Source organism: Oryctolagus cuniculus, chromosome 20 (assembly GCF_964237555.1).
Source record: "Oryctolagus cuniculus chromosome 20, mOryCun1.1, whole genome shotgun sequence".
Lineage (NCBI taxonomy): Eukaryota > Metazoa > Chordata > Mammalia > Lagomorpha > Leporidae > Oryctolagus > Oryctolagus cuniculus.
Genome location: NC_091451.1, coordinates 42,987,325 through 43,057,364, shown reverse-complemented (window position 1 = coordinate 43,057,364; position 70,040 = coordinate 42,987,325). Strand labels below are relative to the sequence as shown.

The following is a 70,040-nucleotide window of genomic DNA, read 5'->3' as shown; positions in this document are numbered from 1 at the left end:
GCACACCTGCCAGGCGGTTCTTCCAAGTGGGTCTTGGGGAGTGCAGTCCCGACAAGGTAAGAAAGCCGTAGCAGAGAAGGCAGCTGGGCCTAAGTGAACCTGGGATCCTGGAACTCGGGCTGGTCATGGGCCAGGAATCTACAGTGGGATGCCAGGATTTATTGTGCACAAGTAGAAGGAGGAACACTGGACTGGGCACGAGGGCTTCTGGCATGGATGCCCATTCTCCTTCCTGGCTGTGGAACTGTGGGCAAACTTCCAACCCTCCTTGAACCAGGGTTTCCTCAGCCATGACCCAGAGGTTCTGCTCCCTGGGCCACCGAGCTGCTGTAAAAATCAAATGAGAATATGGGTGGATGAGGGTGCTGAATGGTACTCATTACTGGCCCATTGTAAACACAGCCCTGTACTAAAAGGGTGATTTAGAGCAAACCAACCAACCAACTTATCTACCAACTGACACACTGACCAGCCAACTAATGAACTAATCAACCAATCAACCAACAAATGAACTCCCAACCACCCAAGTTACCAACCAACCTACTGACTAACAAACAAGCCGACCAATTAATTAACCATCCTATCAACCAACATACAAACTAGCCAAACCAATCAACCTGCTCGCCAACCAACCAACCAACCAACCAAAGTACTAACTAACCAACATATCAACTAACTTACCAACCACAGTAACAACTAACAAGCTGACCAACCAGTCAACCAACCAGCCAACCAACCAACCCAACTGAAGATCGGCTGGCCGCCTACCAGACAACAAATCCGGGGCGCCTGCCACCTGGTGGGGTGAGAGACCTTCCCCGAGGAATTCCACCGGTGAATGAGAATTGTCCCTCTGGTCAGCGCTGGCTGGAGAGGAGCACGTCACGGCGGGTGCCTCCGCTGAGGGCCGTGACCCACCTGCTCAGGGTCCTGGAGGCTCCTCCAGTCGTGAAGGCTGGTGGGGCTGGCGGAGGAGCAAGAAGCAGTGGACGCTTGTCCCGACGCCAGGGCGGGTCCGGGGGTGCCCACTGCTCCCAGCTGCACCCAGTCTCTGGCTCCCAGATCTCTACCTGGGTCCACCTGGCATAGCCTCCTCAGCTCAGCCTCCTGGACCTGGTGTGTCCTAGATGTGTCCCTTTTGAAGAGCAGCTGTGACCCTGCCATTTCTCTGCATACAGCCCTCAGTGCCACCTCCGTGCTCACAGCCTAGAGAGACCGAGCCTGGCCGGACCTTCCGTGGGTGGACACTGGGGACTTTCCCTGGAGCCCCGCTTTGCTCCTGGGAAGAAACACGAGGCTGTTTCCAGAGCGCAGCGAGCTCCAGCTTGGGCTGGAGTGGGAGGGGCTTTCTGGGGGCAGAGGCCCCTCTGCGCCCGCCCGGGGCCCGGCTTCCCCGTCCTCTGGGGACAGTCTTGGGAAGCGCTGTTCCTCCCTCCGGAAGATGCTTTCCTGCCTTTACCGGGGAAGCTCCGGCCCTGCCCTCCCATGCTCCTGCCTCTTCTTGCTGTGAAACCGCCGGGACAACCTACAGCCCAGCAGTGCCCGGTGCAACCCTTTCCCCCACTCACACCATGGCCATAGGGTGTGGCTCCTTGGGGCCGGGGCCACACTTTGTCCTTGGTATCCCCAGGGACCTGCAGGGTGAAGTCCCTGGGAAGGCAGGTCCTCTGAATGGCAGATATGTGTGGTGGGGCTGGGGTAGGGGACAGGGGGACAGCAGGAGGCCAGGTGTGTGTGGTGGGGCAGGGGTAGGGGACAGGGGGACAGCAGGAGGTCAGGTATGTGTGGTGGGGCTGGGGTAGGGGACAGGGGGACAGCAGGAGGCCAGGTGTGTGTGGTGGGGCTGGGGTAGGGGACAGGGGGACAGCAGGAGGTCAGGTATGTGTGGTGGGGCTGGGGTAGGGGACAGGGGGTATAGCAGGAGGCTCAGTGGGCCAGGTGTGTGTGGTGGGGCAGGGGTAGGGGACAGGGGGTACAGCAGGAGGCCAGGTGTGTGTGGTGGGGCTGGGGTAGGGGACAGGGGGACAGCAGGAGGCCAGGTGTGTGTGGTGGGGCTGGGGTAGGGGACAGGGGGACAGCAGGAGGCTCAGTGGGCCAGATGTGTGTGGTGGGGCTGGGGTAGGGGACAGGGGGTACAGCAGGAGGTCAGGTATGTGTGGTGGGGCTGGGGTAGAGGACAGGGGGACAGCAGGAGGCCAGGTGTGTGTGGTGGGGCTGGGGTAGGGGACAGGGGGACAGCAGGAAGCCAGGTGTGTGTGGTGGGGCTGGGGTAGGGGACGGGGACAGCAGGAGGCTCAGTGGGCCAGGCGTGTCGCCTGTGGTTCCTCCTCGCTGCGGGGCCACCAGGGAGGCATCGCCCCTGGACCTGGCGGGGACTTGAATGCACCTGCAGGAAAGCAGGCGTCCACTGCAGGTGCCCTTGGGCTGCTGCTCCTCTCCCCAGAGACAGGGCTGGAGGAGGAGAAAGAGCGTGGGCCTGGGACCCCCACAGCTGCAGGTTCCCATCCCATCTCTCCCCTTGTCAGACACGTGACTTCAGGACCGGTGTTCCCACGACGTCAGCTTCCTCACCTGCGGAACAACCGTGGCCGCCTCAGAGGAGCTAATGCACACAGAGCCCTGGGTGTCTGTGTGCCCGGGAGCCACTGCTGTTGCTTAGAGACCCTCTGGGGGTGGGGGTGGGGGTGGGGAGCGGGGGCTGCAGGGCCGGCCCATCACAACTCTTTCCGCATACAATGGAGGACGCGCTTCTAACGTGGGGTCAGAGGGGCGTTGGGGCGCGTGCACATCCTCCACCCCGGTGGTGCCATGAGATTCTTGGCTGCTAATTTTTGGTTTTTGAGGAGCATAGCAGTGCCCAGACACACCTGTGGCAGGCGGCTGACTTGGAAGTTCCACCAGAAGCAGCAGTCTGCCAGGGAGTCCCAGGAGACGCACTCAGTCCCAGGGAGTCCCGCTGAGCTCAAGGGAGACGGATCTGGGTTTTCACCCTCCTCACTCTCAGCGAGGGTGCAGAGTGCAGGACGAGGCTTGGGAGGAGCTGCTGCCGGCCCTTCCTCTGCCAGGCAGGGGCACACTGGGTGAGCGCCACTCCACGTCCGCCCCTGCAGGCGGGACACCAGGACCTGCTGGATGGATCCTGTCTGAGGGACCTGGTCATCATCACTTGCTGCCTCCTAGGGCATGAAATGGCAGGAAGCAGGAAGCGGAGGTGGATTTGGCATGGGAACCAAGGCATCCCAAGCGGTGTCAACACCACTGGGCCAAACAGGATCAGGGCTGCAGAGGCACTTTTAGTTGCTGAAGTGACCGGTGACACAGGTGACAAAAGGTGACCATTTCTTGCCTGAGTGACCTGTGGAGTGGTGTGGCCTGAGATGGTCGAGGGACAAGGCCTATCCCTCCCCATAATTCATTTGAAAGGGACAGGAGGGGACAGAGTGAAGCTGCCTTGTGATGACCCTCCATGGGTCTAGCTTGCTCTGTCCAGCCGCTCTGGAATGACGAGCCTAAGGGCAGGAGGCAGGTTCTCACGGTGGGTGGCCCAGGGCTGACCACTGATCCCTCCCCTCCTGAGATCCTTGGCCTTCAAAGGCTCTCAGGCCAAGAAGACCCTGCCCTCATGGAGCTCACTGGTCTTTAGTGGGGGGAGCAGGGTTGGACCAGAACAGGCCAGCACTGGCACCCGCCCGGCTAGCGAGGAGAGGAGGAGCTGCTGTCTCAGCAAGTGGGCAGCAAGACCCCTGGGGACACCTGGGGGGAGGATCGAAGAAAGGGGTCCAGAGGCGTGTAGGGGGGCAGATGTGCAGCCCAGGAGCAGGGGGCCGCTGGGCCTGGCTTTGGGTGAGATGGCTGGTAGGTTCCAGGTGCAGGAGTGGGCAAGGCTGACGTTGGGGTGGGAGACTTTGGGGTGAGTGGGGAGGTGGAGTGTCCAGCTGGGTCCTGACCAGGACAAAGCAAGCAGGCTGACGCTTGCAGGGCCCCTGGCTCGGGTCAGCCACATGTGGGCCTCATTTCAGGCCAAGGGACACCTAAGGCAGCAGCTGGGTTGAGTGACACTCAGACTGGGACTGAAAGGGGCGTTCAGAGCTTCGTGGGGGTCACACTCAGCAGAGCCGTGGCTGACTCCACTGTCCCCCCCATTTTACAGCTGGACACACTGAGGTGTGGAGTGGCTTAGTGCCTTGCCCATGGCCCCAGGGCCGGTCAGAGGCCAGTGGGTAGCGGGTGGGGTGGGAAGTGTGATTGAGATTCAATCCCAGGCCCTAACACTTTCTGTCAGTGGGATGTCCTTGGTGGGCAAGATGTTTGCTCACCACTTACAGAGAAAATATTTACTGCTGTTTGCTCTGGTTGGATGTGGTTTGTTCCCACCAGAACATGTGTTGAAATCTGGCTGCCGGCGCCGTGCCCGTAAGAGGGCCGATGTCCTTGTGGGGACGAGGTCAGCTGCACTGACCTCTCCTCTCCTCCACGTGCACCTGCCTCCTGCTTCTGCTGGACTTGCAGCGGCACGAGGCCCTTGCTAGAAGCTGAGAGGACGCTGGCCCCAAGCCCTCGGGCTCCGGAACCGGGAGCCAAAACCAACCCCTGCCTCTCTCAGATCGCTGTCTCCAGCTTTCCTTTTCGGTGGTAGAAGGTGACACCATTTCACGACATTGCTCCAAATCTTACTGAATAGCCACAGGTGGGGTTTTTTCGGGGCCGTTCTGCAGATGGGACAACTGAGGGCAGGAAGCGCACTGACCTCGCTCGGGCCACCGGCCGCACTTTCCAGGCCCCTGAGGACCGGTGCCGCCTAAGTGAAGTTTGTGTTTTCGCCTTGTTTTCATCGCACACAACCTTCCGAAGGGATTGCTGTTCGTTAATTCTGGCCGGGTGCCCGAGTGCTATATGGGATTCGTTTAAACCCAAGCCCTGGCAAATTTGATTTCTACTGAAAATTACCCATTTTTTTTTTTTAACATTTAAAATGATATCGAGCCATGTGGCCATCGCCGTCTTGGACAGAAAACATCTTGGATGAATTTGCATTTTTAATTCTTGGCATTTTTAGTTTGCTGTAGTTCCCAAAGAGTGTTCCCCCCCCCCTTTTTTTTTTTTTAAAGAAAGGCGGCTAGCCGCCGGGCAAGGAGGAAAGCCAGGAGAACACGCTGCTCCTTGTGCCAGACCTCACCAGGTTGCTCCTAAGGTCAAGGCCACTGCCCCTCCCTGACTGCTTCCTCCTGTGGCCACTTCATGTGGTGGAGGGCAGAAACAATCAGGCCCTAATGGACTGGCCGCTCCTGGAGGGAGGACCAGACCCCCAGGTCAGGTGCTGGGGAGGCCACACCCAGGGCCTGGGCTCTCTAACAGCAGCCGGTGCCTTCTTACCGCCTTCCCCGGAGCCAGCCCAGGGCTCTCACTGGGTTGCAGCAGTTTGGCCAGAGGGTGTCAGAGTGAGATGGACTTTATTTATTTATTTATTTTTAACAGGCAGAGTTAGACAGTGAGAGAGACAGAGAGAAAGGTCTTCCTTCCGTTGGTTCACCGCCCCCCCCAAAGGCCGCCACAGCAAGAGCTGCACCAATCCGAAGCCAAAAGCCAGGTGCTTCCTCCTGGTCTCCCATGGGGTGCAGGGCCCAAGCACTTGGGCCATCCTCCACTGCCTTCCTGGGCCACAGCAGAGAGCTGGACTGGAAGAGGAGCAACCGGGACAGAATCCAGTGCCCCAACCAGGACTAGAACCCGGTGTGCTGGCGCCACAGGTGGAGGATTAGCCTAGTGAGCCATGGTGCTGGCTGAATTGGACCTTAAAAGGCCACTGAGCCACATTCCAGCTGGAGAAACTGAGGCTGAGAGGAGGAGAGGGAACGGAGCCCTTGCTTCTCAGGCAGTGGTTTCTTGAGCACTTGCTACGTGCCCAGCAGTAGAGAAGCGAAGCATGGCTCTGTCCCAGGTGCTCAGGCTCCAGGAATTGGGGGACAAATACCAGACGGGATCTGTGAGCTCACAGGCAAGGCTCACCCTCCCATGGCTGGGCTCCCCGAGCCGGCAGGCTGGTACCTTGTGGCACATTGTATGAATGGAGAGGCCGAGGCCGGCTCCAGCTTACATCCCTGCCCTGGAGAGGAGGCACATCTTCCCCTCACCTGGTGGATGTGAGAGCTGACGCACGCCCACTGCACAGGTGGGCAGCGAGTGTCCACTGCCCGCAGAGCCGGGGTCAGTCACTGCAGGGAACAGCAGTGGACAGGGTGGACAGGGCAGGCAGCAACCCAGAAAGGACCGTGATCCAGGGGCCATGGACAGAGCAGGGCCAGGCGGGAGGCAGGGTCCCAGGGAGGTGCAGAGGTGACAGGAAGGCCTGGACACGAGCTCTGGGAGGCAGCTCCCTGCCCGGGTGCCACCAGGGCTGGCTGTGTGGCTGTGGGTGAGCCACTCACCCTCTCTGTGCTCCTGTTTCCAGGTCGACAGGATAGGATAGGAATGGCGTCTGTCATGTGGGACTGCTGAGCATGTTGGAGACCTGACCCCCAGGGCGTGGAGCAGGGATGAGCTGCCCATGTACTGTTCTCCTGCCCCAGAGCCGCTGCACAAACCCAGGGCTGCACCTGGCGCGCGGCCTTGCTGAATGAACGAGGGTTATCTTTCATCTGGGCACACCGGCCCTGGGGCTGCGCAAGTGGGCATGGTGGCCTCTTGGACTTGTGGCTCAGCTCCCAGCTTCCCTGCCTCTTGGCAATTCACAGGCCTCCATGCAGCCTGGTTTCTTCCCTGCAAGATGGAGCTGCCGTTTTCCCTCCGGTGGGACCCACGGAGCTCGTCTCCCTCATGTCTGCTGGGGCTCCAGGCTCTCCCCGCGTGGGACCCGACCCAGTGCCCTGAAGCGCAGGCCCTGCCCCATGCCCGCCTTCTGCCCTTCCGGAAGTTTCCCTCGCCTTGGCTCCGGAAGGCTTTCTCTCCTGGAGGGTGGACAGCCTGACTCCCCATAGTAGTTTGAGGTCTTGCTCTGGAAATAAAGCCTGAGGCGGTGAACGTTAAGCACATGGGCGTTGGTGGCCCCGTATCATGGGGTGTTGGTGTGTTGGGAGTTGGGGAACCCCTGGCATGGACGGGAAGCCCCGAGCCCAGAGCTGGGAACGAGCGAGACCTAAGAGAACCCAAGCAGAGGGGCTCAGGAATCGGGAAGTACAGAGGCAAGTGTAGCTTTGCATCTGCTTAGGAGCCCCCAGCACCAGCTTTTAGCCACAGCAGCTGTAGCAGAACCCTTCCTCTCTTCTCACACGTGGAGATCCAAGAGGCAGATCTTGCAAGGCAGGAGCTGATTGGCTGAGTTCAGGCCATAGAGCCCACCCTTTGTCTTGCCGGGAGCCCAGAGAGGTAGAGTCTGGTCCTTGTGGCTTGTGAAGCAGGAGGCTTACTCTGGACTCACCACCAGAGACCGCCCACCAAGGACATGCTCTTGGTCGGCCCCCGGGGAGGGGTGTAGGCGCAAAGTGCACCAGCCTCACCCAGGGCTCTTCCTCCTTCCCACTTCCTTCGCAGACGTCCCAGTCCACTCAAGGCAGGTGTTCATGGCACCTGGTGTGTTTGAAAACGTGACTTCCAGGTCTCTTTCTGAGCTGGGTGATGCTTCTCTCTGAGTGCCAGACAGCCTGGCATTTTGCTGTCGACGGCCTGGTGGAGGGGATGGAGTGAGGCAGAAAGGCTGGCATCGAATCACCTTCCAGCACATGCATGGGTGTGGTCTGCACATTCCATGCTCATTTCTCTCCTGTCAACTGTGACTTGAGTCCCAGGAGGCGTGAGTCCCTGGAGGCGTGAGTCCCAGGAGTGTGAGTCCCTGGGGGTGAGAGTGTCCCTGGGGCTGTGAGTCCCTGGGGGTGTGAATCCCTGGGGGTGTGAGTCCCTGGGGGTGTGAGGTCCTGGTGCGAGTCCTTGGAGGTGCAAGTTCCAGGAGGTGTGAGTGTCCTTGGGGGTATGAGTCCCTGGAGATGTGAGTCCCTGGGTGTGAGCTCCTGGGGGTGTGATTCCCTGGGTGTGAGGTCCAGGAGGTGTGAATCCCTGGGGGGTGTGAGTCTGTGGAGGTGTGAGTGTCCTTAGAGGTGTGAGTCCCTGAAGTGTGAATCACTGGAGGTGTGAGTCCCTGGGGGTGTGAGGTCCTGGTGCGAGTCCTTGGAGGTGTGAGTTCCAGGAGGTGTGAGTCCATGGATGTGTGAGTGTCCTTGGGGGTATGAGTCCCTGGAGATGTGAGTCCCTGGGTGTGAGCTCCTGGGGGTGTGATTCCCTGGGTGTGAGGTCCAGGAGGTGTGAATCCCTGGGGGGTGTGAGTCTGTGGAGGTGTGAGTGTCCTTAGAGGTGTGAGTCCCTGAAGTGTGAATCACTGGAGGTGTGAGTCCCAGGAGGTGTGAGTCCCTGGGGGGTGTGAGTTCCAGGAGGTGTGAGTCCCTGGGGGGTGTGAGTTCCAGGAGGTGTGAGTCCCTGGGGTGTGAGCTCCAGGTGTGAGTCCCTGCAAGTGTGTCTCGACTCCTCTTTCACAAATGGACATCTAAGATTCCCAGGACTCAAGTGGGGTTACTCATGGTTTCTTACCACCAGGGATGCTAAATTCAAAGGCTTAGTTGGGAGAAAATGGAGTTGGGATTTCTAGAATTGATGGGAAGAAAATGGATTGGGTTTGTCAAAGACTTTGACTGGGGACTTCTCTGGGGAACCCAAATAACAGAGACCAACTGGGCCTTCTAGGAAAAGCAGTGCCAGGATTCCCACCCATCTATGTCCTGGGGGAGAGGGTGACTTTGCTGGGTGGTCTCCCTGCGGGCTCACACAGACCTGCCCAGAGAAGGGTTCCACCCTTGGTTTAATGCTCTGCTGTTGCCATGTTGATATCCTTAATGATCCTAATGAGAGGCCCCTACAAATGAAGTGGCCAGTCCTGCTTTGATTGACAGCCCTCTGACAATGGCATACTTCTCAGTACAGAGGGATGCCATTGTACGAGGTGGGGATGGGTGCCAGGCATGCAGGCAGAATCCAGAGAGGGTCTCTGCAGCTCCTGTCTTGTCAGCCTGGCATCCCTGCACACCCTCTTCCCCGTATATACAGTTTCATCCTTGTACTGCTTCCACTCAATCTCATTAGCGTCACAGGATCTTGACTGAACTGCAAAGGGGGCTGGAGAGTGAGGGTCTCAGAATGCAGAGACCAGGGTGGAGAGCTTCTGGCCAGTCCCTGCCACAGCCACGGATCCCCCAAATTAACATGTTGCATGTTACAACTGTGGATAAGTGGAGCTGAGATCAAGAGAGAAGGAAAAAAAAATAAAATTAGTGTCTTGTAAAAATGCAGGAGAGCAAGGTGCATTCAAATGAAGACCATGGTTGGTACAGTTCTCTGCAGCTGAGGGCAAAAATAGATTAGGGGTTGGCGCTGTGGTGGTGTTGGTAAAGCCACCGCTTATGGTGCCAGCATCCCATATAGGCACTAGTTCGAGACCCAGCTGCTCCACTTCTGATCCAACTCTGCTGTGGCCTGGGAAAGCAGTGACAGATGACCCAATTGCTTGGGCCCCTGAACCTACCTGGAAGACCCAGAAGAAGCTCCTGGCTCCTGGCTTCAGATTGGCCCAGCTCTGGCTGTTGTGGCCATCTGGGAAGAGAACCAGCGGATGGAAGACCTCTCTCTCTCTGCCTCGCTATAATTTCTGCCTTTCAAATAAATAAACAAGTCTTAAAGAATTGATTAAAAATAGGGGCTAGTCACGATGTGTGTGATCAACCAGACACCATGGAGAAAAGGGCACAGAAATTGGAAGACTAGAATGTAAGCACTGAATTAGCACTAAACTGATGGAGTCATCTCTGGCACACAGAGTTAGAGATACAAGCTGTTAAATGCATGGGAAACACACAGGAAAACTGAAGAGAGTTTGAAGACAGAATTAGGAGTGGCAGCCTATGACAAGCTGGATGGAAAACACGGGGTTGATGGTCAATGTGAAAAAAATACCAGTTAGGACATGGAAGGTAGAAGCCCTGCCCTAAGTGCAGCAAGGATGAGAATGATTGAAATGAAAAATCTACAACAGAATTGAAGAAACATCGGCGACAGCAAAGGCAGCTGCGACATGTGTTGAAAGAGACTGGAGTCTATAACGAGTACTCAAACAGTATTTTTCCCTTTGTGTTTCTATGTGGGTGCAAACTGTTGAAATCTTTACTTAATGTATACTAAACTGATCTTCTGTATATAAAGAAAATTGAAAATGAATCTTGATAAGAATGGAAGGGGAGAGAGCGGGAAAGGGGAGGGTTGCGGGTGGGAGGGAAGTCATGGTGGGGGGAAAGCCAATGTAATCCATAAGCTGTACTTTGGAAATCTATATTCATTAAATAAAAGTTAAAAAAAAAAAAGAGACTGGAGTCAATGGCGGTGAACCAGTATTAAAGCAATAATAGCCAGGAGTTTTTCAGGAGAGCAGAAAGTCTCATTGAACCCACGTTTGGAAACTTTAGGATGAAACCGAAGCGTATGAGGACTGAGGCAGGAATCCTCCAGGCCACCAGGAATAGAACGGAGTGCTTTTAGCAGAGAAGCAGTCAGATCGTCAGATTCTCAGGGCAGCAGCGTGTGCCAGAGGGACTGGAATCATCTCCTCGCAGCTGAGAGAGAATGACTGTGAACATGCAATTGTGTACCAGACAAACTGTAAGGATGAGGATGGCACGAACCAGAATGTAGAGTAGATGCTCCTCTGAATTCTCCCCAGCATAGTCGCTAGAGGAAACACCTAAATCAAGAAAAAAGATTACAGAGGGAGGGAATGGGATGCAGAATAAGCGAGCAAAATGTAAGAGAGAATTCTAGAATGAAGGAACACATCACTGATTAACTAGTAGTGGAAAATGGAAGGGAATATAAGACTTGATCAATTCAACAAGATATAAAAGGAGAAAAACAAAGAAAAAGGAAGAACAAGGGTACAAATAAACCTACATACATATTACCAATCACAATAAATGTGAATAGGTTAAATTCAGAAGCAAAATATAGTGACTTCAGATTACGTTAAAATTTATAAGATTATAACAGTTAAAATAGATAAAAATTCAGAGGACGTTTGAAAATTAACGTCTAAAGAGAAGATATATTAGGCATTTACGAACTAAGAGGAAGTTAGTGTGGCATTCTTAATAATAGAAAAAATATAATTTAATATGAATAGCATTAAATAATATTTAGAGAGGCCTATTTCATACTGTTAAGAAGATTAATCCATCAAGAGGACACACAACCTCAATTTATATGTATCTACACACCCTGGAAATACGAACAGCAGCTTTCACAACACTAAGATGCAGCTGCTTCAACTTGGAACAGTGATGGAAGGTTTTATTATCCAGCTCTGCGAGTGGATGGACTAAGTAAACATTCATAAGTAAAGATAAATAAAAACAATCTTGATCCAGAAGAAAATGTATAAAGAACCTCTTTGGAGAATATTTATTATTTTAAAGCATGCAATGGTTATTTACAGAAAATTGTAGTGTGTTGGATCATTAAGTCACAGTACATTCCAAAAAAATAGCCATTATACAAACCATATCCTCTGACCAAGGTGAAACAAAATGAAATGTCCATAAGAAGAATACATTATTTCTAATGCATGTAGAAACATTAAATATAAAATAAATCTTCTAAATAATTCACGGGTTAAGTAGAAAATCATAGGAGAAAAAATATACAGAACAGAATTACAGTGAAATCACTGAACATAAGAACTTGGGAGATGTAGATAAATTTGTATTTAAAGGAAAATTGACAGTATCATTTATATTTGGTAGGAAACAAAACATTCTAAAAGTAAGTGAGTTAAGTGTACATTTTGAGAAGTTTCAAAAGAACAGGAAGACCAGATGTGGAAAGAGTAGCTTCAATGGATCCATCATCTGATTAGGTTAATCCAAACCCAATGTGCTCTCCAAATTCATCAGTTTAGCATTGATTAAGAGTATAGAAGTTAACATGACTGGGATAAGAATCATCTCATTTGTTTTGTTCAAATACTCGATGGCTAAAATTCTCCCAGGAATATGATATTTATCTTTATCTTTTTATTTGGAAATAATTTAAAGCTTAAGGAAAAGTGGCAGGGTAGTATGAGAATTACCTTTGAACCATCAGCGAGTAGGTTGCTGCTGTTACGTCCTATCACTGGCAAGTAATTCAGGATGTAATTCCTTCACCAAAAGGAAGAAAGAAAAATGAACGGATGTGTTCTTGTATGAACATGAGACGTTTGTCAGATCAGAAATTATCGCTGGGCTATTATTACCACCCAGCCATAGGAAGAATCCTTTAGTTTTGCCCGTGTCCCAGGAGCATGAGAATCCTGGATCACAGGCCGTGTTTAGCTGCTGTGTGCCTTTAGTTTCCTGAAGAGTGGAATGGGTTCTCATCATTTTGACTTTCACGGTCTTCTCATTGACATTTCGGAAGTTGACAGACAAGCTGGTTTGTAAAACGTCTAGTGCTTTTGGTGCCCACGTTTCCCAGGGATTACATGCGGACGTGCGCCTTTGTTCCGAAGGCCCCAGCAGGGATGCTGGGCTCCCTTTGTGTTCTGGGTCAGCCTCCTCAGGCTGCCTTAACAGGAGAGCATGGGGCCCCCACGACGGCTATTTGTCCGTCACTGAGATGGCAGCCAATCTTACTTCTGGTGAGGGCATTTTCCTAGCTTGCAGATGGCCACCTCCTCGGGTCTGCTTACGTGGACTCCTCTCTGGGCAAGCTTGGAAAGGGGGGAAGAGACACAGGTGTCTCTCCCCGTCCTGGGAGGACATCGTCCTACTGGACTGGGTCCACCCTTATGACCCCAGTTAGCCTTTATTATCCCCTCTCAGGCTGAACTTCCAAACAGTCACGCTGGGGTTAGGGCTTCCACGTTGGACTCTGAGGGGGATACAGACATCCGCCGATGACCGGGGGGCACGTGGTTTTATTTGTCCTATCCCTGGCTTTTATTCAAGGTTTCTCCCCTGTAAAGGTCCTCCCTTCTCCTTTTGTGATTAATAAATGCTTGGTGGGGAGATGTTTGGAAACTATGTAAATATTCTGCTCATAAAATATTTATTAGAAGTTTTATCAATTATTGATGTTTCTTGGATGAATTATTACTATGATGACTGCCAAGTGGTGATTTTATGATTCTTTTCATTCCTAGTCCATTTATTAGTTGATCTGCTCCCTCCTCTATGTTCATCTTTATTTACCACAGAATGGACTCATGGATTCTGTTTTTTTTTTTTTTATTTTTTTTTTAATTTTGTTTGACATGAGGGAGTGGAGAGGATAGAGACAGGGAGAGATATCTTCTATCCTCTGGTTTACTGTCTACAGGAACACAACAGCCAGGAGTGGAGCAGAATGGAGCCAGGAGCCTGGAACTCAATTGGGTTCTCCATGTGGGTGGCAGAGTCCTGAGTACTTGGATCTCCTAGGGTGTGTGTCAGCAGGGAGCTGGAATCGGATGCAGAGCTAGGTTTTAGACCCAGGCACTCCAGTATGGGATGCAGGCATTCCAAGCAGCGTCTTAAGCACAGTGCCAAATGCCTGGCCCAATGGATTCTGTGTTACTCAATGGTCTAATCAATACTAACAGTCAATACTGTTTCTATTGGTTCTCAAGTTGTGTCTTACATGGCCTTTCCAAGAAGGAGTAAGTGGTGCTGGATTAACTATTCCACACCAGGTAACTCTTACACTAGACAAAGAGTGTCCCAGTAGAAAACAACATTTTCAGACATTTGACAGCAGGCAGAGCAGGACGGTTAGGACTGTGATGACTGAAAGGAGGGAAACAAATGAAATCAGCCCTATAATGACCCCAGGTTTCCTCCTGGAGGGGTTTCAGGACCCTGGCACAGGGAAGGGGCACCCCGGAGAGCTAAGGCAGCAAACATCAGAGTTCAAGGAGGACCAAGGTAATCAGGATTTGTGCCACAGCGTGCCGGGGCATTGTAGCTGCACTGGGGAAGTTCTCCAGCACTCTTGGGTGGAGGGAGCATCCCATAAGTGTTTGATTGAGTCTTGGTTTATACATGCATGTGGAGACCATGATATTGGACAAAGGAAACCATGGGAGAAAAAACAATTCCATGGCACGGCAAGTCAAGCGACTCCCACAATCCACCCACGGTGGTGGATTATTGAAGTTCCCAGCGGCCAGAGTGGAAGGAGCTTGCTCAGCACTGGGAGTGTTCAGTAGAGGCTCCAGAAAAGCCGGGTATGAAGTCGACCCTCTAAGAAGGCTTTCTAGCAGCCCTCGAAAGGAGAATGGCTGGGAAAACCTCAATGCTCTTTGAAGAAAGAAAGCCGAATCCAGCCACGTTGCCATGTGACACGATGTCCAGTATCTGGTAAAAAATTACTAGATGCGGGAAAATGGGAAAAATGTGGCCCAAAGCTAGGAGAAAAAACCAGCAGAGACGGAGGAAACGGAATTACCAGGCAAAGGACTATAGAGGAACAGATTTAAAGGGCAACATGAAGAAAAATGGAAATGCTAAAAATGGGGAGACAAATGACTATTCTCAAGCTGAAAATATAATGTATGAATCAAAAAAAATCACTGGGGTTGCTTAACAGTGTATTAGAAACTTTATAAAAAAGATGAGTGAGCTTGAAGACGTTGTGGTAAACACTATCCAAACCAAAGGTAGGAAGAAAAAGCCTGCAAGAACCAACAGAGCCCCAGGGACCCCCGGCACAGCAGGACACAGCCTCAAACACGTATAATCGGAGTCACAGGGCCCCCTGGCACAGCAGGACATGGCCTCAAACACGTATAATCGGAGTCACAGGGACCCCCGGCATAGCAGGATACAGCCTCAAACACGTATAATTGGAGTCACAGGGCCCCCCTGGCACAGCAGGACACGGCCTCAAACACGTATAATCGGAGTCACAGGGACCCCCGGCACAGCAGGACAGGGCCTCAAACACATATAATCGGAGTCACAGGGCCCCCTGGCACAGCAGGACATGGCCTAAAACATGTATAATCGGAGCCCCAGGGACCCCCGGCACAGCAGGACACGGCCTCAAACACGTATAATCGAGCCCCAGGGCCCCCCAGCACAGCAGGACATGGCCTCAAACACGTATAATCGGAGCCCCAGGGACCCCCGGCACAGCAGGACATGGCCTCAAACATGTATAATCGGAGTCACAGGGACCCCCGGCACAGCAGGACACGGCCTCAAACACGTATAATCGAGCCCCAGGGCCCCCCGGCACAGCAGGACACGGCCTCAAACACGTATAATCGGAGCCCCAGGGCCCCCCGGCACAGCAGGACATGGCCTCAAACACGTATAATCAGAGCCCCAGGGCCCCCCCGGCACAGCAGGACACGGCCTCAAACACGTATAATCGGAGTCACAGGGACCCCTGGCACAGCAGGACACGGCCTCAAACACGTATAATCGAGCCCCAGGGCCCCCCGGCACAGCAGGACAGGGCCTCAAACACGTATAATCAGAGCCCCAGGGCCCCCCCGGCACAGCAGGATACGGCCTAAAACATGTATAATCGGAGCCTCAGAGAGAGAGGAGGGAGACAATGCAGGAGGAGAACATTGAGGAAACAGCCAAAACTTCCTCAAATTTGGTGAAAAATTTGAAGCCGTGTGTTTATGAATCTCAAAGAATTCAAGAAAGATTATTGAAAAAAAACCCACATCTAGGAACACTATAATTAAATTAAATCAGGGCATATTATAATTTCTCAAAACCAACGACAGAGAAAAATCCTACAAGCTTTCAGAGGAAAAGACATGTTCCCTCCAGGACAGCAGGGATTAAAAATGTCTTCTGACTTCGCTTTGAAATGGTACAAGCCAGGAGCTACTTTACTGAGATCTTCAAAGTGTTGAAAGGAGAGCGTAAGACACTCTGGGCCACCTAGAATTTCATATCCAGCAAGAAATCCTTCAAAAAACGAAGGCGAAATTAAGACAGTTCCAGACAGATGAAGTCGAGAAAATCTGTCCCTGGCCGACCGGTAGCTGCTACAATAAACGTCAAGCCAAGCTTTTCAGCCTACAGGAAGATCGTTCTGTGTGCAAACTCGCGTCTGCAGAGCAGAGCACAGTCGGACCGCAAACGCGTCGCTGTGCCTGAGGCATTACTCCCATGCAGGTGGTGTTTTTTTTGTTTTTTAGATTTATTTATTTGAAAGGCAGTTACAGAGAGGCAGAGGCAGAGAGAGAGAGAGAGAGGACTTCCATCCACTGGTTCACTCCCCAGATGGCCACAGTCACCAGAGTTGCACCGATCCGAAGCCAGGAGCCAGAGCTTCCTCTGGGTCTCTCACACGGGTGCACTTGGGCCATCTTCTACTGCTTTCCCAGGCCATAGCAGGGAGCTGGATCGGAAGTGGAGCAGCCGGGTCTCGAACCGGTGCCCTTGTGGGATGCTGGCACTGCAGGCGGCGGCTTTGCCCGCTTGGCCACAGCGCCGCCCCCATGCAGGTGTTTTACAAAAGACAGCTGATTGTGTAACTGAAAATAAATGTACTGAGGGTTTGTCACATGCGTAGAGGTGGAATTAGGACAACAAAAGCACCCAGGATACAGGGAGGAAGCTGGACAGATGCTGTTATGAGGCTTTCACGTGACGTGGGAAGTCAAGTGGTGCTTTCTGAATATGGACTGTGATGGTCAAGAAAAACCAAAGACAAGTTCCTGGAGTGAGCATGAACCCCGCAGGCTAAGGGTTCAGGCCCTCGAGAGGCCCTGCTTTGGATGCGAGGTGCAAATGGAGTGCCCGGGGTGGCCCCATGTCTGCCCAGCTGAGAGCAAATTGTACGTTTCTGGGACCCTTCTCATGTTTAATAATTCGCTGGAACAGCTCACAGGACTCAGAAAAACCACGAGGTTTCCTGGTTCATCCTAAAGGAGGCAGCTTCAGGAGCAGCCCCGTGGGACCGCTGCAGAGGGCCAAGCTTGGCGGGACCTCAGTCCTGCCCCGTCCGGGTGCTTCTCCCTCCCTCCCTTCTCCAGGAAGTGCTCTGGGAGCTGCCCTGTCCCGTCCAGGGGTCCAGGGGCTCCTCCCGCCCTCCCGGCTCCAGGAAGCGCTCTGACTTCTTGCTCAAGGATTTTTCGGGAGCTCAGTCTCTGGCTCCCATCTCCCTCCCAGGGGGCTGGTGGGTGGGGTGGGAGTTCCAATCCTCCTGTGGTCACTGAGTCTCCCTAGGACCTGCCCCTCAGACAGCCTGGGAGGGGGTTTGCCCTGAATCTGTGCCTTAGCATAAACGCAGGTGTGACTGAAACAGAAATCGCGTTAAAGACACTCTTATCATTTAGGAAATCCGAGACAATAAAATTCCAGGGACAATAAACAAATATATTCCTTAGTATACCATAATATTATTTTAACAGATTAATTTATAGATGTAACTCCAATGTTTTTATCAGTAGGTTTTTTTTAGAATTTACATGGAAATATGAAGGACCTAGTGTGGTTAAAACCAAAATAATTTTTTAAAAAGAGTGAGTTTCGAGGACCTATATAACCTAATTTCAATAATTACAGTACAACAAAACTAAAATATTCAGAGACTGTAATAGACATAAAGGCTGGTGGAACACAACCATACATATCTGATTAATGGATTTTTTTTGTAAATGATTTCATACTTTTCTGAAAAATACGTATTTATTTGAAAGGCGGAAATACAGAGAAAGAGGGGCTGGCACTATAGCCTAAGGCTAAGCCTCTGCCTGTGATCCGGCATCCCCTTTGCACTCTGGTTTGTGTTCAGCTGCTCCTCTTCCAGTCCAGCTCCCTGCTGTGGCCTGGGAAAGCAGAGGAGGATGGCTCAAGTGCTTGGGCCCTGCACTCGAGTGGGAGACCTGGAAGAAGCTCCAGGCTCCTGACTTCAGATCAGCCCAGCTCTGGCTGTTGCGGGCTTTTGGGGAGTGAACCAGTGGATGGAAGACAACTCTCTCTCTCTGCCTCTATCTGTTTGTAATATTACCTCTCAAATAAATAAATAAATAAATAGAATCTTAAAAAATACATATATAAATACATATAAAAGATGTGTATATATATATATATATCAGTTGGTTTTAATCTTCTATCTGCTGGTTCACTGGCTAGGCCAGGCCGAAGTCAGAAACCAGGAGCTTCTTCCAGATCTCCCACGTGGGTGCAGGGGCCCAAAGACTTGGGCATCTTCCACTGCTTTCCCAGGCAGTATCACCTAGCAGGGAGCAGGATCAACAGTGGAGACTTTGAGCCAGGACTCGAAAGGGCAGCCTTATGGGATGCCAGCACTGCAGGTGGAGGCCTAACCTTCTATGCTACAGTACCTGCCCCTGAGTAATGGGTTTTTAAAAAAGATTTATTTTTACTTTTGAGGCAGAGTTAAGAGAGAGAGTGAGAGAGAGAGAGAGAGAGAGAGATCTTCCGTCAACTGGTTCACCCCTTAGAAGGCTGTAATGGCCAGCGCTGGGCCAGGCTGATGCCAGGAGCTTCATCCGGGTCTCCTGTGTAGGTAGCAGGGGCCCAAAGACTTGGGTCATCTTCTGCTACTTTTCCCAGCAAGTGGAGCAGCCGGGACACAAACTGGCGCCCATGTGGGTTTCTGGCGTTGCAGGCGGAGGCTTTACCTGCAGTGCCACTGTGCCAGCCCCAGAGGAATGGATTTTTACAAGGAGGCCAAGGTGCCTTCACAGGAGGGTGAGAATCCTTTCAGCAAAGCAGTTCCGAAACAACCGAATACTCACGCGCGCTTGACTCCGCTTCCTGCCACTCGCGAAAGTGAGCTCCCGGTGAGTCATGCGTTTCCCGTGGAGACTTGAATTTTAAAACTGCTAGGAATACAGAGAAGGTGTTTCTGACCTTGGAGCAGGCAGTGATGGTGCAGAGACGATGCTAAGTGTAAAAGAAAATGTAATGAAATGATGGAAGTCTTCCACAGAAGGTGCCCTTGGGGTGGGCTGCAGGTGGGGTAACCCGCGACATGCTTGGGGTCTGCGTTCTGATCGGACGGAGCAGGTGGGGTAACCCGCGACATGCTTGGGGGTCTGCGTTCTGATCGGAGCAGGTGGGGTAACCCGAGACATGCCTGGGGGTCTGCATTCTGATCAGAGCAGGTGGGGCAACCCGCGACATGCCTGGGGGTCTGCGTTCTGATCGGAGCGCCTGGACCCGGGTCCCGACTTTGCTCCCAATTCCAGCTTCCCGCTCATGCATGTCCTGGGAGGTGGCAGTGGTGGCTCAAGCACCTGAGTCCCTGCCACCCACGTGGGAGACCTGGATCGAGGTCCAAGATCCTGGCTTCAGACTGACCCAGCCTGGCTGCTTGGGCATCTGGGGATCCAACCAGAAGATGAGAGCTTTCTCTGTTGTTGCTTATATCTGTCTCTCTGCCTTTCAGATAAAATGAACAAATAAATAAAAATTTAAGAGGTGATTAAGAAAAGGGAAAGAATATTATGGTTGGAAGAATATGATATATGTGGCAAACAGCTTGTATTCAGAAAGATTTCTTAGATGTCAATAATAAGACAACCCAGCTAAGATGGGAAAAATGTGGGCATGCTCTCTACCAAGGAGCTGTAAGAATGGTCAATAAGGAGACAGTGCAGTGGCGTAGTGGGTAGAACCGCTGACTACAGTGCCAGCTTCCCATATGGGCACTGGTTCATGTCCCAGATGCTCCACTTCCAATCCAGCTCTCTGCTATGGCCTAGGGAAGCAGTAGAAGATGGCCCAAGTGCTTGGGTCCCTGCACCAGCATGGGAGACCCAGAAGAAGCTCCAGCCTCCTGGCTTTGGATCAGCACAGCTCCGGCTGTTATGGCCATCTGGGGAGTGAACCAGCGGATGGAAGGAAGACCCTCCCCACCCCCCCCCCCCCAGCTCTCTGCTTCTGACTTTCAAATGAATAAATAAATCTTTAAAAAAATGGTCAATAAGATCATTAAAAGATGCTCAGCGTTGTCAGCCATTAGGAAACGTGAATCAAAGCTACAATGAAACACCAGATACGTACTAGAATGGCTGGAATGAAAAGCACTACAAACAACAAACATCGATGAGGATGGCAACTAAAACTCTCACACGTCGCTGGTGGACTATAAAATGGTACAGCCATTCTGGAAGACAGCGCAAAAGCTGCTTATCAAGTTACATACAGCCTCAGTATAAAATCCAGAAACTGCACTCCTGGTTATTGGGAAACAATGAGTGTGTGGAGCCATGTAAAGATTTGCATGTGAATGTTCAAGCAAGCGTGCACATACTGTCTGGGAACCAGGAACAACACAGATGCCCACCAGTAGGTGGATGGACTCGGAGGCTGGAAAACTGCTCAGCAGTGATGAGCACTTGCTGACATGCACGACTATGCGGAGAAATCTCAAAAATTCTGTTATCCAAGAAGGCAGACACCAAAGAACCCCTGCTTGGTAGCTTCATTCATGTGAAGTTTCAGAAAAGGCAAAAGTAACTGATGGACGTGAACCTCACCAGTGCTGCCGCTGGGGAGAGAGGCTGGCTGAGGAAGGGCCTGTTAGAATTTGGGGGAAATGGGCCAGCGCTGCGGCTCACTTGGCTAATCCTCTGCCTGAGGTGCCAGCACCCTGGGTTCTAGTCCCAGTTGGGGCACCGGCTTGTCCTGGTTGCTCCTCTTCCAGTCCAGCTCTCTGCTGTGGCCCAGGAAGGCAGTGGAGGATGGCCCAGGTCCTTGGACTCTGCACCCGTGTGGGTGACCAGAAGGAAGCACCTGGCTCTTGGCTTTGGAATGGTGCAGCATGCTGGCCATGGCGGCCATTTAGGGGGTGAACGAATGGAGGGAAGACCTTCCTCTCTGTCTCTCTCTCTCTCTCACTGTCTAACTCTGCCTGTCAAAAAAAAAAAAAAAGAAGTTGGGGGAAATGAAATCCACTGATTGGCGCAGTGTTCACCTAGTTGTGTGTATTTGTCAAGACTCGTTGAGCTGTAATCCACGTAGGTGCATTTTACAGTATATAAATTACATCAAAAAGTTGTTTAAAATTAAAGAAAAACAACCCCAATACCCCAATATGCCAGTGTGGGCCCTTCAAGGTGGCAGGCCTCTGTTCCAGCAAATTCCCCTCATTCCCAGAGCACGTCTTCTCTTTCTGCCACAGAATACTGCTGGTGCATCTGCACTTCCCCTCTCCATCCCCTGGAACCCTGCAGTTCTCTGGGGCTCTTGCTCTCAGTAGACAATGGTACTTGGAAACTAAGATACGGGTGCCATTATTCGCCAGTCCTCTTGGCAGAGCGAGCCAGGGAATAGATGTATGCGGGCACACACACACACACACACGTTCACGTCTGTAGTCCATCTGCCAGTCCATATTGAAAACCGTGAGTCCACATCAGCACTCCCACTCCCGGTGCAATGTCTTTCATGCCAGGCTCACCCTGGACTCTTCCTGAGGGTCCCACGTGATAGGTGGGTCGGTTGCTTTGTCTCTCTGCACCATTGGCTGTTACAAGAGTCACCCTCTGGTCAGAGGCACCCCACCTCGCTGTACCCTGTTCTGTCCTGACATGGCTTCTGTTGAGGTTATGGCTGTTTGTTTTCGAATCACATTTCAAATCCTGGCTCACTTGGGAAGAAAGCGCATCCGTTGGAAGGGCCGGGGTAGCTCACAGAGTCCAAAGGAAAACTGAAGAATCCAAATGGGGGGCAGCAAGGAACCAGAGAAGCTTCAGGGGTCTAAAGACAGAACCCAATAGCCTTCCCATCAGTCCACTGCAGTGGGATGGAGCAACGCGCCCTGTGCCTGGCCACGTCCCCCCTGGACAGGCACCCCCCGCTGAGCACCCCTGATTCTCTCTGGATGGGGCCAAGGTACCCTGGGGATTACCCCCCGATACTGTGCCATGATGGATGCTCGGTGGGCAACAGCAGATGCCCGATCCTCCTGCTCTGCCTGGCTCCTGGAGGCACTGCCTGGCTCCTGGCATTGCCGGCTTAGCCCCGTTCCTGGTCTTGTTTCAAGTGCCCTTTCTTGGGAAGACCTTTCTCAATCACCCGACCCAAGGCCGGCCCTCTTCAAGCTTCCGCTTCCGTAGAGCTCTGTGTGTCTCCTCTGAGCTAATGAGCACCTCCACCTGTCTCGTGGCTCTCTGTCTCTGTCGCAAGACAGTCTCTGTCTGTCTGTCTGTCTCATTGCCTCCATAGCCCCAGTGCCCCGGCACCATGGCTGGCGCTGAGCAGATGCTAAGTGGGTATTGTTTGAGGACCAAGTGGATAGGTGAGCTCAGGGCTGTATCCCTTAGCCGCAGCAGATTGGGAACCCCCCAAGCCCCCATTCCTGGCTGCCTATGGATGCCCACCCCCGAGAGGACACAGACAAGCGAGCAAACACGGAGCACCAAGCAAACCCTGTCTCTCCAGGAAGAGCCGTGTGCCATCCCCAAACACGCGGCAGGCTGGCCAGCCGAAAGGGTTAAACTAAAGAAAACAGCTGAGGAGGGCTAGGAGGAGCGGGGAAGCCAGTTAAACTAGTTTCTGCAAAGGGTTTTTGTGTTTTGTGTGTGTGTGTGTGTGTTTTTGTAGTGTGAGCGTCCTGGAAAGAAAGCAGAGGAACCCACAAAAGACCGAAATCCCGGTATCTCCTGTGTTGTCACCCAGTCTGCGGCCACTGCCACTCCTCCTTTACACCGCGGCGGATAATAAGCCCCCTTCCCGGGCATCGAAATGCTCTTATACATTTTAATGTGACCTTAGACAGCACTTTTCAGAAATCGCAGGCCCATCTGACTACACTTGAGCTTGAATTGAGCTAATGGTATTCACCTCATCTTTAGATGCAGAATTGGAAGATAAAAAGACCTTGATGTGGAAAGAGGGGAGGGTGGAGAGAGTGGGGGAGGGAGGGTTGTGGAGGGGGGCGATTAGAGTCACCGCTTAAAAATCTTGTGATTGCGCCCCGATAACGAAATGTCTCCCTTCCTAAAATCCCCCACAGACTCCAGCGACGTCCTTCTGCCTTTATTTTTAACGACATAATCTTTTTATTCCTGGACCAGGGATATTTGAATGCTCCTGCCTATGTGGGCAGGAGAGACACTGACCTTTGACAAACCTTTGTTTTGTTTTGTTTTTTAAAATCAGATGGAACAGTTATTGCAGTATTCCAGCCCTGTAAGATGGAGAGAGAGAGAGAGAGGGAGAGAGAGAGATTCCATCGTCTGTAATCAGACACGGTGTGGCCCTTCTAACCCACTGACAACCTTCTGAATCCTGCGAGCTGGTTGGAGGCGTGGCGTCCTCCTGCTTTCCTCTTGAGAGCACAGAGAAAATTCGGGACTGGGAGAAAGCGTGCTTCCTGTCTGTTGCTCTTTGGCGAGAGCTTGGATTCCATGCCTTGAGTCAAAAGCACCGAGGGCCCCAGGGAGGCGGGAAGAGGCGAGAGGCGGAGGGAGGGAGGGAGCGAGGGCACAGGGTGTGGTCAGGTCGGCCTCCCAGGAGGCAGTCTGGGCAGGAGCCCCTGTGTGTCCCCCGAGACAGGCTCCCTTCCCGTTCCGACCTGCCCGCTGTCTGTCAGGGCCCGGGGAATGAGCCCCACCAGGGCTGAGTGCCCCCAGGACGCGGGGCCGGCTGGCAATCCATCACTGGCAGAGCACACCTGGTCTGCCCAAAGGAGACAGCAGGTAGGGAGGGGCGGGTGGGCGGGGAGAGTGGGACCCCGGGGTGACTTGTAGGACTGGATCAGAGGTGCTCAGACAGGACCTCGGCCCCCAGGCGTCCCCATCCAGAGGGGAGTACATAATTTATCATCACAGAAAGGGTGACAGATTGGGATGGTCTGGCCTTTTGACTTCACAGCTTTTCTCTGCATTCAGACAATTGGAGCTTGGGCCTGCAGGGCCATAGTGTTCTGTCTTCTGTGCTGGGTGTGCTGACTCAGGTACAGGTGGTGCACGGGACTCTGTGTGTGTGTGTGTGTGTGTGTGTGTGTGTGGCTTTTTATTTTTATTTTTTTTAACGTTGGGGATAGGAAGACCTCCCACTCGTTGATGGCAATCGTCAAGCTGCTTTGGGGAAGTGCTTGCTGTCCGTCCGTGTGTCTTCAGACAGGCCGCACCTGGTTTGAAGGTGATTTCCGGTTCCCATGGAGATTCAAGGTGACAGGCCAGGGTCACCATGTCACTCGGCGTAATCACCCCCTTAGCATGAGGACTTCTGGGAGCTCAAAGTGCACCTGCCTTGGGGCCCTACTGTTTCGTTCGTCATGGAACAGAGGAAACAGAAGATGAGTTTGTTTGGATGCGTTGTTTGAAATCCACGCGTAGTTTTTCGTCACATGCGTTTCCTATGAGCTTTTGGAACTCCCCTCGTATGTGTGGAAGAAACTTTAGCTTTCCTTTAGCTTGGAATTCCCGCATTCCTAAGGAAACGGATGTGCGGAATGAACGGTGGATGAGTGAGCTGCAAGCTGAGTTGTGAAGGGGCTGAGTGGTGGAAATGAAAGAAGGAAGACCTCAGGGGGGTGGGCCTGGACTGGGCGGGGGTCCTGGTTTCCCCGCAAGAGCTCAGGGAGGCACCGGGCAGGTGGTCCTCGCTGACCCTTCCTCCTGGGGAGGGGACGGAGTCTTGGGGGCTCAAGCTCAAGGTCGGGTCTGCCTGGCTCCAAGTTGCGTGCTTGCTGCTCTGTTCCAGAATGTTCCACTGTCCCCCTTTGCGTCCTTGTCCTCAGGGCTTGGCCCCGGTGGAAGGACGGGCTGGCTCGCTGCCTGAACAGCACACCTGTAGAGCGCACCGCCCGGCAGAGCTGGGAATCTTTCCCACACGCGAGGTTCCCACCCCTGCCCTCCAGGGCCTGAGAACTTTGTTTCCATTGCGTGCCCAGAGCCCACGGGGGAGCTGGCACTGCTCCCCCAGCCTTGTCCTGACCAGTCCTCAAAAATGCAGTCTTGGAGTGTGCAGGCTAGGGAGGGGCACTTGGTCAATTCTGGTGCTGGAGCCACCGTGCCTGCCAGGGGCCTCCGAGACACTGGCTGGGCTCCACTGGACCTGGCAGCGCCCTGCCGAGGCGGCGGTGGGATGGGGTGCGGGGTGTGGCCCCTGTTTGCTGGTCACCTGCAGGGGCTGATGTCTCCCCCCCAAACCCCCCCAATCTAAAAATGTCCCAAGACTCGGAAGGACTCAGGTCCCAAGAAGAACCCTCAATCCGCCTCGCACTGCGGCTGCTTCCAAGTTACACGGTTTCCTTGCGGAAGAAGTGGGCGTGCACACTGGGCTGCGAGCACTTGGGCATGCCCTGTCCCTCTCGGGGCCTCGTTCGCTCCTCTCTGATGAGGGTGCTGGCCAGGCCTGTGTGCAGAGTCTCGTTGGTGGCTGTGTGTATGTGTGTGTGTGTGTGTATGAGATTTACTGGGAGCCACTCATTTGCCACGCAATGGACAGGTGTGGCTGGCTGCTGCGCACCGTGGGCCAGGACTTCTTACTGGACCCTCACAGTGTCAGATCTGGGACACACTGGGTGTGGTGTCTTAGCACTCTCGGGAGAGCTGTCACTTGCAGGATGTAGGGGACTTAACGCCTTGTGTGGGTGGGTGGGTGCCAGGTAGGGTGTGCTCAGCCAGGAGCTCTTCGCGTAGCCTGGGAGGATTTGACTGTCAGGTGCACACACACTGGGCAAGCCGCTTCCAACACAGGCCCCACTGAAGGCGGGCTCGCCTTGTTTTGCCATAAATATTTGGAGCAGAAATTGTCTTTGAAGATAAAGGGCCGGGCTGCAGGCAAAGCCTGCTCTGACCACGTGGCCTGGGGTGGGGAATGTGGAGGGGGGGGGTGAGGAGCAAGTGACGTGAGGCTGGGGGTGGTGGTGGAGGAAGGCTGGATTTAGGGGGCTGCGGGGACGCCAGGGAACAGGGAAGGAGACTGGATCTGAGAGCTCCCTGGGGTGGAAATGACCATTTGGGGAAAAGTGCGGGCTCTGAGGACTGGCCGGACCCCTGCAGTGCCATCTGCTAGCTGTGACCTGGCACAAGTCCGTCACCCTCTCTGAGCCTTCTTCTTCCCCAAGATTAAATGAGAACATAGTAGGCCTCCCTACGGTGAGGTCAGGCTTAACCAAGCTAAGCTGTAAAGCAACTGATGTCTCCACACACCTTTTAAAAATTTGTATTTAGTCTTTGAGAGGTAGAGAGAGAGAGAGAGAGAGAGAGATCCATCAGTCTTCCATCTACTGGTTCATTCTTCAAATGCCTGCAATAGCTAGGGCTGGACCAGGCCAAGCTGGGAGCTGGGAAGGCCATCCGGGTCTCCCAGGTGGGCGGCAGGAGCCCAAGGACTTGAGCCATCACCGCTGGCTCCCAGGCTGTGCATAGCAGGATCTGGGACTCAAGCCCAGGTGCCCGGATGGGGATGCGGGTGCTGCACGTGGTGTCCTTTTTTTTTTTTTTTCATTTGACAGGTAGAGTTATAGACAGTGAGAGAGGGAGACAGAGAGAAAGGTCTTCCCTCCGTTGGTTGGTTCACTCCCCAAATGGCCGCCACAGCCGGCGCTGCGCCGATCTGAAGCCAGGAGCCAGGTGCCTCTGCCTGGCTTCCCACGCAGGTGCAGGGCCCCAGCACCTGGGCCGTCCTCCACTGCCTTCCTGGGCCACAGCAGAGAGCTGGGCTGGAAGAGGAGCAACGGGGATTAGAACCGGTGCCCCTATGGGATGTTGGTGCCGCAGGCGGAGGATTAACCAAGTGAGCCACGGTGCCGGCCCTACGTAGTGTCTTAACCACTGTGCCAAGTGCTTGTCCCTGTGTTGTTTTTAAAAACAGCGCTACTGAGAGGCGACCCACAAACCGCACGTTTCATCTGCGTGATAGTTTCTGATTCAGGGCCTTTTGTGGGTGTGGAGGCCTCACCACCCTCAGTTCCAGAACGTTCATCACCTGTGAAAGAAGCCTGGAGTGACCCCTCCCCTCGCCAGTCCCTGGAGCCCCGAATGGCTGCTCCGGGTCTTTCTCGACTTTCCGTACGAGCGGAGCCACAGCGCTGTGGGTTCTTTCTGGACTTTCCGTACGAGTGGAACCACAGCGTGTGGGTTCTGGGCCTGGTCTTTCCGTACGAGCAGAACCACAGCGTGTGGGTTCTGGGCCTGGACTTTCCGTACGAGCGGAACCACAGCGTGTGGGTTCTGGGCCTGGCCTTTCCGTACGAGCGGAGCCACAGCGCTGTGGGTTCTTTCTGGACTTTCCGTACGAGTGGAACCACAGTGCTGTGGGTTCTGGGCCTGGTCTTTCCGTACGAGTGGGACCACAGCACTGTGGGTTCTGGGCCTGGTCTTTCCGTACGAGTGGAACCACAGCACTGTGGGTTCTGGGCCTGGTCTTTCCGTATGAGTGGAAGCACAGCGCTGTGGGTTCTGGGCCTGGACTTTCCGTACGAGCGGAACCGCAGCGCGTGGGTTCTGGGCCTGGCCTTTCTGTACGAGTGGGACCACAGCGCATGGGTTCTGGGCCTGGTCTTTTTTTACCAAGCGTAGCATTTCCTGCTTGTGTCCCCAGGGCAGCACACGGCCGCCTTTCATTCCTTTTTACGGCTGAATAGTATTCTGCGGGCTGGACACAGCTCATCCCGTTTATGCGTCCCAGTGACGCTGATGGGGACATTTGTGTGTGGGTGACTTTGGTGGGCGTGTGGTGAATGGCGGAGTCGCTGGGTCGCCGTTCCCACTGCGGAGCTGTCCAAGGAGGTGCCAGCCGTTTCCCCAAGCGGCTGCACCCCGGGGTGCACCTGCTGGATCTGCAGCGTTGGAACACCCCAAGCACAGCCCACAGAGCTCCCCCAAGCCCACAGCATCCAGCTCTGCCTTGCTCTCCCACAGCGGGGGCCCAGCTGGAGCCTCCCCGCCTTGGTGTGGGGACCCTGGTGGCTCACCTCCTTCCGCTCACCCCTCTCCCGCACTGAGCCCCTCCCTCCACTGCCAGCCTTGCCTCACCTGTCTGTGCCCCTGCCAAACCCCCCACCATGACTCCTACACATCTGTGGGCTGGGGAGTCTCCCTTGCTGTACCAGCACAGGGGCTTGGGGGCCGGGGGTGGCAGGGAGGCCTGTCTGGTGGAGTCCCTACCTTAGCACACCCTGGCTGGTTGGGCAGGACACACAGCCTCCAGGGGGGTGGAAATTGGACCAACTGGCTTTCAGGTCGACCTTTACCCTCTCACCTGTTCCAGGGGCCTCCAAATTCCTGCAGCTTCTCCTAAAGCCTCTCTGTCCTAGGCAGCTGCCACGTCGCCCTCCCCACCCACCTCTGTTCCAGCCAGGGCGCAGAATCACGCACATCACGGACAGGGGAGAGAGAGCAAGGTGCTGACTCCTGGCCGCCACGCCTCTCAGCCTTGCTGGAGACTCCACCGGGCAGGAGGCCCCTCTTCGGAGACATGGAGGTGACGGCAGCCCCTCTGGAGCACCTCAGTCTTCGGCACAGGCACGAGCGTCTGCTCATTCAGCACAAGGATGGAAGGCCTGGGAGAGAGGCGAGAACGCACGGTCCGGGCCGCGCTGGGCTTCTGTCCGCCAGGCTCTGCCCCTGCCCTGCGCACAGCGCCGAGCTCAGCCCGGGCCCTCCCAGCCTCCCACTGCACTCGTGCAAGGAGGGCACGGAAGCCCAGGCCCTGCCAGTACATGCGGGCATCGGTTTGTGCCTTGGGACAACAGAAGTGGTTTGAGTCCCCAGAGCCCAGACCTGGGCGACCGGCTCTGCTCCAGGCCGGCCACTCCCGGTGGTCTCTGGGCAGCCAGTGCTGTGCTGACCGATCCAGGACCTCCTGAGAGCCCGGAAGCTGGCCCCTGTCACGGCAGACGGCTTTCCTCCTCACCCCTTAACGAGACGTCGCAGGGGCTGGCGATTATTATTTTTCATTAGGGTAAAACACTCAGGATACACACTTTGCCATTTTGACTTTCCCCCAGCATCCAGGCCCCTGGCGTCGCACACATCGGCCCCTGAGACATCGCTGCCACCCACACAGAAACCCCAGTTCCTCTCCGCGCTCCCCCTCGCTCCCCGCCCCTGTGTCGCTGTCCCTCTCTGAGAGTATGTTTAAACAGACAGCACAGAGCAGCACAGGCGGCCGGCTTGTTCTGAGCTGAGAAACCTACTTAGGGAAAGGAGAACACTCAAAAAGAAGGATTCCGAAGAGAGGGCACCTGGGCAGCTTGCAGGCACCTCCCCCACCCCCACCCGAGGGCGGAGCCGCCGGTGGACATGGAAACCAGGACAGGGCTGTGTTTAGGAGCCGTCTGGGCCAGGCCGGGCCTGCCGGCTCTCCTGGGCCGCAGGGGCTGCCTGTCTCCCTCGGCCACGCAAATTGTGATCCCTTTCCTTTTGCCTGAGTTCAGCGGCCTCAGAGGCCTGAACAGCCCAGTGCCCCCCACCCCCGAGGCCTGCCAGGCGCCAGGGCCCAGATGCAGGGGGCGGCACTGGAGGGCAGAGGGAAGCTGGCTGGCTTGTCGGTTTCAATCCTATAGTTCGGCCAAAATTAAAGAAGAAAGGGAGTGGCAGCAAAGATTGGAAATGCTGACCTCTGGCCCTGGATTCGGCAAAGCCCTTGGGACGTCGGGGGCCGCCCTGGCTCCTGTCCACAGCCCCTGCCACCCCAGCCTCTGAGACTCAGTTTCCACGGTGGCAAGTGAGGACGACACGAGCTCCCTCACTGTGCAGCAGGAGCAGGACCCGGGGGGTTTCCAGTGTCCACCTGCCGACTTCTGTTCACCCGGCAAACCCCAGCTTGCGGAGCCGGGGCTCGGTGAGGCCGGCTCAGGGGACCCCAGAAGCTGTTCTGCTTTAGGAGCTAACCCGGGTCTGTGCTGTCACCCAACTCTGCTCTGTTAACTTACGCTTTTACTCCTGGAGGCCGGAGTCACGGCTGCTTCCTTGCTGTGTCCGGGAAGCGGAAGGTCTTCGTGGCACTCTGCTGACCGTGAGGTCTCTGTCACCGACGCTGGTGCCTGGGATTGTGTGTGTTACAGGACAGGGACCACAGGCATCACGCAGGAATCTCTCCTTCCTCTCTGCCCCCGAGGCCCCAGCCTTGCACCTGACGTCTCCTTCTTCAGGTGACCTTGGAAGGAAGGCCCAGGATCATGGCCGGCTTCTGGGAGTCGAAGGAGCTCTGCTTCAGGCTGGGGCCTGTCCTCTCCCACGTCGTGGTGTGGTGCGTGCCTGGGCCACCCGAGCCGGTGGGCAGTCAGCCTGCAGGCCTGGCCCTGCCCTGTGCTCACTCCTGTTTAGGACCTGGCTCGCTCCAGCCTCCTGGATCTGTTTGAAAAAATAATTATTTGCTTAAAACACGTGAAGTGCTCCTGTAATTTTAATCGGTTTAATTTAAATTTTAAAACGACAGATCTCCAACCTCTAATCACTTTGAAACTGAAGTGCTTTTCACCAAATGTGAAGTGCTGTGGGGCTGGAAATGATTATGAGGACAGTGAAAGGGGAGGAGTGGAAGAGGAGACGAGAGAGAGAGAGAGAGAGCGCGCGAGAGAGCGAGCAAGCGCCTTCCTGCCCTTGGGTGAGCCACTGGCTGAGAACAGGGAGTGGTGCCCACAGCCCCTTGTAATTCAAGTGCAAATTGTGCTTCCAATCCACACAGCACTCACCATAATTTCTTTTTTTTAAAGTTGTTTGTTTATTTATTTACTTTTTATTAAAAGACAGAGTTAGAGAGAGGCAGAGGGGGAGAGAGAGAAAAAGCGGGGGGGGGTGTCTTCCATCCGCTGGTTCACTCCCCAAATGGCCACAGTGGCCACAGCTACATAGATCCGAAGTCAGGAGCCAGGAGCTTCTTCTGCACCCACACGGGTGCAGGGACTAGGGTCACCTTCCACTGCTTCCCCAGGCCATAGCAGAGAGCTTGATTAGAAATGGAGCAGCCAGGACTTGAACCGGTGCCCATATGGGATGCTGGCACTGCAGGCGGTGGGTTTATCTGCTATGCCAATAGCACTGGCCCCTATAACTTCTTGTTAGATTTTCTGATGGCAAAATTCTGATTGGTCTTCTGGGCTGAACTTAGTGTTGTGTCCGCAGCACCCTCAGCGTACGCTTGCCAATGGGTCACCCACAGTGGCCAGAGTGGCTTGGACAGATGTACAGATGGGTCCTGGGTCGGAAGTTCGAGTTGGGCTTGCAGGGGCGGTGGCTCCCGCAAGAGCGTGTGCTGTGGGTGGGGTGCTGGAACACCTGGCCACAGCTGGCGAGTCTGGGTGTTGCCGGGAAGCTGGGGAACCGGGAAGCTCCAACCCACAGGGGCCCCAGGCTGGGGCCAGGATTGGGCAGCTGGGGTGGACAGGCTGCCCACAGCGGCCCCTGGTCTCCCTTCTTCTTTTTCTCTGCACAGAAAAGCTGAAAGGGCAAGAGAAACCAGCCTCGAGTCTCCCAGGCCTGGCTTCCGGTTCCCCTCCTGCTGCTTTCCCTATGTGGAACGTGGGGCCGGCTGCCTCCCCTTTCCCGGCCTGCAGCTGGGGGTAAGCGCCTTGTGTGCTGTTGGCCTCTTGGACGCCATCTCTGCAGCCTGTCTGCAGCCTGGCCTTTGTCCCCGTGTTTGCGTCCTGTGCTCCTGGAACTCACCGTCCAGGTGTCCCCTTGGGTCGTCTGGACCCGAGCCACCCCCCGCCCCCCATCACACCGCGAGCTCCTCCAGGACAAGCCCGAGTCCGATGGATGGTTGTGTCTGCCGCGCCCAGCATGGTGCCAGGAGCCACATGCAGCGCACATTGGTGGCTTCAGGAAGGTTGGGAAAGGTTGTGGAGGGAAAGCCGGTGGCCAGGACCGCACGGATCGGGGTTTGCTCTTTCTCCTGCCACTGAGAGCCCCCCAAAGTACATGCCCCTGGCTGAGCCTTAATCCCATCTACAGCAGAGATGGAATCAGCATCATAGGACCCCAGATGACTTCCAGATGGGTTACGGAGCCAAGTGGGAGAAGAGAAACGTGAGCCATGCAGAAGGAAACAGAGTAGAACACCTCCTTGATTTTTGTTTTTTTGTTTGTTTGTTTCATCCAATGGTTTCCCTCAAGTCCTGGAGGGAACATATTAATACCCCTGGACTACATTAACATTAAAGTTTTATATTTGCAAGATACCTTGCGGCTGGCACTGTGGTGTAGGAGGTAAAGCCGTTGCCTGCAGTGCCGGCATCCCATATGGACGACAGTTTGAGCCTCGGCTGCTCCACTTCTCATCCAGCTCTCTGCTATGGTCTGGGAAAGCAGTAGAAGATGGCCCAAGTTCTTGGGCCCCTGAACCCGTATGGGAGACCTGGAAGAAGCTCCTGGCTTCGGATCAGCATAGCTCCGGCCACTGTGGCCAATTGGGGAGTGAACCAGCACACAGACGACCTATCTGTATCTCTGCCTCTCCTCCTTTGTGTAACTCTGACTTTCAAATAAATAAATAAATCTTCAAAAAAAAAAAAACAACAACAAGATTCCTGACAAATAAAGGATTTGTATCCAGAGTTCAGGAAGAATTATACAATCAAAATAAGGAAAGAAGGGCAAGTGAATAGAACAATGGGCAAAGCATCTGGACGGACAATTCACAGAGGAGGAACCACATGAGATTCCCATCACGTGAAGAGACTCCAGCCTCTGGGTAACCAGCAGGTGCAGGTTATAGCTTTAGGTATATGACGAGCAGAGCAAGACAGAGCGGGAGCCAGCGCTCGTGGAGGCCACCTCCGCGGCTGCGCTGCCTGGCGCCCAGGAAGCCCATGATGACCTCCCCAGGCCAGTGTCCCTGTGCGGCCTCTGGAAGGGGACAGACCCAGACCCGCCAGCAGCCGCTCCCTCTGCCATTTCTTTAGGTTGAATTGGCTATTTTTCTCCACCCCAATTGCTTTTTTTCTTTTTTCTTAAAGACGTATTCATTTGAAAGGCAGAGTTACAGAGAGAGAGAGAGGAGAGGGAGAGAGAGAGACAGAGAGAATAACTTCCACTCACTCATTCACTCCCCAGATGGCTACAACAGCCAGGGCTGGGCCAGCCTGAAGCCAGGAGCTGGGAGCTTCATCCAGGTTTCCCATGTGGGTGACGGACCTAAGCACGTGGGCCGTCTTTTGCTGCTTTCCCAGGCTGTTAGCAGGGAGCTGGATTGGAAGTGGAGCAGCGGGGGCTCAAACCCTCCCCGTAGGGGGTGCAGGCTGCAGCTTTAACTGACTATACCACAGCTCCAGCCCCTCCCCCGATTGTTGAGATGGGCGTTTGGATCCTTGTATTTCAGCATTTCTTCCTTTCCAAAACATGTTTGAGTGCCAATTTCCCTCCAAGACTGACTGAGTGCGATTCCAAAGACGATCACAGAACGCAGCTCTCTCGCTATTTTGTTCTGGTATTTTCTAATATCCGCTAGGATTGTGCTGGTTGATCCAGTGAATTTCCCAACTTTCCTGAATTCTTAACTTTCATGAAGTATTCTGCTCAGTGGCTGGTGCCTCTGTGCGTGCTGCGCTGCTGAGAGCGCGGGCTGCATGTGGGCTTGACCTCCCGACGTGCCGGCCGTGCGCGGCTGTGCCTTGCTGTGTGTGTGTGCGCGCACCCCGCAGCTCTCAGGGACGGTGCTCTGCAGATGTCGATTAGCTTGGTTACTGATGTGAAGGAAGACTTCCTTACCCTTGCTAAGTGGCCGGTTCTGCCAATTATAAAGACGTGTTAAAATTTGCCACCAAGGTGGTGGTTTTGTCTGTTTCTCTACTGAGTTCGGTCAGTTTTGTCTTTGTGTACTTTGGGACTGTGTTATTAGATGCATGCACATTTGGGGTTATTATGTCATTCCAGCAAGTTAGATTTTGTATTTTATCAATGGCCCTCTTGGTGTTAGTCTTATTCTCTTCCTTGAAGCCTGTGTTGTCTGCTGGCCAGGCAGCTGGTCCAGCTCCTTCTTGGGGGCTGCCTGCACTGAGATGTCTTTGCATCCTTTCACTTTCCATCTTTCTGGATCTTTGTATTTCCAGGGTGCACCCAGCAAGAAGCATACACATTTTTTCCCCAGTCTTTGTCCTTTTGCTTTTAACATAATGCCAGACATAGTCTATCTTTTCTGTCTAGTATGTTATTTTTTCCTCCTTTTTTGACTTAGAATCAATTTTTTTCTTTTAAGATTTATTTATTTATTTGAAGGGCAGAGTTACAGAAAGGCAAAGAGGAAGGGAGGTCTTCCATCTGTTGGTTCACTCCCCAGTTGACCACAATGGCTGGAGCTGGGCTGATCCAAAGCCAGGAGCCAGGAGCTTCTTCCAGGTCTCCCATGTGGGTGCAGGGGCCCAAGGACTTGGGCCATCTTCTACTACTTTCCTAGGCCATAGCAGAGAGCTGGATCGGAAGTGGGGCAGCCAGGACTGAAAATGACACCCATATGGGATGCCAGCCCTGCAGACGGTGGCTTCACCTGCTAGGCCACAACGCCGGCCCCTTGACCTCTCTTAGATTCACTGGGTGTTTTTAGTAATCTTCTCTCCCATCCCCACTTCCTGTTCTCTTGGTCGTCTCTTAGTGATTCTTCTAGAACTGTGGTTCCCAGACTGCACTCAAGATACCTTTATGCTCTTAACTTCAGAATTCTGGACAGATTTTATCCATCCAGGCTACCCTGCCAATGCTGGATAGTATTAAGGGTTAAAACTGAGACACAATGAACATGTTTATTAATTCATATAAGAGCAGCAAGATCCTAGTTATTAAAATAACCTCTCTTGTTTTTCCGTAGAAAGTGACTTTATTTTCTAAAGCACAAGAGTGAAGGAGATTGTGGCCAGCCTGTGGCTCACTTGGTTAATCCTCTGCCTGCGGCTCCAGCATGCCATATGGGCACTGGGTTCTAGTCCCAGTCAGGGTGCTGGATTCTGTCCCGGTTGCTCCTCTTCCAGTCCAGCTCTCTGCTGTGACTGGGAAGGCAGTGGAGGATGGCCCAAGTGCTTGGGCCCTGCACCCCATGGGAGACCAGGAGGAAACACCTGGCTCCTGGCTTTGGACTGGCGTAGCTCCAGCTGTAGTGGCCATTTGGGTGGTGAACCAATGGAAGGAAGACCTTTCTATATGTCTCTCTCTCTCTCTCACTGTCTAAATCTATCTGTCCTGGCCCACTTGGATACAGAGCTTCATAAAACACAGCTCTGCCCTCAGATCTGCCCCAGAATTCTTGGTGTGATGTGTTGTTTGGGTTGAAATACAAGAAGAAAATCCGGCCTCCTTCAGATGTGTTGTCGGGAGAAGAGGGATATTCTAACCTTCTCAGAGTACTGTGGACGTCTTCCTTGGCTGTATGCCACACTTCACAGGTGATAGTTTCTTGAGGTCAGTCACAAGGTGAATCTTCGATATTATCATTAACTGCTGTTTCTGCTTCATTGACATCCGTCCGTCCCATGCAGTTTGAGCGGGTTTGTCACTTGTACATCATTTCGCAGCACAGTTTGTTGGTCAGTCGGAATATACTGCTTCACCAGGTTGTGTGGGTCTCCCAAATGTTGACATGTTTGACTGTGTAATATCAAAAAACTACATTCGTTTATGCCACCGATTTTATCAAAAGGGTTTTTAAATGTCGGAGAGCTCTCAACTCACAATGGCCGGGGCACGTCTTCAAGAATCCGGGTTTGTGGGGCTGGCGCTGTGATGTAAGTAGGCTGTCTCCACCTGCGGTGCTGGCATCCCATATGGGCACCGGTTCGAGCCCCGGCTGCTCCACTTCCAATCCAGCTCTCTGCTATGGCTTGGGAAGGCAGTAGAAAATGGCCCAAGTCCTTGGACCCCAGCACCCCTGTGGGAGACCCAGAAGAAGCTCCTGGCTTCGGATTGGCTCAGCTTCGGCTGTTGTGGCCAAATTGGGGAATGAACCATTGGACCATTGGATGGAAGACCTCTCTCTGTCTCTGCCTCTCCTCTCTCTGTGTAACTCTGACTTTCAAATAAAATAAAATAAATCTTTAAAAAAAAAAAAAAAGAAAACTCAGATTGGATCACTGGTAGCACAGGGTCCTTCAAGTGACGCATTCACTTTGTTCATTTGTGAGCAGATGGGTGGGACGCGGCCAGGTCGGAGGGGCCACAGCTGGCCTGCCAGTCTCCGGGAGAGCAGCTGCTGGTGGGGAAGTGGCTCATGCGCCCTGCACTAGCACAGGTGTGTTGTTCGAGCGTGCTGCCCTGGGCTTCACGCCTCCACCCCAGCTCGTCACACAGAAGTTTTAAAACTCTGCAGTCCAGGCTCATAATTCAGCAAGAATTAATCCTCTTTGCCTGTTCTTTTAAAGACAGTCTAGTGAAATTGTCTCCTGCGTTTATTTCTTTCGTTCTCTGTTCTGCAAGGGCGTGCTGGACCCCTTGCCCCAGCGACTTGGGGTAAGGATTGGGCCACGGTGGGTTTTGCACCATCTGTGCCCATGTTGACAGAGTAAAAAGAGGCAAGTAATGCCATCATTTTGGTATGAAAATGGTTGTCCCATGAGAACTTCCAGACGTCTGAAAACCACATTTCGTGAACTGCTGTCCCAGCGGTCACAGCTGGCATCTTTGATTGATTGATTGATTGACTTTAAATAGTACTTCCCCCATTTCCTGGACAACGGAAGGATCCTAGAGTACTTTAAGTTCAATTACTCCTTTCGCCCTGGTGTGTTATAAGTTTTTGCATTTTATTTCTCTCTATGGCACATACCCTCTCCCCAGATCATTGATTTTCATACACTGATGCTCATTGTTCTACAAACTGACCCTTCTGTCCATTTTCATTTCTTTGTGCCCTCCAAGCTTCTCTCTGAAGAAGCTCTCAGTATGTCTTCTAGTGTGGGTGGGTCTGCCCGTGTGGATTCTCTCAGCCTGAGAACCTTCCTCCCAGACTGGAATACCGGATTTCCCCTGCGTCGAAGGACACTCTTGCTAGGGAGTGCGGCTCGGCAAAGTTTCTCTCCAGGACTCTGTAGACAGCATTGCGTTGCCTCCCTCTCGTTGTTTCCACAGATGTTGGATGTCAGGATTATTTTGCTGTTTTGCAGGTAAAGTCTTTTTTTCCCTCTCCTAAGACTTTGTCTTTGGTTTCCACAGTTTCACTACAATGTCCGTACCTGTGGCCCCCTGTGTGTGGGGAAATTAGTTACACGAAGCAATTCAAAGATGGCGCCCAGAGGAAGTAAGGTGGGTGGAACTCAAAGTTGTTTACCACTAAAACTAATTGGCTATGCAACATCAGGAGAAATGGCGACAGCTGATGACGTGTGTATAGACATATGGCTAGTCCTATAGAAATCATCCCGTAAAATGATCTTTTCAGTGATTGGTTGGTCCTTAGCCCTGCCCCAATGACTCTGCAGTTTTGTGCTTTAAAAGGGTCTGTTACACGCAAAATAAACGAGTTCTTGCTAGACTTGACTCCCGCTGCCTCTGATTGTCTCCGGGATCAGGAGGCTGGGGAACGGGCGAGCGGCACACTTACCTTTCCTCGAACCCAGTCCCTCCTTGTGCGGGTGGACTGAGACCCTGCGCCTGTGTAGTTAGATTTCTTGGAAATGTCATAGCACTTCTTGGATCTCCCAAAAGAAAATTTCCCAGCCCCTGAGGATTCTTAGACATTCTCTATCTGGGTGTCGCTTCTTCTGCCTGTTTCTTTCTCTTCTTCTTTTGGGTCTTCATTTTCACATGTTAGATGTTTCATGATACCTCATATTGCTTTTTTTAAAAAAAATGTATTTTGTTTTTGCTTCATTTCTGATTCCTTTTGAGTACAATTTAAAACATCTATTTATTTATTTGAAAGGCAGAGAGAGCAAGTGAGAGAGAGACACAGGCAGCGGTCTCCTATTTGCTGGTTCTCTCCCCAGATGGCTCCAACAGCAGGGCCTTGGCCAGCCTGAAGCCAGGAGCGGGGACCTCAGCCTCTCCTGTGCGTGGCTGTCATGGTGAGGGGCTGTGCCAGAGGACACATTGGCAGGAAGCTGGAGCCAGGGCTGGCCTTGGGAGCTGAACGTGAACTCCAGTGCAGGAAGTGGGAGAGGAAGTGGCGTCTTCAGAGCTGTGCCCAATGCCTGCCCCATCCATTGTCTTTCTTCTGTTTCTCTTCTGTTCTCGACCGCCGCCTCTCTGCATCATTCCAGATAATTCCTTCTGATCTACCTTTCAGTCTACTAATTGTGTCTTCAGCTGTGTCCTATTTGTCATCAAACCCATCCACACAAGCTGTAATTTCAGTCATTCCATTTCAGCCCTAGAACTTCATACTTGATTCCCCTCAGTAGCTTCTGGCTCTGGGGTAATTCTCAGCCCTTTGTCTGCTGGGACGCATTGAGCTGGTTAACCCGAGAGTCTGGGTCTGACACCTCCAGCACCTGGAGCTCCTGTGAGAGGTCCCCATAACGTCTCTCTCTTTCAGTCATATTATTATTGTTGTTTAATTCACCTTTTCCCTTATTTTATTTTGATTCTCCCTCTACTATTTTGAAATTTCATCTTTTTTTCCTATTTTTTTCAGATTTTTCCCACTTTATCATGTGTCTTTAATTTAATAACATACTAAATTAATTGATTTCTTAATTCCCTTTGCATAGTAAAAGAAACTTAGGACACCACAGATCAAATCATCAGATCACCACTCCCCCCTTACGTGTTATTGCTGCCTAATTTTTTTTTAATTTATTTGACAGGCAGAGTTAGACAGTGAGAGAGAGAGAGACAGAGAGAAAGGTCTTCCTTCTGTTGGGTCATCCCTTAAATGGTTGCTACGGCTGGCGCGCTGCATCGATCCGGAGCCAGGAGCCAGGAGCCTGGTGCTTCCTCCTGGTCTCCCATGCGGGTGCAGAGGCCCAAGCACTTGGGCCATCCTCCACTGCCCTCCTGGGGCCACAGCAGAGAGCTGGACTGGAAGAGGAGCAACCGGGACTAGAACCCGGAGCTCATATGGGATGCCGGCACCGTAGGTGGAGGATTAGCCAAGTGAGTCATGGCACCGGCCCATTGCCTAATATTTTAATTACTCTATTTTTCTATGACCTTATAAGTTACATTTTATTATTTTATGCATGTTTATTTAGTTGGTTTAATACATTTAAATATATACTATTTTTATTTTATATACAATTATTTGGTTTTATATATGTAAATGTATTCATATGTAAATACACATTATTTCTTATTTTATATACAATTATTTAGTTGATTTGTATATATGAAGACACTAAAATATCCATCCATATTATTCTGGTTATTTTAGCTATACTTATTTTGCTTTTTGTATAAATAAATATGTTCATATGTAAGTACACATTATTTCTTATTTTATGTACAGTTAGCTGGTTTAGTATATGTAAATACATATTATTTAGATTCTTTTATCTATAATTATTTTGTTGGTTCACATATGGATATATATTCATCCCCTTCTTTGCTCACTATTGAATTTTTTAAAGGCTTTATTTATTTGAGAGGTAGAGCTACAGAGAGAGGGAGAGACAGAAAAGTCTTTGATCCACTGGTTCACTCCCGAGATGGCTGCAACAGCAAGAGCTGCACCGATCTGAAGCCAGGAGCTTCTTCAGGGTCTCCCACGTGGGTGCAGGGGCCCAAGGACTTGGGCCATCTCCTCCTGCTTTTCCAGGCCACAGCAGGGAGCTGGATAGGACGTGGGGCAGCTGGGGCGGCGGCTCAGCCCCCTGCGCCACACCCCAGTCCCTCGCCGCTGCTTCTTGCCCCGCACACTGTTCTGTGGTTACTTCGTTCCCTGCTCCTTCACCGCCAAGGCCGCTGTCTGAGCACATCTTCGTCTGGCTTCTGCCCGGGCACTGCAGTTCTGTGGCGCACACAGCCCTGGGTTGGTGGTGATGGCACCTGCACGCTCTGCACCGCGCTGCCCGTCTTGTGGCTGCTGTTGCTGGTGCGGGAGTTTGCTGGCAGCCTTGCCACTGCCTGCAAGGCCATCTCTTCTGTCCGTCTGGCCGCTCGGAAATCTTAGCGCGTCCTTGATGCTTTCGGGATTCACTGCGGATGCCTGAGAGGGTCTAGACCATCCCACCCTTCCAGGGCTTTGCTGTGACTCCAGAACCTTGAATTCGTCTCCTATCTGACCTGGAAAGTTCTCAGCCGCTGCCTCTCTCCCGGTATCGTCTGCACTCTCCTTCGGGGACTCTGCTTGGCACGCGTCACAGCTTCCCGTTCTGGCCTCTACTCTCTCACGCTCTCCTTGTCTCCTGACACTGGATTCTGGGTCGTGTAATCAGATGCTATGCTCAGGTTCATACATATTATTTTCAGTTGTGTTCAATCTACTTGTCAACCACTGATTTAAAAAAATATCACAATTCCCATTGATTATTCTTCGCAGCTCGGTCGCTCCCGAGAGCCTGCTGTGGATCGGCCGTCTTGGCGAGTCCGATGCCTCTTTGCACGCCCCGCGCGCCCTTTAGACGCCCATGCGTTGCTGTTTACAGGACTCACTGCACTGACCTTGTGCAGATCTTTGTTGTTCTTATCCACGGCCTCTCATGATCCTCGCCTCCTCCTGTCTGTGATCTACCCGGTGAGTTCATTGCTGGCTTTCTTTAATCTGCAGGCGTCCTGTGGGCCTCCGTGGGGGATGCTTTCCTTCAGAGTTCCTGTCTGGCTCTGCTGCGAGTCAGTGGCTCCAGCCAGCTTCGAGCATCCCCAGTCTGCGAGGGGCTCCAGGCTTAGCTGCTCCACCTCGCGCTGGCTCTAGGCTTGGAATCGCAATTACAGCACAGGCTGGTGCGCGTGGTCAGGGCACGCAGGGCCCCTCTGCTGCTACGCTGCCAGCTCCCCCCAGCTCCAGCTCCCATCTGAGCGAAGACACAGAGCCTGGGCACGTCCCTGTGCCGCCAGCCAGCTATGTGTCAGAGGGGCTTGTCGCTCAGGACGGCCTCGTCTGGACAGGGTGGGCCCCTCGGAGCAGTGGGTCTGGTGTTCCTGTAGAGTGGAAGGTACGGTGTTAACTGCGTCAGGCTTCTTCCTTCTACAGCTCTTGTAAATATGGTGGAGGAGGGAAATCCCACGTCTAACAAAAGGAGTGTCACGAAGATCAACGAGACCAGCAAGCCACAGCGCTGAGGCTGAACGAATGGTAGCAAGTGGTCACGCCGATGGGGAGTTAGTCTTTGCTGAACTTGACTGAATTATACCGATTGCTGTGGACGCATAGACCCAGGACTGGTCTCCTAACCTTCCAGCACTGTGAGGCAGGTCATGTGATCGCCACTGTGTAGACCGGGAATCAGGCTCAGCGAACCGAGCGCTCTTTCTTTATCAAAGGAGGAGCAGTGCATGAAAGTCCCTGGCGGGACACTCAGCGCCTTCCTCCCTGCATTCGTTCTTCCCACAAGTACTGTACGACAGGGTGCCTTGTGCCTGGCACTGTGGGGTACGTGGTGGGTGTTTGCCTTGGGCTCCTAGACAAGATCTCCTTTGGTGTGGCCCTCCCAGCAGATGGCCCCTGCTGATGTCCACTCTCCGTGAGCCCATCGGAGCTGGGGGCCCTGAGTTACAAGCTCTGTGATGCGACTTGTTCTAGGGCAGTCGTTGGAGGCGCTGTGCAGGAGTGGGCTGGAGCTGCAACGTGCCCGTTAGTGTTCACTGATCAGTGATGTCACTGGGAGGGAACGGCAGGTGCCCGGCTGGGGCAGCCTGTCCCCTAAAACCTCGTGCTCTTGGCGAGAACACAGCGAGGGCCCAGAGCTGTCCAGGGCCAGGTCGTGCTCTGCATCTTGGCTGCTGCTGGCCGCCCCAGAGCCTTCGATGGCCCGGCACCACACCCAGCTCCTCTGTGGGCCCCTGGAGCTGCTCTGACGACTTCCTGCAGGGCCCGGTCCCTGGAGGCCCACCCCTCCCCAGGAGGGAGGTCTGTGTGTCTTCCCCAGGCCTGGGGAATTGGGGCACGAGGCTTGGTTGTGTTCTGAGCACAGTGACAGGAATGCTGCTTGGCCGTGTGAGGGTCCATCAGCTTAGAAGACATCAGCTTGGCTTGGCTCCCCCTTGGGAACTGTGAGCTCAGTCTGATTAGGGCTAAACCCTTCATGGCATTTACTTATTTATAGTTGTTTGAAAGGCAAACACACACACACACACACACATACACACCTTCCATTTGCTGGTTCACTCTCTGAAGACTTGAAACAGTTGGGGCTGGGCCAGGCCAGTGCCAGGAGCTGGGAACTCCATCTGGGTCTCCCGTGTGGGTGGCAGGGACCCACGTACTTGGGCCACGACCTGCTGCCTCCAGGGTGCAAGTGAGCAGGGAGCAGGAATCAGAAGCGGAGGCGGGGCTTGGCCTCAGCTGCTCCGCTGTGCGAAGTGGTGTCTTCGTCCCTGTGCCTCTCCTGCCCCCCCCCCCCCCCATCTTACAGATTGGGATGTGTGACGGTGGGAAGGCAGAGGAGAGGGAGATCGCGAGAGCGAGACATTTTGTCATCCGGCAGCATTTGCTGAGGGGGCATTGAGTTCACGCTGCAACGGACGGGGCTTCAGATCCGGTTCTGTCTGGATTCCGCAGCCCACACTCCGGCCACCAGGGCCGTGCCCATCGCTCGGGGTTGTCAGGCAGCGTGGGGATGCGGTTTGCCACGTGACCGCCACGCTGCCTGGCATTCAAGAGCTCAGGCACGGTAAACTCTTTCTCTGAGTGAAAAGAATTCTTAAAAGCAAGTGCAAATCTGTTGCCTTGGAGAAGTTTGAGCAAGTGTGTGGGAAGGACTTTGCTCAGCTTGGGCCCCGAGTTTGCAGCGCTGGTTCTGGTGGGCTCTGAGTCGCGGCGTCCCCTGGCTGGGCGGGGCCTCCGACCCCCTGCTCCCGGGTGACTTCCCCGCTTCACCGTGGCCAGCAGTTTTCACGGGCAGATGGGCTGCAGGCCTCTCTCCGTGGTGAACTTTGCTCCACTCACTCAGCCTTATGTTTTATTTATTGTGATTACGCGTATAATGAAGGACTGCAAATCTGACAGATTGAATAGCACGTTGGAGGCTGTATTTTTCATAATTCTTGCGGTTTGGGTTGATTTGGGAGACAGAAAAAGGGCGAGGAGGCTCTTTGTGAAGAAAACATGATTTTTCTCTGAGCAGTCATTACAGAACATGATGATGTTGTGTGCGTCTCACTGTGCAGAGGCGAGCCTTCCTCCACTTCCCTGGGCGAAAGAACCCTTGTGCTTTAAGGGAAAACGCGCCGTGGAATGAAGAAGCGGCAGAGTAGGGGTCTCTACCCCCTCGCACCTGCTCCCTGGGAGCCGCCCAGGGTCAGGAGATTCCGCGTGGGGATGTGGCTTATCCCTTTGGACGGGGCGGAGCCTCAGTGAGTCATTCATAAGGTGAGGGGGTCTGGTTGTCTACCGCCGCTGAGCGAAGCCCCCACAGCCGGTGGTGTGAACCAACAGCACTCACCCACCACCGCTGCCTCTCCCGATTCGGGGCTTGGCCGCCTGGCTCTTGGGCGGGAGCCACTTGGGAGTCAGCTGGTGGTTGCGCCATCCGAAGGCCGACACGCTCTGCCGTAGCCAGACCCACAGGTCTTCTTGGGAGAGGAGTGAACCCGACAGAGGGCCTGGCTTGCTTCTAGAAAGGTCTGGAACGCACACGGTCCTGAGCGGTGTGAGAAATCCCGGCAGTGATGCGGACAGATGTGGAGGCTGGGCTGTGGGAAAGGAGTGCCTAAACCTAGGCACCAGGGCGCCTGCCACTCATGGGTTTCTACCTCCAGTGTCTACGCATACCAACGAGAAGGCGCTCAACAAGCCTGGGTCCTGGGGACAGCGCCGCTGCACCGCATGAGGAGTCCTCACTCGGCATGCTGGCACCCCACGTCCGAGGGAGCCCTGCTTCCATTGGGATCCAGCTCCCTGCTAATGCGCCTTGGAGGCGGCCGGGGACGCTTCGCATACTCAGGTCCCTGCCACCCCTGTGGGAGACGCAGCGGAGTTCCTGGCTCCTGGCTTCAGCCTGGCCCAGCCCTGGCTGCTGCGGCTGTTTGGGGAGTGAACCCTTGGATGGAAGATCTGCCTCCCCACCCCACTCCTCTCTCTCTCTCTTTGTCTCTTCCTCTCCATCACTCTGCCTTTCAAATCCATGAATAAATCTTAAAAAAAGCAGCAGCCAGATTCTCTGGCCACACCCACAGGTCTGACTCAGTCTTCCTGGATTTTAGTCACCCTGGACGGATCCCGCACAGGAGGGGAGAGAAGCCAGGGCAAGGAGCTGGTGATCGTGGGCTCTGGAGTTTTTAGGTGTAGGGTGAAGCTGACAGGACCCCACACTTGCAGACTCTGGGCTGCTTGTCCAAGAGACAGGAGAGCGGACAGGGACAGAGGTGGGTGCCCAGGGCCTGTGCACATGTGCGTGTGTGCATGTGTGGACGGACAGTGAGCGCCGGGAGGGCACTTGGTTAGGTCTGGACAAGGGGTGGAGGGGCTTCAGGGGCTTCTCTGCCCTGCCCAGGTCTTCCTGTAGGCGACACTGAATCAGAAGGTGGCTGTGGACCTCAGGAAGATGCCCCGGCCGGCTGCGGGTGCAGGACGGGGCGGGGAGGCCGGGTGGGTGTGGAGGCAGAGGGGATGGGGAGAACCAGGGGTACCCTGCAGCTTCAGGGGCTCACTTCCTCCTTTTTTTTTTTTTTTAAGATTTATTTATTTAATGTGAAAGGCAGAGTTACAGAGAGGCAGAGAGAGAGAGTCTTCCATCCGCTGGTTCACTCCCCACATGGCCACAACGGCCGGAGCTGCACCGATCTGAAGCCAGGAGCCAGCAGCTTCTTCCTGGTCTCCCATGCGTGTGCAGGGGCCCAAGCACTTGGGCTGTTTCTACTGCTTTCCCAGGCCATAGCAGAGAGCTGGATCGGAAGAGGAGCAGCCGGGACTCCAACCAGCACCCATATAGGATGCCAGCACTGCAGGTGGAGGCCAGGCCCACTATGCCACGGTGCTGGCCCCTCACTTCCACCTTGAATGTGAGTCTCCTGCAGGTGCGGTCCCTGGGGCAGGTGTGGCCTGGCTGTGCCTGCTCCCAGCCCCCAGGGCTCCCCCGGAAGCCCAGGATGCCCCGTCCAGCCGTGCACCTCGCACGCCCTGCTGATTGCGCTCTGGCTCATTGCATAATGTGGGCGTCTGCCGGGTGAACTGGGCCCGAATGCTGCTCTGTGCAGCCAACGGTGCTGGATGTGTGAGTGGCTGGAGGACTTGCAAGACTTTCTCGCTCGGTCCATTCCTGGCTCAGAAGACAGCCGCTCTGTGGGAGAAGACACGAGACAGAAAATATCTCGGGGGCTTGTGCAACATGGCGATGAGGATGCTTGCGGCATTTGACAGGGGAACATGCAAAATATTAAGTGCGGGGAGGGGGCGGGGGTTGGGAAAAACGAGCATGCCGCGGTTCCAGCCGTGGCGGGCATATGCTCCTCCGATGATCGGCAGCCCACGCTTCTGCTCTGGCCTGCTTCCTGCCGGGGAGCGCGTCTCGTTCCCAGCACTGGCGAGCCCCAGGAACACACGGTTCCCGGGGCGTGTGGGGCTCACTTTGGGGTCCCGCTGGTCGGCTTCGCATCCCGGCCTGTCCTCGGCTGTGTCCGTCACTGGGCGGCGTCAGGCACCTGAGACTCCGTCTCTCCCTCTGTAACATGGGAGGATGAGGCGTCGATGGGGAGCTGCCGTGGGGTCCCCGAGGCAAGGCTGGCGAAGGCCCCACGCAGAGTGCGGGGTTTGGATGAGGCCAAGGGCGCGCTCAGAGCCAGCATGGGGGCTCCCCGGGGTCTGAGGCAATGCTGCCTCCTTCCAGCCTCCTCCCTATGGACTCAGCTCAGCTAGATGAGCTGGGGTGTCGGACCATGGAGCTTTCTGGAAGGCTCTGCCTTCTTCCCGGAGAACCGGGTGCTGCTGTCCTAAGCGTGGAGCCCCGCGGGAGACACGGAGCTGTACAGAGGCTTCCAGCATCTCCGTCTCCGTTCTCGGCAGGAGCCTCTGGGCACAGAAGGGCTCCACTGCGCCCTCCGGTCACGCAGCTCCTGCACGCCATGCGCTGGACGTGGCCCCCGGCTGAGTCCCCCTTGCCGGTGGCTGGGTGTGGGAGTCCATCCTCCTGCCCCAGGTGTGGCCCTGATCTGGGGACGGACCCTGCCCTTGCTCCTGTCCATCTTCCGCAGGCTCTGGTGTGTGTCCGTGGTGGCTTCCCCAAGGTGGAGCCGACTTCCTCCGGCTGCCTTGTCCAGCCCCTGCCCACCCCTCCCGGCTGATGGCCCCTCCCGGCTGATGGGCTCCCCCAGGGCTCCGGCAGGCCATGGCTGGCCGGCCCTCCACTGCCACAGCGCATGGACTGAGTGCTACCCTCTGTTGCCTCAGTGTCGTCATCTGTCAAATGGGCACGAGAGCATGTCCCCGCCCCCCGCCACGGTGGTGAGGATGAAATGAGTTAGCAAGCATCAGATGCCTGGTGCTGTGCCTGCCTGGTGGGAAGCAGACCCCTCAGGCCTTGGTGTCCTCGTGGTCATTGTCCTGGTCTTCACAGTCACCTCTCATGACTGCCAGAGCCTAGTAGTGGACAGAGTCCAGGGGAGTGAGACTGGGCTCCCCACCTGCCTCGCCTCCCACTGCCCACCAGCCTTGGGCAGTGGCTCCGTCTCCTGGAACCTCTGACGGCTGCTGAAGGGGGAGAGGAGGGGCCTGGGGACAGCCCCGCCTCCCAGCACCTCTGCTGTCCTGCAGGCCGGCAGCTGGTCACCTGTCAGGGGCTGGGGTAGGCACAAGACGCAGGGAGAGCTCTCTCACAGCTCTCGGGTTAAGGGGACAGTCGTGTGGCTCGTGGCCTGTGCCGGAGTGGGCACAGGGACGCACACAGCTGTGGGCCTTCCCTGGTCACTCCCCGAGCATCGCTGTCCTGTGGGGTCTGACCTTGTGATCTTGTAGCTAAATCTCTCCCAGGTGCGGGGCCCCTCCCTCAGGCCGCCCTCATGCCCAGCTCCCTGTGTCCAGCTGTCTCCCCGCAGAGCCTGGCTCGGGCCCTGGTATGCAGTGGCCCTCGGGAGGTCTGTGCTGAGCAGTGACCGCTGCTCCGGGCTCCTGCCCTGCTCTGGGTGTCAGCCCCCAGGGTGCACCTGGCACCTAGGCGGGGTCAGGAGTGTTTCTGGAAGAGTGAATGGTTTGATCTGGCGAATGAGTCGGTCAATTCTCCCCCCAAACAAACAAGTGTGTTCTGAGAGCCCTTTAGGAGCTCCTGAGAGCGTCTAGCTAAATAAAGCGAGGGGCTGAGCTGCACTTGGTGCGGTGTTGAGCAACTCTGCTGGCCTTTCACGCCTAAGACGACTGAACAGAGCAGACATGGTGGAAGCTATGTTAGGTGATAAGCTCTGGAAGCCCGAAGTTTCAGAGGAATTTAGGAAAATAGACAGACCTCTACCCATGAATGATGTCTGTGCGTGTGTGCACATGCATGTACGTGACCAGCAGGCGGTGTGCTGTGTGTGTGTATGTGTGTACGTGTATCTGTGTGTGTGTGCACGTGAGCACACGGCTGGCCCAGCAGGCTGTGTGCTGTGTGTGTGCACATGTGTGTGTGTGTACATGTATCTGTGTGTGTGTGCACGTGAGCACGGCTGGCCCAGCAGGCTGTGTGCTGTGTGTGTGCACATGTGTGTGTGTACATGTATCTGTGTGTGTGTGCACGTGAGCACGGCTGGCCCAGCAGGCTGTGTGCTGTGTGTGTGCACATGTGTGTGTGTGTACATGTATCTGTGTGTGTGTGCACGTGAGCACGGCTGGCCCAGCAGGCTGTGTGCTGTGTGTGCTGTGTGTGTACATGTATCTGTGTGTGTGTGCACGTGAGCACAGCTGGCCCAGCAGGCTGTGTGCTGTGTGTGTGCACGTGTGTGTGTGTGTGTATCTGTGTGTGTGTGCATGTGAGCACAGCTGGCCCAGCAGGCTGTGTGCTGTGTGTGCACATGTGTGTGTATGTGTATCTGTGTGTGTGTGCACGTGAGCACAGCTGGCCCAGCAGGCTGTGTGCTGTGTGTGCGTATGTGTGTACGTGTATCTGTGTGTGTGTGCACGTGAGCACGGCTGGCCCAGCAGGCTGTGCTGTGTGTGTGCACATGTGTGTGTGTACATGTATCTGTGTGTGTGTGCACGTGAGCACGGCTGGCCCAGCAGGCTGTGTGCTGTGTGTGCACATGTGTGTGTATGTGTATCTGTGTGTGTGTGCACGTGAGCACGGCTGGCCCAGCAGGCTGTGTGCTGTGTGTGCACATGTGTGGACATGTATCTGTGTGTGTGTGCACGTGAGCACGGCTGGCCCAGCAGGCTGTGTGCTGTGTGTGCACATGTGTGGACATGTATCTGTGTGTGTGTACATGTGAACACAGTGGCCCAGCAGGCTGTTGTGCTGTGTGTGTGCACGTGTGTGTGTGTGCATCTGCATGGGTATGCTTGTATGTGTGCACATGAGCGTGACCTGACGGGACCACTGGTGCTACACAGGCAGTGGGACAGAAGAGGCCACGGAGGGGCAGGAGCAGCCAGGGAGGCCTTGAATGCCGACAAGGGGCTTAGGCTCGAGTTCGCCGACCACGGCTGCATCGAAGGGCTTGGTGCAGGACAGGGAGCAGATGAAGTCTGAACTTGAAAATACCTACCAGCCCTCTTCCCTTCCTTCCCTCACCCAGCATGGATCTCTGGGCTGCCTTTGTGCCCAGGGCTCCTGGGCCGATCTCTCGCTGCTGAGCCAAGTGGCCTGGCTAAGCCACTTCCCTCTTAGTAGCACGCCTCCCTCTGAGGGTGCCGGGGACAGGAGACGTGGGGCCTGAGCACTGTGCTGGGAGCCTGCCCTGGGGTCAGGGTTCCACCCGAGTCAGCCCCTAGGATGGAAGAGAAGGGAAAGGCGGGCAGCAGAGGGGGAGGAGGCGAGGGGAGGGAGCTGTCGGGTGCAAGCCAAGAAGCAAGCCGTGGGGGAAGATGGGTTGGAAGCCCACAGGCGTCCCTGGGCCTGGAACGCCCAGCAGGGTCTCCACTCCCTGTGTGTCTGAGTGAGGGGAAGGGAGGCCCCTGGAGGCCGCAGCCCTGGGGAGGGATAGGCAGGAGGGGCTGCGGCGTCCTGGGCAGCTGGAGCGAGACTTGAGTGTTCGCCCCTTTTTCCCAGCAGCTGCTCCCCTCCCCGTGGCCAGCGGAAGGCTGCAGGGCTGCAGGCAGGGCTCTCTGCCTGGCTCAGCATCTCCCCTGCACGCGGGCTGTGCTGCTGCTGACCCGGCCCCACGGAACTCTCGTGTGGACGGACGGGCTTGGGCTGCTCGCTGCTGAGGTCGCGTCCACTGGGCGCTGGACTGGCCCTGCCTCCCTCTGTTTGGGAACTGTCATGCCTCCGGGGCAGTCAGGGTAGGCTCGCCCGGACTTTCTGCAGGCGCCCCGCAGTTTTGATTGACGCACGTCACCCTGCGGGAGGGCTCTGGGCTGTGCTGAGATGTGGGATCCTGCTCTGTGGAAGGCGAGACCTCCTGGGCCTGCATTTGCTCATCTGTGAGCTGGGACCCTGCAGACCTGGGGCTGGGGTCTCGGGCTGGGCGGTGCCTTTGCTAGGCTGGCAGCTACACATGCTGTCAAGGTCATGGGCGCTGTAATCCTGGTGTGATGCCGAGCGTGGGACTTGCCAATCTTGGTGGTGTAAATGCTTCCACCCTGGCCAATTTCAAGCTGCCAGAGAGAGTGGCTGAGCCGTGAGTTGGGAAGCAGTGGATACCCCTCGTGGTTGCGTGTGGAGTGTGCACCGCGTGCCATGGGTGGTGGCCATCGCTGTCCGAGGACCACAGATACTGCCTTGATCTGCCCAGGGTGAGGGGACAGCAGACGGGGGTACCCGCTGAGTCGGGGAGGCCAGGTGCCTCAGCTTTGCCATTCCTGCTTCGTCCTCACAGCGCCCGTGGCACAGAAGTCTGTGTTCCCACTGAGCTGAGGAAGAGACCAGAGCTCAGGCAAGGTCGCCAGCATGTGTGGGACCCCCCTTAGCTAGTCAGCGGCAGGACCAGGCCTGGAGAGGCGAGGACAAGGAGGGTGTCGCAGGAAGTCTCTGTGGGTGCTGCCCTCCTGTGATGTCCCCAACAGACCCGCAAGGCAGCCGCGTTACCCCACCCAGGACACAGAGGGTGCAGCCGAGGCTGAGCGAGGTCCAGGCCACATGGCTGGGGTTAGGGGAGCTGCCCGTTTAGCCCCCAGCATGGAGGCCGCGCGCAATCGTCCCATGCCTCCTGCAATCGTCCCATGCCTCGCCGTCTCCTGTTGGTGAAGACCCTCTGTTTGTGGCCCCCGGCTTTTAGAGGAGGAAGTCCTGGTTTGGATGCTCTGCCGAGTGCATGTGCCGGGTCCCCACAGGTGAGCGAGCACAGCTGTGGGCGGGGCCGGCTTGAACGCAAGCAGCCTGGGGCAGGGCTTCCGCCTGGGGACACCGAGGCTCGGTTCACAGGAGGAGGCTGGGGTGAGACCCAGGGACGGTTTCTGCCCAATTCTCTGAGCAGGAGGGGTCACCAGGCGTCTGTCCCTTGAGGGTCATGGGCTGGAGGCTGGTGGAGAGTGAGGCCAGGCTTGGGGCTGTCCCCTCCCCTTCTTGAGAGAAGAGACTGACCAGACCGGGCCTCAGGGCCATGAGAGGAGAAGTTTCGGTTCCCTGTGTTCTGGAAGGGTGAGAGGCTGAGGCAGGTGGGATTCGGGTACACAGAGTGTGCTGGGGCAGGCGCTGCTGGGGCCCAAACACGTCCTCCTCCCAGCCGGGTCTGCCCTGCACAGGTGGGAGGTGGGTGGGGGTGGCTGTCTAAGGGGCAGTTGAGGGAACTGGGTTCCAGCTGGGGGAGGGGAAGAGCACAGGCCTTTGGGATCCTAAGGCTGGCCACGGGCAGCTCAGAGCCTCAGTCTGCCCATCTGCATACAGGCGCGAGCACACGTCCATTGCAGAGTGGTGAGTGGGGGAAGGAACAGGAAGTGCACAGCCCAGAGCTTCGTATACAGTAGGTGCTCAATAGATGGGGATCCCCACCCTCTTGCCCGTGGTCCCCATCACAGCCCTCTTTGCAAATGGGCAGGGAATAGGACTGCTTTGTGCCAGCTGCAGGGACAGGCACTGGCAGGTGGCTCCGGGGACCAGGCTCTGTCAGCCCCGAAGCCCTGGGGTTTCCCATGCCCGGAAGGAGCCTCCTGGAGCTGGAAGGTGGACGTGGGCCGCCCAGGGTGCTGGGAGCCGGGACAAAGCCCCACTATGCCGGCACTCACGCTGCTGCCTGCAGAGTGTGAACCTGCTGACCCAGCCCGCCCCGGCCCACAGACGCCGGCGTCTCCTGGCCCAGCCATTGTTCCCACAGTGCCAGGAGGTCGCCCAGGGTGATGCTGCCCGGCGGCGTCCTCTGTGGGTGCCGCCGATGATGCACTTGGCCTGGCCGAGGCGGGTCTAAGCTGCTCTCCATCCCCACCACGTGTCCCGGGCCTGGGCGGGGTGCCGGAGCCCGGCTGACTTTAAACAGAGAGTAGGTGTTTCGTGGCAGTGTGTGGGCAGCCACATGTGCTCATCTGGTCGGTAAATGTTTGTTGAGAGCCCACGGCGGGGCAGGCACCGAGGCTGAAGATCGAGAGATAGAAAGATCTCCACTCTCGCGGAGGCTGGACTGCCAGACACGCTGGCTGCTCTGTGCCACGGGCGGCGCTCGCTGAGCCAGGCCCAGGCAGATCTAACAATAGGCTGCGCATCTCCTTAGTGGGCAGCACGCTGACTGCTGTCCAGAAATGCAGGTGGGACCCGTGTGTTAGGCCACTTGTTAAAGAAGCGCTCCCAGAAGCCACTGGTCCTGGCAGGAGAGGCCACTGTAGGGACTCCTGCCTCGGTCTGGTCCCCTGCAGAGCCCAGAGCACACGTGGCACTCACAGCTCATCCTGACTCCAGGCGAGGGGCGCTAGGGCCCGGCACTGGTTAAGGAAGCCCCCAGGCACTGGGCTCTCCCAAGGCAGGTGCGGTGGCTCAGGTAGTCTCCGGGGGAGTCCCAGGTGTTGGCTGCCAGAGGCCGGAGTGAGAGAGGCTGAGGCAGCTTCAGAAACAGGATGTGAAGGGACCAAGCGCTGCTGCTACGAATGTCGTGAGGGAGCCGTGAGGTGGGGGAAGGCCCGGAGAGCCCTGCCCAGAGCCCAGGGAAAGAGGCATCAGTGAGGGCTTCCTGGAGGAGGTGACCCCGTGGGCGCAGTGAGTACAGGAAGCCAATCCACAGATGTGTGCGCACACGCAGGGTTGGGATTTTAAGCCAGGTCTGCGGATGCTAAAACCCTGTTTGCTTTACCTCACCTTTTCTGCATGAACATTTTTTCCCTTCCATTCGTGGCTTCACAGGCCCAGAGATGAACAAGGGGTGGAGGGGGTTTTCGTGGCCAGCCTGAGCAGCTCCTCCTTAGGTTTTCGGGAGAGGCAGCCGGGGCCTGGAGAGGGGCAAAGCCTCGCTAGTGTCACACAGCAGCCCGGCCCCAGCCTCCGAGCCCCAGCCCCGGCCGGGCTGGCTCAGTTCCAGCCGCCTCTTGCCTCCTGGGAGCTGGGCTGTGCGTCTGCCACCCAGGCGGGCCAGGCTGTGTCCTTCCTGGAAAGGACCCCGCGCTCGCTGGGGAGGCGAGACTGCGGGGGTGGCCAGGGCGGCACAAGGCGGCGCCCGGCTCCTGCAAGGCAGTGGGATCGCCCAGGTGAGGACAGGTCATGGGGGGGCGGGTGTGAAATGGCAAAGGGCCGTTTGTCTGTCGTGACGGGGTGGGTGGTCGGTTTACTGCTGGTAGCTGGGGTCTTGTGTGGAAAGTGAGCGCGTCCTCACTGGGTGCCCCACCCCAGTCCCCGACCCCCGATCTCAGGGGTGGGGAGTCCGGCTCACTTGAGACACTTCCGCGAGAGAATCCGCCTTGCTCCTGAGGTTGCCCGGGGTGCATTTCTTGTCTCTGAGTAATGGCTTTTCACAATCCACCTTTTATATTCGTCTAAGCAGTGTGCCTTGGAAAGCCAGGGCTCCCTTAAAGGAGACGAGCCTGTCTATTTCCCACTCTGCTTCCGGAGCGTGGGGCACGCGAGCGCAGAGCTGGGGCAGCCCTGGCAGGCTCGGCCTGCAGCCTGCTGTCCGTCCCTGAGATGTGAAACCAGCTATCCACCTGTCTGTCTCCTCTGGCCCAGAAAAACCAAACAGGATGAGTACCCCAAGGCCCTGAGGCTTTCAAAACAGACCCAGCTTTAGGTGTTTTGCACAGAGCCAAGGCCACAGAGAGCAAAATGCACTCCCTGCTGAGCGCCTCTGGGGACGGCAGGTGGTTGCGGGCTGGCAGGGGACTGGGATGCTGAGCTGTGCCCCAGTGTTTCCCTGCAGCCCTCTTTTTTTTTTTTTTTTTTTTTTTTTTTTTTACAGGCAGAGTGGACAGTGAGAGAGAAAGACAGAGAGAAAGGTCTTCCTTTTGCCGTTAGTTCACCCTCCAATGGCCGCTGCAGCCGGCGCACTGCGCTGATCCAATGGCAGGAGCCAGGTGCTTCTCCTGGTCTCCCATGGGGTGCAGGGCTCAAGCACTTGGGCCATCCTCCACTGCACTCCCTGGCCACAGCAGAGAGCTGGCCTGGAAGAGGGGCAACCGGGACAGAATCCAGTGCCCCGACCGGGACTAGAACCTGGTGTGCTGGCGCCGCAAGGCGGAGGATTAGCCTAGTGAGCCGTGGTGCCCTACAGCCCTCTTGCAAGAGGTGGGGTAGTTCCTGGTTCTCTGCAGGCAGTGATGGAGAGAAAGGGCGGGGAAGCCAGGGGGGCCTTGCAGGATTCCCTCACAGGGATGTTAGATACATTGTTACAATTCATGCTCAGAAGTGGGTTGGATGGACTGAACCGTTTCCGCATCTGCTGACAGCAAACACTCATAGCGGTCACGTGACTCAGGGCCCCCCAGCTGGCTGGTATGTGATGGGGCCAGGACTTGAACTTGCTCCCCGTGCTCTTTTGCTAGCAAGGGGACAAACATTCGTGGAGCATTTTTTCAGCGTCTTGCACTTTGGGTAAGTGACAGTTCTGCAAATTGCGGGTAAAGAACTTAATGTCTAATTAAACCCCGAAGATGTACAGGAATTTGAGACGAGTGACGAGTGATTGATGTTCGCGGAGGTGCCGCTCCCCGGTGGAGGCCGCCTGGCGGGGCCGGCAAGGCCGTTCAGGCGCTGACGTCTTGTTGTGATCCATGTTGTCATTTTTTCATTACTGATTAAAATTAAAAATCTGCTTGGCAAATCCATTGTAAAATTCCCTTCATGAGCATCGACGGGTACAAATTATTTTGTCAATCGCGTGGCAATCAAAGCGGGGCAGGAGACGGGTTGTAGCCCACTCCGCTTCCTTGTCTCCCTCTGGCTCACGCCAGCCACTTTTCACAACAAAGTTTTAAAAGGCGTAGGTAGCAGCCTTGGCAGTGCTTTAAAAAAAATTAAGGATTCATCTCTATTTTTTAATGGAATGTTCTGTGTGCGTGCGCCCCTCCCCCCCGCGAGCAGGGGGAGGGTTCGTGGTGGGAGTCAGCCTGCGCTCAGTAATTGTCTAATGCTGTGTAATGACAGGTGGATAATAGTAATAAAAGCCTTTATTAGGATAAAAAATCTGTTTTGAGAATGGAAGCGTAAATTGTCTAAAACTGCGAGGCAGAGAAAGACTCTTGTTCACGGGCAAACCAAGTGGAAAATATTTACAGCACCTCCATTGAGATGGTTTTGTGACTTGGTAGCCACGTGGCACGTTGGGGGTGGGTGAGGCGAGGGACGGGGAAGGCGTGGGTGTCGTGGAGCCGTGCACAGGGCCCTGGGGGCCGGCGGACCCGGACGCCAGGCTTAGCTCCGTGCTGTGCAGTTCCAAGAAGGTCAGGTTCCCTCTCTGGGCCCTTGTCTCCTCTTTTGCAAAGGAAGTGATCCCTTTACTCAGGCAGTTCCTGTGTCGTCCCTGAGAGACGGCTCTGGGTGTGGGGCCGGAGGGCTGAGCCGGGTCCTGGTTGGCCGCAGAGGGGTCTTGGGTTGCGCCTTGGTCCTCCTTGCCTGTGAGTGAGAGTCCACAAGGCCACACCCACGGAGTGCCCGGTGTGCTGCTTGACACATGGCAGGGCAGAAAGAGTGAAAACATCAGCATCAGACACACAAAGAAATCTCTGAGGGCCTCGGGGAGAAAGACTTCTTGTGTGTGTGTGTGAGCACGCGTGTACATGTGTGTGCATACGTGTGTACATGCATGTGCGGATGCATGTATGTGTGTGGCCCAGGCCCCAGGCCCCCGAGCTCCCACAGGCAACACCACCGAGCTCCTGGGCACTTGACTGTACTTCGGGTACTCAAGGGTGTCGAGGGCGAGAGTTGCTGTCGTCCATTTCTGGGCCCCCAGGGTTTTTGTCGCTCAGGTGCCTTGCACGTGGCCTGGACTGAGAAACAGACACCTGGCCAAGGACTCGCGTGAGGAACACAGGACAGGAGCCTGCACCCATGAGAACTGCTGGTCCCCAAAGACCTGGAACCAGTGCCTGGCTCGGGGTCCCAGCAGCAGCCAGGATCAGCCCCTGTCCCAGACGCAGGACGGTCTGTGACCCCGGGGGAGGGGAGGGACACGCGCTCCCTATGGTTCTCAGACACAGGGCGCACGGAGCTGTGAAAGGCACTTCGGCAACTTGGACTCAGTTAAAAATATTTCCTTCTGTTTGGGATTGTTCATAATTTATGCACTTTATTTTTTCCTTTCTTGTGTGTAAAACCCTGAAGTTTTCTACCCTTGCAGGAAAGACAAAAACAGAGTGTATTTTGAAGGGACTGGGATTGGAGGGTCATCTTTTGTGAAAAATAATATGCCTTCTGTCTTGTTACAGGTTTGCCTGCTTGTTAAATACCTTGAACACATCACGGCAGGGAGCAAGCCTTTGTCAACAACGGCAACTTCAAACCCGCATCCGTCCTAAACTAAGCCAGAATATTTATATCTTTATATCCCTCCACTCCTAGTTGCCACGAGAGCCTCACCCAGAGCAAAGGGAGATAAGAAAGTGCGAACAACCCCACATTCGCCCCCTACATCCTGCGCCCTGGGCAGGGCTTGTGGGGATCAGGGCCGGGGAGATTTGAATGGTTAAAAAAAAATCCCTTTAACGATTGAGCAATTTTCTTTTGGATAATGGTTCATTCCGTTTTATAGGATGATTTCCCCAAGCCTATATTTTGTGGATATTTTGCTAATGTGCCAACCCACAGCTGCAAAGACGGGCATGGCTTTTTCCGCACCCCCTGAGCCGTGAGTTCATGCTGGGCCCCCAGCGAGCCGGGCTGTCTCCTCTTATTTCTGAGAGAGGCAGGTGCAGGCCGGACAGTTGGGGGAGTGCTATCTGCTGTTCTAGTGTCCATTTGCACGTCCACCCACTTGCCTTATGCACCCGTCACTGCTGAACTGAGTTTAATTTAGCCGCTTTCTCCCCACGGACCCTCAACGGAGAACCTGGTTTTGTGCACAGGCAATGGGAGCCTGAACAGGATCCAAGCTCCGACTCTACACCAAGTGGAGGAGAGAAGGCTGAGCAGGGGGGATCTGACTGCAGAAGGTTGAGTGGGTCGCTTCCCAGTTCCATCCTGTGTGCAGAACCCACCGACAAATCACCATGTCTGTTGATACGCAGAGTGGTGGGAGGCCGGGGTCAGTCGCCAACCCTCCCTCGCACTCCCTGCCGTATCAGTGGCAGGCATTACTAATCGATCCCAACCGTCTTTCCACCTGAGCCAGGGGCAGCCACCCCCAGTCCGTGGGAGTGGGCACAAGAAAGCAGGTGTGGGTGTTGGTTGGAGCCTGGTGGTTGGGAAGCCCTGGGGGGGATATGGGGGGAAGTCAGGGGTCGTGCTGACCCTGGGCCACAAGCACAGGCAAGGCTCTGTTATGTGAGGGGATGGAGGGAAGGCTCCACGCCCTTTCTGGCTCTGACACAGGTGCCGCCAACAGTCCGTCTTACTGGGGATGGTTTTTAAGTCACGATGACAGAGGACCTATGTGTGTTGGGTGCTTTGCTGGTGGTGGGGCTGTGAAATCTGACACAGGCGTTGGGAAGGAGCTGGGCTGCTGTGCGACCACACTCCCGGCAGCCGCAGTGTGGGAGATAAACAGCAGAGGTTTGGGGATCAGGGGAAGAGGTCAACTTTGGGAAGGCCGGAGGGCTTCCTGGAGGAGCTGTTTCATCATCTGAGCCCGAGGCGGGAAAAGGAATTGAACGAGCAGCGAAGCCCCTGCAGCCTCAACTGTTTCCTCCGCAGAGTCGGGGCGACAGCAGCCCTCAGCACCCCGGCACAAGACAGTGGCTGGGAGCGCGCCTACAGATCCCTAGTTTGCCCGAGAAGCCTTCGTCGCGCACCTACTACACGCCAGGCCCTGCTCCAAAGCGGGGGGTAAAGGGAGGGAGGGGGCGGCGGGGCGGGGGAGGCAGCAGCTGGCCTTTCAGTCTGCTCTGGGGTTGCAGCTTCAGACCTGGCTGGGTCCGTGCAGAGGAGGCAGTGCCGATGGTCTGTGGAAGCCGGGCGCTTACGCCTGGTGATTCACAAACCGGTGCAATGCACTCTGGGATGGAGAACAAGACCGACTTCCCGGGCCTCGTCGGTCCCTGGGAGGTGGCTGCTGCGGGTTTGCTGGCGTGCGGGTGTGAGTGCGACTCACAGGAGAGAACCTGTGGCGTGGCACGGGCTTCACGGGGTGCCCAACCCCGGCGGCATCCGTGGGTCAGCTGGAGCCCCGCCCCTGCTGGCTGCAGGGCAGGCTCCCCAACACAGCCCCTCCCAAGTCTCCCAGGGGAGCTTGGGACCCCCCCCCCTTACAGGTGTAAAGGCCCAAGGTCACTCAGCCTTGTGGGGAGCGATCCCACAACAAGCCAGTCCGAGCCCATCTCGCTGGAATCCACTCCTCCACCTGCGTGCTGCCTGGCTCTGAACTTTGGCCTCCCAGGGACCATCGGGATGGTCAGGGTTAGGTGCAGGGCTCTGAGCCAGACAGCCCTGGGCCATGTCCTGGCTCCCTGTGGGACCCAGGTGCCGTCACCTCCCTGAACGGCAGTGTCTTCATTGGTAACATGGGGAGGTAAGGAGCTGACTCGGGACCCGGCCTGGTGGAGGGGGGAGGGAGGCAGAGCAGGGCTGGGGGCCTCCATCTTTGCTGTGGGCAGCGGCCCAGGGCGGTTCTGTCACCCACCCCCGAAGCTGACACGGCCAGCCCGGAGCCCACGGCGTCCCGAGACGCCCTCTCTGCCGCCTCCGTGGGTGCTGATGCATACTTGTCGTGGGCGATGTTCCCACTATCAGACATTTGGCGGAATCAGAAAAATCCATTCCCACCCTGTGTGATGCATTTTCATGTGTCTTCCTTGACAGGGCTGGGCGTGTCAGGGTGGGGTCCCTCTGTCTCGTGGGTGGATGGGCAGGGGGCCTGGGCTGCTCAGGGGACCCTTGCTGCTGTCAAAGCTTGCAAAGACCAAGGTCAGGGCTGGTCCCTTCGCTTCGTTCTGCAGCCTCCAGAGACTCGGGGTGCCCCCACACCCAGCACCTGGGTTTGTTCCCCTTCTCAACACGTGGCCCTGCCTCCTGTCTCCGAGCCTTGGCGCTTGTGACATGGGTGTAATAAAAATGTCCATGCGAACAGTTACCTCGCCTGCAGCAGTCACCCCACCATGGGGGGCGTTGTGAGTGTCACTTTGCTTTGTTGATTACAAAGGGCTCCTGGAAGGCAGAGGGAAGCCCAGGGACTTTGCCAGACCTGCCGGTGTCACCTCCCTGGGAGCAGCTGCAGCGGGCAGCAGTGCAAGCTGGCTCAGGCGGGGGTGGGGGCACCTAGGGTCTAGGGATATCTGGCATTCTGGAGGTGTTGAGCTGGGGAACCCAGGGCTGCACATCAGTGACCCCAGCCCTGTGCTTGACCTGTGGCTACCTGAGGGTCCCTCCCTCTGGAAACACAGCCACTGGAAGCCTCTCGGACCCAGAGGGTTTGGCAACCATGGCTTCCCTGGCAGGGGACCCTGTCGATTCCCTTTTCATGCCAAGTGAGGCTGCAGCCTGCTCTCAGAGTCTGTGTGGGGCCTGCGTGGTGGCCCAGCGGGTGAAGCCGCCTCTTATGATGCTCCCATCGCATATCAGATGGGATATGGTTGGAATCCCGGCTGCTCCACTTCCCATCCAGCTCCCTGCCAATGCGCTGGCGATGGCTCAAAGTGCTCGGGCCCCTGCACCCATGTAGGAGACCAGGATGGAGTTCCAGGCTTCTGGTTCAGCCTGGCTCAGTCCTTGCTGCTGTGGCCATTTGGGGGAGTGAACCGGTGGATGGAAGAAATCTCTCCCTGCTCCCTGCTCTCTCTCTGCATGTGAAATAAATAAGTAAATCTTAGACAGACAGAAGTTGTCATCTGTGTGCAGGGTGGTGTAGAGCAGGGCCACGCGGCCGGGCCACAGGACCAGTCCCCCCCTCCAAGCCCCTCTACACCCTTCTTGTCCCCTTGGTGAGCACGTGACTGGGCAGGGACCACCCCAGGGTTTCTGTAGGAGTCCCTCTCCCTCGTGGGACCATACAGACCCCCTTGCAGCTCACCCGAGGCTTGCGTGATGGGCCAGGCCTGATGCTGACTGAGACACTCATCCCTGCTGTGGGAGGGCTCAGGACTCCTCCCCCAGGGACTGGTGCATTTTGCAGTACTCCAGAGTTGGAAATGTTGCGTTGGGATAGTTTGGAGAGCCTCCTCCTTCTTCAAGATGTATTTATTTATTTGAAAGGCAGAGTTACAGAGAGGCAGAGGCAAAGAGAGAGAGAGAGAGAGAGAGAGAGAGGGAGAGAGAGAGAGAGAGAGAGGCCTTCCATCCACTGGTTCACTCCCCAAAAGGCCGCAATGGCTGGAGCTGGGAAGATCTGAAGCCAGGAGCCAGGAGGTTCTTCCGGGTCTCCCATGTGATGTGGGGGTCCAAGACTCGGGCCATCTTCTACTGCTTTCCCAGGCCATAGCAGAGAGCTGGATTGGAAGTGGAGAAGCTGGGACTTGAACCAGCGCCCATATGGGATCCTGGCACTGCAGGCAGGGGCTTTACCCATTTGGAAAGCTCTCTACACACAGGTGCACACACAGAAGGGTGGGGATTCTACCTGTGCCACCCTAAATGGCTACTCTTGTTCTCTGATGCCCCTAGAATGGATGTAGGAGAGACCCGCAGCGTCCTGTGCACGGGTCAGGGTCAGGCCTGTTCCTGCGGAGGATTTATTGAGCCTCAGCAGGGTCCACGCTTGGTGAGCTCTCGCTGGCCCCAGCTGCATCCCAGGGCCCTGGGTAGAATCTCGCGCCTCCACCTGGCTCGTCAGGTCGTTGGACCCGATTACCTGCTGGGCAATGAGCTCCTCGAGGGTCTGCGTGTTTCTCTCTTGCTTGCGATGCCTCCTGCTGACCCGGAGCCTGCAGTAACAGGCGCTTACACGCATGTGTGGGGACCTGTAGCTGGCAGGGAGCTTCAGGCGTCACGCGAGGAATAACAGGTGCCTTGGTGATTCGGGGCTGTGGACACCGGGAGCCTCCGCACTGGTCAGCACAGGGGAGGCTGCAGGTGGACTTCTGGCTTTTGTGCTCAGTGCTGGGGCTCTGCCCTGTGCTGGGCTTGGGCCGCCAGCATAGCCGTTCTCTGGAATGGCCGGTGTTGCTGTTGCGGGGTGAACGGCTCGCTGGTCTGTCAAGGTCCCACTAGGAGGTGACCCACGCGTCTGCCCGTGTGGCAGTGCCTGGCTTCGAGGCACCAGGGAAGCAAACCCTAGCACGTCCTCAGGAGGGGAAGAATTTCGCAACATCGGCGTCTGCATTTGGAGCTGTGGCACGGTCTTTTGGAGCCGTAGATAACTCCAAGGGTGTTGCTCCCTCCCTCCAAGTCTCTGCGTCCTGGTGGGTAAGGGCCAGAATACGAGGTTCACCAGGCCACTGTGGGGATTAAATGAGGTAATACATTAAAAAAAAAAAAAAAACGCACGGCACTCTCTTCCTTAGAGGTCATCTATAATCAAGGACCGGCTGCACGGGTGAGGACAGCAGCCAGAGCAGGGAGAATGAAGCCGTTCTGCTCCAGCCACAGAGAGGGTGAGGTGATGGCCGTGATCCCGACCTGCGCTTCCCAGGGCGCTGCTACGGTGACTGTAGAACTGGCCCCAGTGGCTGCCCTGTCCCATGGCCACACCCTCTGCAGGTGGTGCCAGTTCCATCCAGTCTTTGAGTTCAGGCTGACCAGTGACTTATTGTGGCCAAGACACTGCAGAGAACGTGGCCCCAGGCCAGTTTTTGGATTTAGGCTTTGAGCCACAGCGCCAGCCACTAATGTGGGTGCACGCCTTGGCCGAGGGACACTGAGCCTGGTCCAGCCGACTCCCAGACAAATCGGAATGATACGGGCTACGCTTCGGGGTGGCTTGGTCACGTGGCACTGTCGTGGCGCTGCCCGACGGATACACGAGAGCCATTGCAGCAGGACCGTCAGGGGATTTGACCGGGGAACTCAGCTGGGCAAGCAAAGGCTGGGCTGAGTGCCGGGGCCACCCCGGGTGGGGGGGGGAGGCGCGCTCTGCAGGCAGGACCGTGTGTGTGGTGGGCGGAGGGTGGCCCAAGCAGAAACTGCAAGGGGCTGCGGCCGTGGGTGGCTGCAGTGGGAACGCTGGGTCCCACCCAGGTGTCTGTCAACTAGCCTTTCACTTCCAGGGCAGCCGCCATCCCACTCTGCCAGAGCCGCACCGACAGTGCCACCTTAACCGGGGCCAGGGCCGGGGTTAGCACAGGGCAGGCCCGAGGGGCTCTGCTTTCACGGGTCCCGGGGGAAGCAAGTGGGTGCACCTGGGTGCGAGGGCTGGAAGGTAGAGGGTGTCTGGTCCAACCAGTCCCCTCGTGCTCGGGACGCGAGGGGACCGGGGAGAGGAGGGCTGATGCTGTTCTAGAATGTTCCAGTGCACACCACGTGACCCGCTGCTCTTCCTGGGATGTGGCCTGCTGTGTGACTGGGGTGAGCCCCCAGGGACACTGGCACGGCGTGGGTGGGCCCCAGAGCAGGGTGCGCTCTGTCCCCGGCGAGAACACATCGGGAAGGCTGCTCCAGTTCATTCTCTTTCAGCTCCCGGGGGCAGTTGGCTGTGTTTTTATTTGATGTCACTCATTTGATACACAAGGAAGCAGACAGAGAGAGGCTGAATAAGCCACGTCCACGGAGCTCGCGGGTGGCTGCCCTGGCCGTGGAGTGTACCTTTCCCCCTCACGGCTGCTCTGTGGACCTGAGCCACTTCCGGTGGGATGGTCTGGGGTCTGCGACTGTGGTGGGGGGAGGGAGGGGGTTCAGATGGAGCATGGCCATCGTTTGTGGCTCAGCCCTCAACCTTGAACTCCACCTTGGCCTCCCCAGGTGACAGCCGGTCCCTCAAACTCTGAGGCTGCAGCAGAAGCGTGGCCGGGCCCAGACAGCAGCTATGCAGACTGGCTGCGTCTTTCTCACCCCTCAGACTCAATTCCAGGGCCACCTCCTCCGGGACGACTTCCTTGATGACCTGTACGCACTCTCGTCGTCGAACACAGTCCTGCTGGCTTCCGTCGGCACCCCAGGAGGACGTGACCGCTGCCGGGGCAGGGGCTGGCTCTTCCCTGCTGACCGCGGGGTGTCCAGGGTGGGGAGCAGTGCCCTGCACACGACAGGTTCTCAACAACCCCCCCACCCCCGGAGGGAACAGGCCAATCAGCCACCTTACCAAGCAGAAACTCCTGTGCCCATTACAGAGATGAGGCGAGTGAGGTTCAGAGACACCAGATTCCAGGGGTCCCAAAGCCTGGACGAGGCAGAGCGAGGTGCAGGGCTTTCCGGGCTGGATCCGAGGCCCCTGCTCATCCTCTTGTGTCGAGTCACCGCCTGGGAGACCACCCGGGACTCGGGCACAGAGATCAGGGCGCGGGGCAGTTGTTGCGTCAGGCTGTCTCCTTGGTTTGAGAACAGAACTCTGCTCTACGCCGGGGGAGCACATGCCAGTCCCGCAGGGCCCGGCCCCGGACGGCAGGCTGCCGTGGAAATGAAGCGGCTTTTTCCTAATCAACTCCGTCTCGCAGGCTTTTGAACCATAAAAAGCCCAGTGTGAAACCGCAGAACTTCTATGTTTCTTGCCCTCTTAAAACCGAAGCAGAGGAGAAAGGCTGGGGCGGGCGGGTGATGGGAACCACATTTCGCAAACGCCAGCTTCTCTCCCCGGCAGACAGCTGCTGCCAAGTCGCAACTCGCCACACACTTTTATGGGCCGAGTTATTAACCTTCGTAAACAGCTGCCTGCCGTGGAGTCACGGACGGTGCCCGGAGCCCCAGGCAAGCGTGGGCCTTGCCGGCCGGGGCTTCCACAGTGGCTTCGGAGACCCTCTGTCCCTGAGCCGCACAGGCTCGCTTGCACTGCAGATTTTCCCGGTTCTTTCATTCGCTTGGAAGTCCTGGGAGTGGGTGCTAGCAACGCGTTGGGTCCTCAGCTGCTTGGAGCAAGGGGTGCGTGCGGTTTGGTGCTTACCGGACCCGGCGGCAGGGTGGATTTGGATAAAGACATGTCCAGTCCCGTGGGATAGTGTTTGGACCCTGGCTTCAGTGACCAGTGCTCACTCTGGGGGACTCCGGGCCAATGCCTTGTGTGGCTCATTCAAAGCTTGGCTTATGGGCCAAGGGTGAGGATTGCATGAAACAGCGCACGCGTGAGAACGCGGCCACGTGGTTGAGATCATGGGTTGGAAGGTCGGTGCCTCTGGCTGGGTGGTCTCGGATTCCCAACACCCCTGCTGGGTTAGACAGAGGTTTCAAGGCGACAAAGCATAGAAAGTTCTCTGCACAAGGTCTGGCTCATTGTTCTTATTAGACAATTAGGACAACTGTGTCCCAGTTTTGTCTAACGACGAGGGTAGTGGACGATACTGTGTCCTATACACGGACCGTCCAAATCATGCGTGTGTTCCTAGGACACGGAAGGTTTTCTGAGTCGATGATCATGATGAGGTTGTGTGTCTGTGTTTTAGTGAAACTCAAAGAAATTGAGGAGGAAAAAATAGAAAACTCTTTGTTCAGCGAAGAGCGTGTTTCAGACAGGCATCAGCCTAGACTGTTCTGAGCCTTTTGTTGTGTGTGGAGGACGTGATTATTTTGCAGGCTCTGGGGCACTTACACTCTGTCCAGAAATTCCTTTGGTAAATAATAATAATAGAAAATATCCTTTGGAAATAATAGAGGGGATTTAGCAAATGCCTTTCTTTGGGGATCTCAGAGGCTTTCACATAATTTTAGGGCTTTAGTGATTTTCTTAAAAGGGTTTGCCTTTCTCTCCTGCATCAGCTAGAGACATGTTCACAGGAACTGCAGAGCTGCGGGGCTGGAAGGGGCCCGGGCCACCGTCTCCTGCCCGTCTGCCGGCCCCGCAGGGGGCGAGGCTGCTGCTGGCTACGACGGCCGCGGGCTCGGACCCAGGGTGCCTGCTGACCCATTCAGTGCCTTCGACAGCTCGGCGGGCGCCCTGACGTCTGTGAGTCCCACCTTCTCAAGTAGGCATCCGGAGGCTGACCCCAGACTGTCATCTGACCTCAAAGTCTGCCAGGGACTCGCACAGGTGGACTCGGGGTGTGGCCTTCTCTCCGGGGCTGCTGCCTGGAGCGTGAGCACCCAAACAGGCGGGCAGGGGACCCCGGTGCTCTTTGGCCGGCTGTGTGACCATGGGCAGCCCACTGACCACTCTGGATCTCTGTTTCCCTTTAAGAGGCAGCGGTGCTGGTTCCGTGGGAGGCCGTACCCCACCCCCGGGGTTCAACGCCACGGTCAGATTTGCCTCCCTGTCCCGGAAATGCCACCTGCCACCTTCTTGCTCTTCCCCTTCCTTCCCGCACAACACCTGAGCCCACGTGCGAGGCCCCGGGTGCACGCGGCCACCAACACGCAACGTAGATCCTTCCGCCGTGGGCCTCACTATGAAACGCTGTGCCAGCCAGCCACCCCGGTCACCGCACCGACGGCATCAAGGCGTGCGCCGTGGCCCGTGTCTTGTGTGGGCGTCCCGTGCCCGTTGGCTCCCGGAGCTCCCGCTGCACCTGACCCTCCTCCCCTCACATCTCTCGGGCTGGGGAAGTCCCCCGCTCGCACCTGACTCCAGAGGAGCCGAACGCACGGTCCTACGCAGTGCAGCGGGGAGAGCTGGTGTCACGTGTGCCTCAGTTTCCCCCTGGGTGGCTGCCGGCGTTGCTCTCTGGCTGTGGTTGCTTGCGTCCCCTCCGTGCAGGCGGGAGCCAAGGGTGCCCACCGCTCACTTCCAGAGAGCTGGCGGGGACGTGGGTGCTGTTGGTGCCTGCAAATAATTTTGGTTTCTGATAGAGAGAGAGAGAGAGAGAGAGAGGGAGAGAGAGAGAGAGAGAGAGGGAGGGATGGAGGGAGAGAGGGAGAGAGGGAGAGAGGGAGGGAGGGAGGGAGAGAGAGAGAGGGAGAGAGGGAGGGAGGGAGAGAGAGGGAGGGAGAGAGGGAGGGAGAGAGAGGGAGGGAGAGAGGGAGCGAGGCCTTTATTTTGAGCCTCCCTTGCCTTCTGCCTCTTGAATGCTGGCACAGGGTTTTCAAGGTTACGGCTATTACAGCAATTATTTTTCTGATTTCTTTGCTGACGAAATCCGTTTCTGCAGAGCGAAGCAGGAGTGGTGTGAAAGGGAGGCCGGGCCTCCGGCAGGGCTGTCGTGAGCTTTCACGATGAGTAACTCCGGCTGGGCTGTGAGGCAGCAAATGCCCCTGCTGTTTCCAATCGGTGTTGCTGGTGACTCCTAATTCTTGCCTTGGCTTTTTCCTCTGCCGCTGGCACCTCTTCCCCGCCCGGGGCTGCTGGGCCCACTAGAGGCGGCCGCATGTTTCCCGTTGGTGGGCACGTGGGGGACATCTCTGTGTAGGATCTCCGACATCTGTTTCTCCTGCAGCTCTTGGGGACCAGTGCCAGGGCCCCCCTGGCAGGTTTTAGGACCAAGCTGAGTTCCGAAGGACAGAAACTTAACCCAGCTGGTCAGGGTCACTCCCCCACCGGAGCTGAGTCAAAGGGGCATGGTCCACTCACGTCACCTCACCCCTGTGTGTCCTTGCCTCCTGAAGGTGTCCCCTCCCGGTCACCGTCAGGCCAGCTGGGGGCAGGGGCCCTGCGGCACCCTCCCTGGCCACCTGGCCCTCTCGGGCCTCACACAGCACTGGATTCGCTCCGTCTCCGGGCTGTCCTGGCGGCCCCACTCTCAGGTGGGCCAACCTCCCCCGCATCTGCCACCAGCCTGTGGCTTGGGGCTCCACGGACACGGTGGCCCCCAGACTCTGCCGCTGATTTCTCCCATGGGTGATCTTCATCCTCCGTGACGGGGATGCGGGCAGCCCAGACTGGGTTTGTGCCACTCCGTGGGCCTGAGGGTGGGGGCCGGGGACCTGTGGGTGGACAGCAGAAGGAGGCTCATGAAAGGGCCTGGGGGCTGCTGACCCTCCCTGAGGCCTCTACCCTCCCAGGGGTGCCCTGGGCCCCTCTGGGAGGTGTCCTGCTCATCAAGGCTGAATCCCAGCACCACGTCCTCTGTGGGGCTCCCCAATGTCCTGCTCCCCTGTGCTCTGTGGGGCTCCCCAATATCCTGCTCCCCTGTGCTCTGGCCTCCCCAGACCCAGAGCACTTCTCATGGATGCGGCCAGAGAGACTGCCGACAGGGCCTGTCTTGCACAGTCAGCATTCAGTCCACGGGGCAGGACGGGAAGGACGAGAGGGACCTAGGAGAGCAGGTGCAAAGGCCCTGAGGTGTTAGGAAGCTCCTGCACTGTCGCAGCTGCGCGCCGCTCACTCTGTCCGTGCACGGAAGAGGAACGGCCTCGATGTGGGGGCGGCGTCTGGGGCAGCGGAGCCTAGCAGGGGAGGGGGCAGGGGGTAGTGAGTCACAGGCTGGGCGGAGCCTCAGCAGCAGTGCCTGGTGCGCCCCTGAAGCTCCCCGTGTCCTCTCTCCACGCCTACGGCGTGGAGCTGTGCACCAACAGGAGCAAAGGCGCACAGGAGACTTTCCCGTCTCAGGTGCTCTGCGGTGACTCAGTCCGTGCTCTCCACCGGCTCCGCCTCGGGGCTTGGGAGCTGGCCCAGGGGATGCGGGCTGGACGGGGTGCGACGCCTGGGGCCGTGCCTCGTGCCCTGCAGGACCCAGGAGAGGCGCTCTCTGCTTTGGCCGCTCCGGCCTTGGGGGTGGGGAACTGGGCTCATGGTGTGTTCGGCAGGCAACGCTCGGGTCTGGGTCGGCAGCTGTGTTTCTGATGTGTTCGGCAGGCAGCATTCGAGTCTGCTGGGGGGTCCTGACTGAGCTAGACAGGAGGGTGGGGGGCAAGGCCAGGGGGCGAGGGTGGCGTTTGGGGAGCTGTGGGAATTCTTCCCCATCCGCCCTTGTCCTGGGCCCCGCCCAGCCCCAGCCCTGCCCCCACAACCTTTTCCCAAAGGTGGATGGGCCGGTGCCAAGGTGTCTGGGGCTGGAGACTGGGTTGTGCTGGGCATTTCCAGAGGGTGTGAGAATAGAGACCGTGGGCAGGTGGGCAGCAGCAGGCAGGCTGTTCCGCGAGCCCCAGCACAGGGCAAAGTGCTTGGGGTGGGTGGGACACATGCCACGTGTCCCCTGGAGTCCTTGTTCCCCCAGCAGATGTGTCTCTCACCCTCAGGCTGGGCCATCAGGACCAGGTATGTCCCCCAACCTGTGCTCCAGGCCCTTCCCCGCTGGGGGCAGATGCAGGACCCAGGAGGCTCAGGTGAGGGTCTACCTGATGGGAGGGACCCGCTTGGAGCCAGGCCACACCCCCGGCCTGGCCCGGCTCCCCCTCCCGTTGTGGACTGGGGCGTGAGTCAGCCGTGAGCCGTGCTGAGTTAAGCCTCTGCAGTCTGGGGTTGTCGGTTGCAGCAGGCAGCACACCCCGGCAAGCACGGGGAGGGATCCCTGGGGGCGAGAGCTGGCACGGATGAATGGGGAGGACCCATTAGTGTATTAAGCAGGATTTTTGGGATGCAAGTGACAGAAATCTCACTCAAAATGGCTTAAGGAGAAAATGGAATTTATTAAAGTCTGGGGATGACTGTGGCCTCAGGCATGGCTGCATCCAGGTGCTGAGACGTGGTGCCAGGCCCCCGCCCCACCCTCCTCCCATCACACCTGCTTCTCTGCCGTTTGGAAATCCGCAGCAGCATTCGCAGGACGTACGGAACCACCAACTTGAAAATTCGCTTCCTGTCGATTTGTGGAGTTTCGAGTCCCCCTGCAGTTGCCCCGGCAGGCCCAGACCAGGTGATTCGCGGGCCTGGTGTGGACGCTGCCCACCCCTGCTGCAGGCTTCAGCCAGAGGGTGAGCTGCAAGATGTTGGGGCCGTTGGCTACAAGGCAATCTAGTGGCTGGTTCACCCTCGAGAAAGGAAAGCTGTTTCTCTGTCAGGAAAAGGCCTGGGGTCCGCGCTGATGGACACGCCTGGCTGGGCTCTTGGAGCTGGGCTGGGGGCTGGCTCGGTCACACCTGTGGCCCAGGGGCACCCTGAAACCACCTCCGGCACCTGCTGTACCTGGGCCATTGCCTGTGCACCTCCGTACTCTCTGCCCAGGCTGGGTGGAGTGTTTTGAGACCTGGCCAGGAGGACCATGCCCCGTGGCCCAGCCTGCTGTCCTGGGCCTGTTCCTGTCCCCTGGGGAGGGGAAGGATGGTCTTGCTCCGTTCCCAGGAAAGCCTCCTATAATGAACTTGACTTTGTGTGCCACAGAGAGCGCCTGTGTGTGGTGTCAGGCCTGGGTTCCCGCCATCGCTGCCTCGCTGGGTGCGTGTCCTCCGGCCAGTCCCCACTCGGCCAGGTCCTGCGAGGGTCAGGTGTGGCTCAGCTCCCGGCTGCCCTGGGCCGCGGCAGGGTTTTGGGCCCCGTGTTCACCTGCACACGTTGGCTTAAAGGTCGTAGTCAGGGGCTTGTGCAACTGCTGTTTCTTTTTAAATCAATTTATAACAATTGTGGTGTAATTCTCGTACCCCCCCCCCCCCCATTGCCATCGTGAGCTGTCCTGAAGTCTAGAACTTTCTCACCTGCCCTCTCTGAAACTCCCGTGAAACAGCCGCTCCCCGCTGCCCCGCTCCCAGCCCCTGGTCATCCGCACTCTGCTTAGTGTGACTAAGAAGGGCGGCTCCAGGCGCCTAGTGTAAGTGGAGTCCCTCAGGCCGGGGCCCCATGACGGAGCCCTTGTGAGCCGTCCTTCCCCCAGCACGTGGCTCGGCTGAGTCGGAATTGCCTGCCTTTTGTTTGTTTATTTATTTTTTAAAATGTGTATTCTTTTTTTTTAAAGATCCATTTATTTATTTGAAAGTCAGAGTTACGCAGAAGGAGAGGCAGAGAGAGAGAGAGGGGCCCTCCATTTGATGGTTCACTCCCCAGTTGGCTGCAACGGCCAGAGCTGCGCTGATCTGAAGCCAGGAGCCAGGAGCTTCTTCCGGGTCTCCCACGTGGGTGCAGGGGCCCAAGAACTTGGGCCACCTTCTACTGCTCTCCCAGGCCACAGCAGAGAGCTGGATCAGAAGCGGAGCAGCCGGGTGTTGAACCAGTGCCCATATGTGATGCCAGCACCGCAGGCCAGGGCATTAACCTGCTGTGCCACAGTGCCGGGCCCCCCGCCTTTGTTTTTTTAAAATATGCATTTATTTCTTTATGTGAAGAGTAGAGCATTGGAGAGAGAGAGAGAGAGAGAGAAAGAAAGAGAGAGAGAGAGATTTTCTATCTGATGGTTCACTCTCCAAATGGCCACGATAGCCAGGACTGGGTCAGGCCAAATCCAAGAGCCAGGAGCTCCATTGAGGTCTCCCAGAGGGGTGCAGGGGCCCAGGCACTTGGGCCACGAGCCACTGCCTTCCCAGCTGCCATAGCAGGAGCCAAATGAGAAGCGGAGCAGCCGGGACTGGAACCAGCGTCCGGTGCGGGATGCTGGGGTTGCCAGGGGAGGCTTAACCCACTGTGCCACCACTCCGGC

At 56.0% G+C, this 70,040-nt stretch overlaps 1 long non-coding RNA gene across 1 annotated transcript; it reads left to right on the top strand.

Moving 5' to 3' along the window:
- Window positions 1-22,954: 22,954 nt before the first annotated feature.
- On the top strand, window positions 22,955-57,391 carry LOC127487982 (uncharacterized). The gene is made up of 4 exons (XR_007915363.2): window positions 22,955-23,686; window positions 37,079-37,168; window positions 40,344-40,538; window positions 55,863-57,391. It is a non-coding gene; the product is annotated as an uncharacterized lncRNA (long non-coding RNA).
- The last annotated feature ends 12,649 nt before the right edge of the window (window positions 57,392-70,040 follow it).